The sequence below is a fragment of the Zea mays genome, chromosome 8, assembly GCF_902167145.1.
Source record: "Zea mays cultivar B73 chromosome 8, Zm-B73-REFERENCE-NAM-5.0, whole genome shotgun sequence".
Taxonomy (NCBI): Eukaryota; Viridiplantae; Streptophyta; class Magnoliopsida; order Poales; family Poaceae; genus Zea; species Zea mays.
This window is the reverse complement of record NC_050103.1, coordinates 179425039-179496384: the sequence shown is the minus strand read 5'-3', so window position 1 is coordinate 179496384 and position 71346 is coordinate 179425039. Positions and strand designations below refer to the sequence as shown.

The 71346-nt window shown below is 50.8% G+C and overlaps 1 protein-coding gene across 2 annotated transcripts; it reads left to right on the top strand.

Moving 5' to 3' along the window:
• Window positions 1-39887: 39887 nt before the first annotated feature.
• LOC100384291 (DExH-box ATP-dependent RNA helicase DExH6) lies at window positions 39888-70258 on the top strand. Of its 2 annotated transcripts, none has more exons than XM_008657096.3 (15): window positions 39888-40342; window positions 41300-41390; window positions 41535-41844; window positions 41966-42040; window positions 42811-42855; window positions 43410-43500; window positions 43585-43643; window positions 45324-45485; window positions 46752-46804; window positions 46896-46929; window positions 50172-50261; window positions 50340-51332; window positions 51474-52032; window positions 57106-57605; window positions 69359-70258. In XM_008657096.3, exons 1-15 carry the CDS (start codon window positions 39985-39987, stop codon window positions 69761-69763), a joined length of 3825 nt encoding a protein of 1274 aa, XP_008655318.1. In that variant the 5' UTR covers window positions 39888-39984; the 3' UTR covers window positions 69764-70258. The 2 variants fall into 2 exon arrangements, with proteins under 2 accessions (XP_008655318.1, XP_035817853.1); XM_035961960.1 differs by having other exon boundaries at window positions 39928-40342; window positions 57151-57605.
• Window positions 70259-71346: the final 1088 nt, after the last annotated feature.

Here is a 71346-nt window from a genome sequence, read left to right as displayed (position 1 = left end):
GTCCTCATTCTCTAGGGGGGCTGTTTTGAACATAATACAACCTGGCATTGCCTGCACCAATTTGTAGTCCTACTTTTAGATGGCCAATACTAATGTTAGTCTACGAAAAAAAAGATGAACTTACTTCATTTTGCTTGGCCCACCACTCATCTGGCGCACTGATTGGACCAGTATGAGGGTCTCGACCAAGACCTGTAGCCCTTTCATTAAGAGTTTTCCACTGGATGAACATTCTCTTCAACGAATCCCACCTATTCTTCATTTGATCCCTGGTGTAAGTGCGACCAGTGCGTTCCTTAAACTTCCTTATGAGGTTAGCATACCCTTCTGCATTTAGAAATTGTTGTGGCCTGTTCCGAGCATTGACCTCTTCTACACAAATTTCTGTGTAAATTTTTGTTGCTCTACTATCCCACTTTGCAATCACTTTGTCGGACTTGTCCATCTAGTGCATAACAAGTATATAGTTTTCAACATACGTAGTAGTGGTCTCGGATTAAAAACAACAAAAAAGATGAAGAATATACTGGCCATATTATGTTCAGATAATACCATAAGTACTAAGATTCCAATTTGCTTAATTACACAACGAGAACCTTAAATAAACTGGTACTGGACACAAAATGACAGGGAACACATTTACAGCAGCCCATTAACCAAAAGAACAAACTGATTCCCTGTTTCCCTACGCCCTTAGTACACAAAAGCTAAGGGACTTCATCCCTGTTATTCAAACACCTAACTCCAAGGTTCACTCCCTTCTACCTTAAACATCATTGTCACTAAACGAAGGCATCTGATCGGAGTTGTCGGCGTTTCGAGACAGGGGGGTCCCTAAGCCGACGAGTGAGTGTGCTGCGTGCCCCAGCCCAGATGGGTCGAGCGCGTGGGCGAGCGCGAAGGGGGGAGAGGCGAGGCGGCCGGAGCCGAGCGTGAGAGAGGTGGAAGTCCCGCGGCCTTCGTGTTCGTCCCGCGCCCAGGTCAGGTGCGCTTGCAGTAGGGGGGTTACAAGCGTCCACGCGGGTGAGGGAAGCGAGCGGCCCCAAGAGAGCGCCTGCCCCGTCCTAGGTCCCGCGCGGCCAACCTTCTCTGAGAAGGCCCTGGTCCTTCCTTTTATAGTCGTAAGGAGAGGATCCAGGTGTACAATGGGGATGTAGCAGAGTGCTACGTGTCTAGCGGAGGGAGAGCTAGCGCCCTAGGTACATGCCAATGTGGCAGCCGGAGAGATCTGGGCACCCTGCTGGCGTGATGTCGTGGCTATCGGAGGTGCGGCGGAGCCTGATGGAGGGACAGCTGTTGGAGCGGTCGAGTCCCTGCTGACGTTGTCCTGCTTCCGTAAGAGAGCTGGGGGCCGCCGTCGTCATAGAGCTTGTGGAGCGCCATCATTGCCTCTCTGGCGGAGCTGGCCGGATGAGACGTCGGTCTTGTTCTCCGTGACCCGAGTCGATTCGGGGTGGAATGATGATGGCGCCTCCTGTTGACGTGGCGGTCTGTGCCCTAGGCAGGGCGACGTGGGGTTTCCTCCGAAGCCGAGGTTGAGTCTGCCTTCTGTTGCCGTGGCCGAGCCCGAGCCAAGGGGTCGGGCGAGGCGGAAGTCGTTCGGCCGAGGCCAGGGCGGAGTCCGAGCCCTGGGGTCGGGCGAGGCGGAGTTTCGTCGTCTTCCAGGTCTTAGCCCGAGTCCGAGCCCTGGGGTCGGGCGGAGCGGAGTTTCGTCGTCTTCCGGGTCTTAGCCCGAGTCCGAGCCCTGGGTCGGGCGGAGCGGAGTTCGCCGTCTTCCGGGTCTTAGCCCGAGTCCGAGCCCTGGGGTCGGGCGGAGCGGAGTTCGCCGTCTTCCGGGTCTTAGCCCGTGTCCGAGCCCTGGGGTCGGGCGGAGCGGAGTTCGCCGTCTTCCGGGTCTTAGCCCGAGTCCGAGCCCTGGGGTCGGGCGGGGCGGAGTTCGCCGTGGCGCCTTTGGCAAGGCCTGATTGCCTGTCAGACTCACTCTGTCGAGTGGCACTGCAGTCGGAGTGGCGCAGGCGACGCTGTCCTTCTGTCAGACTGGCCAGTGGAGCGGTGGAGTGACGGCGGTCACCTCAGCTCTGCCGGGGGCGCGTGTCAGGATAGAGGTGTCAGGCCACCTTTGCGTTAAATGCCCCTGCAATTTGGTCAGTCGGTGTGGTGATTTAGTCAAGGTTGCTTCTGAGCGAAGCCAAGGCCTTGGGCGAGCCGGTGATGTGTCCGCCATAAAAAGGGGGCCTCGGGCGAGACGGAAGTCTCTCGAGGTCGGCTGCCTTTGGCCGAGGCTAGGCTCGGGTGAAGCGTGATCGAGTCACTCGTGTGGACTGATCCCTGACTTAATCGTCCCCATCAGGCCTTTGCAGCTTTATGCTGATGGGGGTTACCAGCTGAGAATTAGGCGCCTTGAGGGTACCCCTAATTATGGTCCCCGACAGTAGCCCCCGAGCCTCGAAGGGAGTGTTAGCACTCGCTTGGAGGCTTTTGTCGCACTTTTTTGCAAGGGGACCAGCCTTTCTCGGTTGCGTTTCGTTCCGGTGGGTGCGCGCGAGCGCACCCGCCGGGTGTAGCCCCCGAGGCCTCGGAGGAGTGGTTACACTCCTTCGAGGTCTTAATACTTCGCTTAACGCTTCGGCTGGTCTGGTCGTTCCCTCATGCGAACTGGCCGTAGCCCGGGTGCACGGTCGGGGCCCAAGCTCTCGGGCTGGTATGTTGACGCTGTCAACGATTTGGCCGGAGCCGGTTTTTGCGAGAGCAGCCCCCGAGCCTCTGCACAGGGCGAGAGGACGATCAGGGACAGACTCGGCTTTTTACATACGCCCCTACGTCGCCTTTCCGCAAGGAGGAGGGGGGGAGTGCGCCATGTTACCCTCGATGGGCACCGAACATGGTGTCTCCGGTGAGCTGCAAGCGGGTAATCCGAGTGGACGTCCGTGCCCCGTTCGTTGGGGGTCGGCTAGGGGCCCAGAGGCACGCCCAAAAGTACCTGCGGGTGATTTGCCGGACCCGGTCCCCTGGCGACGGGGTCCGAGGGCTCGATGCCTCCCTCCGATGGGATTCCGTTACAAGATCGTTCCCGCTGGTCTCGGAAATGTCCTAGGGTACCTCGGGAGCGCAGCCCGAGCCTCGGTTATGTATCGAACGTACCCCTGGTCATCCCTCGCTCGGTGTCTGAGGCGACTGTGAACCCTTCGGGGGCCAGCCTTCGAACCCCTGATCAGTAATGGGCGCGGAGCCCGAGTAGCCTGAGGCGGCCATGGAGCCCTTCGGGGGGCTGGCCTTCGAACCCCTGACCAGTAGTGGGTGTCGGGCCCACGCGATCTGAGGCGACTGTTGAACCCCCGGGGGGCCAGCCTTCGAACCCCTGATCAGTAATGGGGGGCTCGGAGCTCGGTTCCTTCGCGGAGAAGGATCCCTTTCGGGGTATCCCCCTTTCCCGGTCTCTGTTGCAAGAGATAGAGAAAGAGGAAAACGGAAAAGGATACGAAATCGGACGACGTGGCGTACCTTTTCTGACGCGGTTATTACGGCGAAGGTGAAGCGTCGCGCGCTCCTCCTACCAGAGGCGCCGCGTGTCCCGCCGCGGAGTTAATGCGACGGGGCGAGTGGTTGGCGGGGCGGCCGTTGCGCGCGTGCGATCCGTTCGAGGAACGGGTCACGGGTGCACCGTCTTCACGCCGTGAGAGGAGGCTCTCTTGCTGTCTCAGGATGGGACGTGACCCTGGCTGACGACGTGACCGCTGCGCCCGCCCGCCTGCCACCGCTATTACTGCCGGCCCACTTTCGGTCGCTTTGACCGACGCGCCAGTCTGGCGCTGTTGGGTCGCCTCGAGTCGTGGCATAGGCTTCGCAACCGAAGAGGCGCGATGGTGGCACAAGTGGTGGTGCGGTTGCTTGCATGCAGCAACTGGCGCGCCGGTTGCTCGACGCGTGGGCCTGGGTTCCTGAAAGGGAATTAGGCTTACACCTAGTTCCTAAATAATTTTGGTGGTTGAATTGCCCAACACAAATATTGGACTGATTAGTTTGCTCTAGTGTATAAGTTATACAGGTGCAAAAGGTTCACATCTAGCCAATAAAAAGATCAAGTGTTGGATTCAATAAAGGAGCAAAGAGGCAACCAAGGGCACCTCTGGTCTGGCGCACCGGACAGTCCGGTGTGCCACCGGACAGTGCACAGTACCTGTCCGGTGCACCAGGGGACTCAGACTCAACTCTTCGCCCTCGGGAATTCTTGGAAGCCGGCGCGCTATAATTCACCGGACTGTCCGGTGTGCACCGGACATGTCCGGTGCTCCAAGGAACCGCGGCCTCCGGAACTCGCCAGCCTCGGGTTCGCGCGGCAGCCGCTCCGCTAAAATTCACCGGACTGTCCGGTGTGCACCGGACTGTCCGGTGTGCCAGCGGAGCAACGGCTCCCTGCGGCGCCAACGGCTCCCTGCGGAGCATTTAATGCGCGCACAGCGCGCGCAGAAGTCAGAATCGCCCATGCCGGTGCACCGGACATCAAACAGTGCATGTCCGGTGTGCACCGGACACCCAGGCGGGCCCACAAGTCAGAAGCTCCAACGGCTAGAATCCAACGGCAGTGGTGACGTGGCAGGGGCACCGGACTGTCCGGTGTGCACCGGACTGTCCGGTGCGCCATCGAACAGAAGCCTCCAGCCAACGGTCAAGTTTGGTGGTTGGGGCTATAAATACCCCAACCACCCCACCTTCACAGCAATCCAAGTTTTCCCACTTCTCAACCACTTACAAGAGCTAGGCATTCAATTCTAGACACATACAAAGAGATCAAATCCTCTCCAATTCCACTCAAGCCTTTAGCGACTAGCGAGAGAGATTTGCCGTGTTCTTTTGAGCTCTTGCGCTTGGATCGCATTCTTTCTTTCTCTTGTGCTCTTGTAATCAACACTCAATTGTAACCGAGGCAAGAGGCACCGATTGTGTGGTGGCCCTTGCGGGGAAGTTTTGTTCCCGGTTGATTGAGAAGAAGGAAAGCTCACTCGGTCCGAGGGACCGTTTGAGAGAGGGAAGGGTTGAAAGAGACCCGGCCTTTGTGGCCTCCTCAACGGGGAGTAGGTTTGCAAGAACCGAACCTCGGTAAAACAAATCTCCGTGTCTCATTTGCTTATTCGCTTGGGATTTGTTTTGCGCCCTCTCTTGCGGACTCATTTATTATTACTAACGCTAACCCCGGCTTGTAGTTGTGTTTATATTTGTAATTTTCAGTTTCGCCCTATTCACCCCCCCTCTAGGCGACTATCAATTGGTATCAGAGCCCGGTGCTTCATTAGAGCCTAACCGCTCGAAGTGATGTCGGGAGATCACGCCAAGAAGGAGATGGAGACCGGCGAAAAGCCCACTACAAGCTACGGGAGCACTTCATCGGAAGAGTCTCGCACCAAAAGGAGGGAGAAGAAGAAGAGCTCCTCCAACAAAGGGAAGGAGAAGAAATCTTCTTCTCACCACAAAGAGAAGAAGGAAAAATCTTCTTCCCACAAGCCGCATCGGAAAGGCGATAAGCACAAGAGGATGAGGAAGGTGGTCTACTACGAGACCGACACTTCATCAACTTCTACCTCCGACTCCGATGCGCCCTCCGTCACTTCTAAGCGCCAAGAGCGCAAGAAGTATAGTAAGATCCCCCTACGCTACCCTCGCATTCCTAAACATACACCCTTACTTTCCGTCCCATTAGGCAAACCACCAACTTTTAATGGTGAAGATTATGCTATGTGGAGTAATTTGATGCGATTTCATCTAACCTCTCTCCACAAAAGAATATGGGATGTTGTTGAGTATGGTGTACAGGTACCATCAATAGGGGATGAGGACTATGACACGGACGAAGTGGCCCAAATCGAGCACTTCAACTCCCAAGCCGCAACCATCCTCCTTGCCTCCCTAAGCAAGGAGGAATACAACAAAGTACAAGGATTGAAGAACGCCAAGGAGATTTGGGACCTACTCAAGACGGCGCACGAGGGTGATGAACTCACCAAGATCACCAAGCGGGAAACGATCGAGGGGGAGCTCGGTCGCTTCCGTCTTCGCCAAGGGGAGGAGCCACAAGACATGTACAACCGGCTCAAGACCTTGGTAAACCAAGTGCGCAACCTCGGGAGCACAAAATGGGATGACCACGAAGTGGTTAAGGTTATTCTAAGAGCTCTTATTTTCCTTAACCCCACTCAAGTACAATTAATTCGTGGGAATCCTAGATATCCACTAATGACCCCCGAGGAAGTTATCGGGAATTTTGTGAGTTTTGAATGCATGATTAAGGGCTCCAAGAAGATCAACGAGCTTGACGAGCCTTCCACATCCGAGGCGCAACCGGTGGCCTTTAAGGCAACGGAGGAGAAGAAGGAGGAGTCTACACCAAGTAGACAACCAATTGACGCCTCCAAGCTCGACAATGAGGAGATGGCCCTAATCATCAAAAGCTTTAGGCAAATCCTCAAGCAACGGAAGGGGAAGGACTACAAACCTCGTTCCAAGAAGGTTTGCTACAAGTGTGGTAAGCCCGGTCACTTTATTGCAAAATGTCCTATGTCTAGTGACAGTGACAGGGGCGACGACAAGAAGGGAAGAAGAAAGGAGAAGAAGAAGTATTACAAGAAGAAGGGCGGCGATGCCCATGTTTGTCGGGAGTGGGACTCCGACGAAAGCTCAAGCGACTCCTCCGACGACGAGGACGCCGCCAACATCGCCGTCACCAAAGGCCTTCTCTTCCCCAACGTCGGCCACAAGTGTCTCATGGCCAAGGACGGCAAAAAGAAGGTAAAATCAAGGTCCTCCACTAAATATGAAACATCTAGTGATGAGGATGATGATAAAAATGAGGAGGATAACTTGCGCATTCTTTTTGCTAACCTTAACATGGAACAAAAGGAAAAATTAAATGAACTAATTAGTGCCATCCATGAAAAGGATGATCTCTTGGACTCCCAAGAGGACTTCCTAATCAAGGAGAATAAGAAACATGTTAAGGTTAAAAATGCTTACGCTCTACAAGTTGAAAAATGTGAAAAACTGTCTAGTGAGCTAAGCACTTGCCGTGAGATGATTGACAACCTTAGAAATGAAAATGCTACTTTAAATGCTAAGGTTGATTCACATGTTTGTAATGTTTCAATTACCAATCTTAGAGATGATAACGTTGACTTGCTTGCTAAGATTGATGAATTGAATGCATCTCTTGCTAGCCTTAGATTAGAGAATGAAAATTTAATTGCTAAGGCTAAAGATTTTAATGTTTGCAATGCTACTATTTCCGACCTTAGAACTAAGAATGAAATGTTGCATGCTAAGGTTGTAGAACTTAAATCTTGCAAACCCTCTACATCTAATGTTGAGCATGTTTCTATTTGCACTAGATGTAGAGATATTAATGTTGATGCTATCCATGATCACCTAGCCTTAATTAAAAAACAAAATGATCATATAGCTAAACTAGATGCTAAAATTGCCGAGCACAACTTAGAAAATGAGAAATTTAAATTTGCTCGTAGCATGCTTTATAATGGGAGACGCCCTGGCATCAAGGATGGCATTGGCTTCCAAAGGGGAGACAATGTCAAACTTAATGCCCCTCCTAAGAACTTGTCTAACTTTGTTAAGGGCAAAGCTCCCATGCCTCAGGATAACGAGGGTTACATTTTATACCCTGCAGGCTATCCTGAGAGCAAAATTAGGAAGATTCATTCTAGGAAGTCTCACTCTGGCCCTAACCATGCTTTCATGTATAAGGGTGAGACATCTAGTTCTAGGCAACCAACCCGTGCCAAGTTGCCTAAGAAGAAAATTCCTAATGCATCAAATGATCATGCCATTTCATTTAAAACTTTTGATGCATCTTATGTGCTTACTAGCAAATCCGGCAAAGTAGTTGCCAAATTTGTTGGGGGCAAACACAAGGGCTCCAAGACTTGTGTTTGGGTACCCAAAGTTCTTGTATCTAATGCCAAAGGACCCAAAACAGTTTGGGTACCTAAAGTCAAGAACTAAATTTGTTTTGTAGGTTTATGCATCCGGGGGCTCAAGTTGGATACTCGACAGCGGGTGCACAAACCACATGACCGGGGAGAAAAGGATGTTCTCCTCATATGAGAAAAACAAAGATTATGCTATGTGGAGTAATTTGATGCGATTTCATCTAACCTCTCTCCACAAAAGAATATGGGATGTTGTTGAGTATGGTGTACAGGTACCATCAATAGGGGATGAGGACTATGACACGGACGAAGTGGCCCAAATCGAGCACTTCAACTCCCAAGCCGCAACCATCCTCCTTGCCTCCCTAAGCAAGGAGGAATACAACAAAGTACAAGGATTGAAGAACGCCAAGGAGATTTGGGACCTACTCAAGACGGCGCACGAGGGTGATGAACTCACCAAGATCACCAAGCGGGAAACGATCGAGGGGGAGCTCGGTCGCTTCCGTCTTCGCCAAGGGGAGGAGCCACAAGACATGTACAACCGGCTCAAGACCTTGGTAAACCAAGTGCGCAACCTCGGGAGCACAAAATGGGATGACCACGAAGTGGTTAAGGTTATTCTAAGAGCTCTTATTTTCCTTAACCCCACTCAAGTACAATTAATTCGTGGGAATCCTAGATATCCACTAATGACCCCCGAGGAAGTTATCGGGAATTTTGTGAGTTTTGAATGCATGATTAAGGGCTCCAAGAAGATCAACGAGCTTGACGAGCCTTCCACATCCGAGGCGCAACCGGTGGCCTTTAAGGCAACGGAGGAGAAGAAGGAGGAGTCTACACCAAGTAGACAACCAATTGACGCCTCCAAGCTCGACAATGAGGAGATGGCCCTAATCATCAAAAGCTTTAGGCAAATCCTCAAGCAACGGAAGGGGAAGGACTACAAACCTCGTTCCAAGAAGGTTTGCTACAAGTGTGGTAAGCCCGGTCACTTTATTGCAAAATGTCCTATGTCTAGTGACAGTGACAGGGGCGACGACAAGAAGGGAAGAAGAAAGGAGAAGAAGAAGTATTACAAGAAGAAGGGCGGCGATGCCCATGTTTGTCGGGAGTGGGACTCCGACGAAAGCTCAAGCGACTCCTCCGACGACGAGGACGCCGCCAACATCGCCGTCACCAAAGGCCTTCTCTTCCCCAACGTCGGCCACAAGTGTCTCATGGCCAAGGACGGCAAAAAGAAGGTAAAATCAAGGTCCTCCACTAAATATGAAACATCTAGTGATGAGGATGATGATAAAAATGAGGAGGATAACTTGCGCATTCTTTTTGCTAACCTTAACATGGAACAAAAGGAAAAATTAAATGAACTAATTAGTGCCATCCATGAAAAGGATGATCTCTTGGACTCCCAAGAGGACTTCCTAATCAAGGAGAATAAGAAACATGTTAAGGTTAAAAATGCTTACGCTCTACAAGTTGAAAAATGTGAAAAACTGTCTAGTGAGCTAAGCACTTGCCGTGAGATGATTGACAACCTTAGAAATGAAAATGCTACTTTAAATGCTAAGGTTGATTCACATGTTTGTAATGTTTCAATTACCAATCTTAGAGATGATAACGTTGACTTGCTTGCTAAGATTGATGAATTGAATGCATCTCTTGCTAGCCTTAGATTAGAGAATGAAAATTTAATTGCTAAGGCTAAAGATTTTAATGTTTGCAATGCTACTATTTCCGACCTTAGAACTAAGAATGAAATGTTGCATGCTAAGGTTGTAGAACTTAAATCTTGCAAACCCTCTACATCTAATGTTGAGCATGTTTCTATTTGCACTAGATGTAGAGATATTAATGTTGATGCTATCCATGATCACCTAGCCTTAATTAAAAAAACAAAATGATCATATAGCTAAACTAGATGCTAAAATTGCCGAGCACAACTTAGAAAATGAGAAATTTAAATTTGCTCGTAGCATGCTTTATAATGGGAGACGCCCTGGCATCAAGGATGGCATTGGCTTCCAAAGGGGAGACAATGTCAAACTTAATGCCCCTCCTAAGAACTTGTCTAACTTTGTTAAGGGCAAAGCTCCCATGCCTCAGGATAACGAGGGTTACATTTTATACCCTGCAGGCTATCCTGAGAGCAAAATTAGGAAGATTCATTCTAGGAAGTCTCACTCTGGCCCTAACCATGCTTTCATGTATAAGGGTGAGACATCTAGTTCTAGGCAACCAACCCGTGCCAAGTTGCCTAAGAAGAAAATTCCTAATGCATCAAATGATCATGCCATTTCATTTAAAACTTTTGATGCATCTTATGTGCTTACTAGCAAATCCGGCAAAGTAGTTGCCAAATTTGTTGGGGGCAAACACAAGGGCTCCAAGACTTGTGTTTGGGTACCCAAAGTTCTTGTATCTAATGCCAAAGGACCCAAAACAGTTTGGGTACCTAAAGTCAAGAACTAAATTTGTTTTGTAGGTTTATGCATCCGGGGGCTCAAGTTGGATACTCGACAGCGGGTGCACAAACCACATGACCGGGGAGAAAAGGATGTTCTCCTCATATGAGAAAAACAAAGACCCCCAACGAGCTATCACATTTGGGGATGGAAATCAAGGGTTGGTCAAAGGTTTGGGTAAAATTGCTATTTCACCTGACCATTCCATTTCCAATGTTTTTCTTGTTGATTCATTAGATTACAACTTGCTTTCTGTTTCCCAATTATGTCAAATGGGCTACAACTGTCTTTTTACTGATATAGGTGTCACTGTCTTTAGAAGAAGTGATGATTCAATAGCATTTAAGGGTGTGTTAGAGGGTCAGCTATACTTAGTAGATTTTGATAGAGCTGAGCTCGACACATGTTTAATTGCTAAGACTAACATGGGTTGGCTCTGGCACCGCCGACTAGCCCATGTTGGGATGAAGAATCTTCATAAGCTTCTAAAGGGAGAGCACATTTTAGGACTAACCAATGTTCATTTTGAGAAAGACAGGATTTGTAGCGCATGCCAAGCAGGGAAGCAAGTTGGCACTCATCATCCACACAAGAACATAATAACGACTGACAGGCCACTGGAGCTCCTACACATGGATCTATTCGGCCCGATCGCTTACATAAGCATCGGCGGGAGTAAGTACTGTCTAGTTATTGTGGATGATTATTCTCGCTTCACTTGGGTATTCTTTTTACAGGAAAAATCTCAAACCCAAGAGACTTTAAAAGGATTCTTGAGACGGGCTCAAACTGAGTTCGGCTTAAGGATCAAGAAAATAAGAAGCGACAATGGGACGGAGTTCAAGAACTCTCAAATTGAAGGCTTCCTTGAGGAGGAGGGCATCAAGCATGAGTTCTCTTCTCCCTACACACCTCAACAAAATGGTGTAGTGGAGAGGAAGAATCGAACTCTATTGGACATGGCAAGAACCATGCTTGATGAGTACAAGACACCAAACCGGTTTTGGGCCGAAGCGGTCAACACCGCCTGCTACGCCATCAACCGGTTATATCTTCACCGAATCCTCAAGAAGACATCATATGAACTCCTAACCGGTAAAAAGCCCAACATTTCATATTTTAGAGTTTTTGGTAGCAAATGCTTCATTCTTATTAAAAGAGGTAGAAAATCTAAATTTGCTCCTAAAACTGAAGAAGGTTTTTTACTTGGTTATGACTCAAACACAAGGGCATATAGGGTCTTTAACAAGTCCACTGGACTAGTTGAAGTCTCTTGTGACGTTGTGTTTGATGAAACTAACGGCTCTCAAGTAGAGCAAGTTGATCTTGATGAGATAGGTGAAGAACAGGCTCCATGCATCGCGCTAAGGAACATGTCCATCGGGGATGTGTGTCCTAAGGAATCTGAAGAGCCTCCAAGTACACAAGATCAACCATCCTCCTCCATGCAAGCATCTCCACCAACTCAAAATGAGGATGAGGCTCAAAATGATGAAGAGCAAAATCAAGAAGACGAGCCACCTCAAGATGATAGCAATGATCAAGGGGGAGATACAAATGATCAAGAAAAGGAGGATGAGGAAGAACCAAGACCGCCACACCCAAGAGTCCACCAAGCAATCCAACGAGATCACCCCGTCGACACCATCCTCGGCGACATTCATAAGGGGGTAACTACTCGATCTCGGGTTGCTCATTTTTGTGAACATTACTCTTTTGTTTCCTCTATTGAGCCACACAGGGTAGAGGAAGCTCTCCAAGATTCGGATTGGGTGGTGGCAATGCAAGAGGAGCTCAACAATTTCACGAGGAATGAGGTATGGCATTTAGTTCCACGTCCTAACCAAAATGTTGTAGGAACCAAATGGGTCTTCCGCAACAAGCAAGATGAGCATGGTGTGGTGACAAGGAACAAAGCTCGACTCGTGGCCAAAGGGTATTCACAAGTCGAAGGTTTGGATTTTGGTGAAACCTATGCACCCGTAGCTAGGCTTGAGTCAATTCGCATATTATTGGCCTATGCTACTTACCATGGCTTTAAGCTCTATCAAATGGACGTGAAAAGTGCTTTCCTCAATGGACCAATCAAGGAAGAGGTCTATGTTGAGCAACCTCCCGGCTTTGAAGACAGTGAGTATCCTAATCATGTCTATAGGCTCTCTAAGGCGCTTTATGGGCTCAAGCAAGCCCCAAGAGCATGGTATGAATGCCTTAGAGATTTCCTTATTGCAAATGGCTTCAAAGTCGGCAAGGCCGATCCTACACTCTTTACTAAAACTCTTGAAAATGACTTGTTTGTATGCCAAATTTATGTTGATGATATTATATTTGGGTCTACTAACGAGTCTACATGTAAAGAGTTTAGTAGGATCATGACACAGAAATTCGAGATGTCGATGATGGGGGAGTTGAAGTATTTTCTAGGATTCCAAGTCAAGCAACTCCAAGAGGGCACCTTCATTAGCCAAACGAAGTACACTCAAGACATTCTTGCTAAGTTTGGGATGAAGGATGCCAAACCCATCAAGACACCCATGGGAACTAATGGGCATCTCGACCTCGACACGGGAGGTAAGTCCGTGGATCAAAAGGTATACCGGTCGATGATTGGTTCATTGCTTTATTTATGTGCATCTCGACCGGACATTATGCTTTCCGTTTGCATGTGTGCAAGATTCCAATCCGACCCTAAGGAATCACACCTTACGGCCGTAAAACGAATCTTGAGATATTTGGCTTATACTCCTAAGTTTGGGCTTTGGTACCCTCGGGGATCCACATTTGATTTAATTGGTTATTCGGATGCCGATTGGGCGGGGTGCAAAATTAATAGGAAGAGCACATCAGGGACTTGCCAGTTCTTGGGAAGATCCTTGGTGTCTTGGGCTTCAAAGAAGCAAAATTCGGTCGCTCTTTCCACCGCCGAAGCCGAGTACATTGCCGCAGGACATTGTTGCGCGCAATTGCTTTGGATGAGGCAAACCCTGCGGGACTACGATTACAAATTAACCAAAGTCCCTTTGCTATGTGATAATGAGAGTGCAATTAAGATGGCCGACAATCCCGTCGAGCATAGCCGCACTAAGCACATAGCCATTCGGTATCATTTTCTTAGGGATCACCAACAAAAGGGGGATATCGAGATTTCTTACATTAATACTAAAGATCAATTAGCCGATATCTTTACCAAGCCACTTGATGAACAATCTTTTACCAGACTTAGGCATGAGCTCAATATTCTTGATTCTAGAAATTTCTTTTGCTAAGCTTACACACATAGCTCTTTTGAATACCTTTGATCATATCTCTTTTATATGCTATGACTAATGTATTTTCAAGTTTATTTCAAACCAAGTCATAGGTATATTGAAAGGGAATTGGAGTCTTCGGCGAAGACAAAGGCTTCCACTCCGTAACTCATGCTTCGCCATCACTCCGAGCAACTCTCTCGTCTTTGGGGGAGAAATGAGCATCAAGGAAAAGGACTTCATCCTTGGGGGAGAGAGTAAAAGCTCAAACGCAAAAGGACTTCGTCTTTGGTATAATCTTAACTCACTTATTTATGACCAAAGGGGAAGATTGCACTTCGAGGGCTCTAATGATTCCGTTTTTGGCGATTCATGCCAAAAAGGGGGAGAAATGAGCCCAAAGCAAAAGGACCGCACCACCACCACCAAATTCAAAAACTTAGTGCTTTCCAAAAGTCTTTATCATTTGGTATCCTATTGTGTTCAAAAGGGGGAGAAAGTAGTATTTCAAAAATAGTATATCAAAACCCTCTTGAACACTAAGAGGTGGATCTCTTTTAGGGGGAGTTTTGTTTAGTCAAAGGAAAAGCATTTGAAACAGGGGGAGAAAATTTCAAATCTTGAAAATGCTTTTGCAAACCCTTATTTATTTACCTTTGACTATTTGCAAAAGATCTATGAAAAGGATTTACATAAGGTTTTGCAAAAACAAAACAAGTGGTGCAAACGTGGTCCAAAATGTTAAATAAGAAAGAAACATTCCTTGCATATCTTGTAAGTAGTTATATTGGCTCAATTCCAAGTAACCTTTTCACTTACATTATGCAAACTAGTTCAATTATGCACTTCTATATTTGCTTTGGTTTGTGTTGGCATCAATCACCAAAAAGGGGGAGATTGAAAGGGAATTAGGCTTACACCTAGTTCCTAAATAATTTTGGTGGTTGAATTGCCCAACACAAATATTGGACTGATTAGTTTGCTCTAGTGTATAAGTTATACAGGTGCAAAAGGTTCACATCTAGCCAATAAAAAGATCAAGTGTTGGATTCAATAAAGGAGCAAAGAGGCAACCAAGGGCACCTCTGGTCTGGCGCACCGGACAGTCCGGTGTGCCACCGGACAGTGCACAGTACCTGTCCGGTGCACCAGGGGACTCAGACTCAACTCTTCGCCCTCGGGAATTCTTGGAAGCCGGCGCGCTATAATTCACCGGACTGTCCGGTGTGCACCGGACATGTCCGGTGCTCCAAGGAACCGCGGCCTCCGGAACTCGCCAGCCTCGGGTTCGCGCGGCAGCCGCTCCGCTAAAATTCACCGGACTGTCCGGTGTGCACCGGACTGTCCGGTGTGCCAGCGGAGCAACGGCTCCCTGCGGCGCCAACGGCTCCCTGCGGAGCATTTAATGCGCGCACAGCGCGCGCAGAAGTCAGAATCGCCCATGCCGGTGCACCGGACATCAAACAGTGCATGTCCGGTGTGCACCGGACACCCAGGCGGGCCCACAAGTCAGAAGCTCCAACGGCTAGAATCCAACGGCAGTGGTGACGTGGCAGGGGCACCGGACTGTCCGGTGTGCACCGGACTGTCCGGTGCGCCATCGAACAGAAGCCTCCAGCCAACGGTCAAGTTTGGTGGTTGGGGCTATAAATACCCCAACCACCCCACCTTCACAGCAATCCAAGTTTTCCCACTTCTCAACCACTTACAAGAGCTAGGCATTCAATTCTAGACACATACAAAGAGATCAAATCCTCTCCAATTCCACTCAAGCCTTTAGCGACTAGCGAGAGAGATTTGCCGTGTTCTTTTGAGCTCTTGCGCTTGGATCGCATTCTTTCTTTCTCTTGTGCTCTTGTAATCAACACTCAATTGTAACCGAGGCAAGAGGCACCGATTGTGTGGTGGCCCTTGCGGGGAAGTTTTGTTCCCGGTTGATTGAGAAGAAGGAAAGCTCACTCGGTCCGAGGGACCGTTTGAGAGAGGGAAGGGTTGAAAGAGACCCGGCCTTTGTGGCCTCCTCAACGGGGAGTAGGTTTGCAAGAACCGAACCTCGGTAAAACAAATCTCCGTGTCTCATTTGCTTATTCGCTTGGGATTTGTTTTGCGCCCTCTCTTGTGGACTCATTTATTATTACTAACGCTAACCCCGGCTTGTAGTTGTGTTTATATTTGTAATTTTCAGTTTCGCCCTATTCACCCCCCCTCTAGGCGACTATCAGTTCCAAGCTGGCGTGTCAGAAGTCGGAGAAGCGCGTCCATCCGGCGCGGTTGCATGCCGCCTGCATGGCTGCCCGCCCCTTCTGCCCGTTGGTCTGGGCGAAAATGGGGGGTCGCCTGTAACCGCTGGACGGTCGTGCGCACCATGCGCGGCGGTTTGGCTTCTTCTGCCCTGAGCCGGCTTGCATGACATGCGGGACCCAGCCCCCGAGTCGCAGGGGAGGGCCTTGGAGCGTGTTGGAGAAGACTCGGCCCGCGGCACCTGGGGGTGCACGTAGGGGGAGTTGCCTTTAAAAGGAGGGAGGCTCCTTTCGTAAGGCAACCATGTCTTCTTCCTCCCTTAAGCGTCGGGTCTTCCCGTCTTCCAAGCCCCCGGATGGGGGGTATCCGCCGCCTTTCCGCCTCCTCGTTGGAGGAACGCAACTCCATGGGAGTTGGTACCTCTCAGCCATCGTTCGGCTTCAAGGATTTTCATCAGGCAGCCTGGTTGCTCCCTTCCGCCGGTGGCCACCCAAGATGGTGACCTCCAGCTCCTGGATGGGGAGAGACAGACCAGGCTGTGATCCCGCCCTCAGCGTCGGGTGTGTTCGTCATCCTCGCTGGGGCGGGGGCCGAGGCGAGCCGGGGCTCTACCTCGCGTGCGGGTCGGCGAACCACCTCCTCTTCCAGCTTCTGGCGGTGGCAATCGTCCTCCCGCGCTGCGACGGAGTCGTCCTCCAGTCATGCCGGGGAAGGCGAACTGTTGCTGTCCAGCTAGGATGCAACATTCCGTCTTCCCCTTCGCATTCGGGGCGAGGACGGCAGCGAGGATCTACCGGAGCGCTTGGGAGCGGCCCGCTCTTTGGCTTTGATGGCTTGTTCGCATCCCTTGAGTGGGACCGCGAACAAGAGCCTTCTGGTGACTGCGTTCACCTGGGGCCATGGCTGCCGCTGCAGAGGTCGTCGCCCCGCAGGCCCGAGGTCGCTTGTACCCTCGGGGACGGAACCGGAGTCCCGTTTGTGATGGCACCTTGGATGCCAGTGTTTTTGTCCATTGTGGCTGTCGAGGCCTGAACGTGTATGTAATTTTGGCACGGAGCCGTGTTTTTTCCTCATTTTCGAGCACTAAGTCTCGCCTGTTTGATTATCTGAACCGCTTTACCAAGCATGAGTTGCCCCGTGTCAAGGTGACGGGTGAGGTATCCGCATCCCGGAGGCGTAGGAATCCCTCGGCCCGTTCGGCCTTGTTATGTGAGGCTCCTCTAGCTTAGTTGAAGAGACCCCTCGGCCGCCCTTCGGTGGATCGAGGCCGGGGGTAGCGATATCAGTACGAACAGAGGCGGAGTTGGCTCGAGAATGGGGAACCTGGTTGGCCGGAGCCTAGCTGTGTCGTCCGTCAGCGGAGCCGACGCCAAAGTCGGTCAGTCGAGGCCTCGGATCGGGCTGGCGCCCTTGGAAGCCGGTTGACCGAGGCCCCAGGGGTAACCGGTTGAGCCGCCTGCTCGGGCCGGATTCCCGGAGGAGCCCCTGGACCGCGGCGCCGCCCGAGGCTGGGTCGGGCTTTGCTGAAGACGTCGTCGATGCCGAGGGTGCTACGGCTCCCTTCGGCGTGAAGACCCGAGCCTGCAGGATCAGATCATCTTGTAGCGTGTGCTTTCTGCGGCCGCCGAGGCCAGAAGAACACGCCCTCGCCGCGCTCGCGAAGCTGCGTCTTTTTTCCTCCTGTTTCGAGCATCTGGACTCTGTCGGTAACAGGGATGTTTGTGTGAGCGAGAGTTGCTTTTCGCGGAAGGGACGAGTGAGGTATCCGTATCCCAGAGGCGTGGGAATCCCTCGGCTCGGTCGGCCTTGACGCTTACGCGTACTTTCACCCGTCCATGAGGCCCTATCCCCGACTTAGTCGAGAAAGCCTGAAGGACTGCTTCGGCAGGAGAGCTTCCGAACGTGATGACTCGTTCGGTCCACGGAGTCGCTTTACCCGAGCGCAAGTTACTTATCGCAGAAAGGGACGAGTGAGGTATCCGTATCCCGGAGGCGTAGGAGTCCCTCGGCTCGGTCAGCCTTGGCTGCTTACGTGTACCTCGTCGTTTCCAGGATCCGCTTTCCGAAGTAGTCAAGAAGCACGAAAGAAATCCTGCTAAAAAGAGATCCTTTTTCGAGGAAAAATTCGACGCAGAGGGGGTCTCCCCCCTTTTAGCCCCCGAGGGAGGGTCGGGCTCTGCCGAGGCTAGGCCGACCCTTCCTTGACAACTAAACTTTGCGTAGGTGCGAGGTATATGAACAACTTGAAAACATCTTAAGGGTAGAAGCGACGTAGCTGTTTGATGTTCCAAGCGTTGTCGTAGATCTCGCCTTGATTGTTGGCCAGCTTGTATGTTCCGGGCTTCAGAACTTTGGCGATGACGAATGGCCCTTCCCAGGGGGGCGTGAGCTTATGCCTCCCTCGGGCGTCTTGTCGCAGCCGAAGCACCAGGTCGCCCACCTGGAGTTCTCGGGACCGGACCCCTCGGGCGTGGTAGCGTCGCAGGGACTGTTGGTACCGCGCCGAGTGTAGCAAGGCCCTGTCCCGAGCTTCCTCCAGCTGGTCCAGCGATTCCTCTCGGCTAGCTTGGTTGCTTTGTTCGGTGTAGGCCCTCGCCCTCGGGGAGCCGTATTCCAGGTCAGTGGGCAAGATAGCTTCAGCCCCGTAGACCAGGAAAAACGGCGTGAAGCCCGTGGCACGACTCGGCGTCGTCCTTAGGCTCCAGACCACCGAGGGGAGTTCCTTCATCCATCGCCTGCCGAACTTGTTGAGGTCGTTGTAGATCCGAAGCTTGAGCCCTTGTAGAATCATGCCGTTGGCACGCTCTACTTGCCCATTCGACATGGGATGAGCCACAGCGGCCCAGTCCACCCGGATATGGTGATCCTCGCAAAAATCCAAGAATTTTTTGCCGGTGAACTGGGTGCCATTGTCGGTGATGATGGAGTTCGGGACCCCGAAGCGATGGATGATGTTGGTGAAGAATGCCACCGCCTGCTCGGACCTGATGCTGTTCAGAGGTCGGACCTCGATCCACTTGGAGAATTTGTCGATGGCGACCAGCAGGTGCGTGTAGCCCCCGGGCGCCTTCTGCAAGGGACCGACGAGGTCCAGACCCCATACAGCGAAGGGCCAGGTGATGGGTATTGTCTGCAGAGCCTGAGCGGGCAGGTGTGTCCGCTTCGCATAGAATTGGCACCCTTCGCAGGTGCGGACAATTCTAGTGGCATCAGCCACCGCCGTTGGCCAGTAGAAGCCTTGCCGGAAAGCATTTCCGACAAGGGCTCGGGGCGCTGCGTGGTGGCCGCAAGCCCCCGAGTGTACTTCTTGCAGCAGTTCCCGATCTTCGGCGATGGGGATGCATCGCTGGAGGATGCCCGAGGGGCTGCGATGGTAGAGCTCCTCTTCGTCGCCCAGCAAGACGAACGACTTGGCGCGTCGTGCTACCCGCCGAGCCTCGACTTGGTCGAGGGGTAGCTCTCCTTGACGGAGATATTGCAGGTACGGGGCCTGCCAATCTTGGTCCGGCGTGGCCCCGCTCTGCCTTTCCTCGATGTTCAGAGCCCCGCCCTCGGGGGCCGAGGGTACCTCGGGCTGGGCCGAGGGCGACTCGGGCTGAACCGAGGGTACCTCGGGCTGAGCCGAGGGTACCTCGGGCTGGGCCGAGGGTGACCCGGGCTGAACCGAGGGTACCTCAGGCTGAGCCGAGGGTACCTCGGGCTGGGCCGAGGGTGACCCGGGCTGAACCGAGGGTACCTCGGGCTGAGCCGAGGGTGCCTCGGGCTCGGGCGCGTCGTCGAGCTTGACGGAGGGCTGATGCAGATCCCGGGAGAAGACGTCCGGGGGGACTGTCGTTCGCCCCGAGGCTATCTTAGCCAGCTCGTCTGCGGTTTCGTTGTAGCGCCGAGCGATGTGGTTGAGCTCGAGCCCGAAGAACTTGTCTTCCAGGCGCCGAACCTCGTCGCAGTAGGCCTCCATCTTCGGGTCGCGACAGTGGGAGTTCTTCATGACTTGGTCGATGACGAGCTGCGAATCACCGCGGGCGTCGAGGCGTCTGACCCCTAGCTCGATGGCGATCCGCAATCCGTTGACCAGAGCTTCGTACTCGGCCACATTGTTGGACGCCGGGAAGTGGAGGCGCAGCACGTAGCGCAAGTGCTTTCCGAGGGGCGAGATGAAGAGCAGGCCCGCGCCGGCCCCCGTCTTCATCAGTGACCCGTCGAAAAACATGGTCCAGAGCTCCGGTTGGATCGGAGTCGTCGGCAGTTGGGTGTCGACCCATTCGGCCACGAAATTCGCCAACACTTGGGACTTGATGGCCTTCCGAGGGGCGAACGAGATCGTTTCGCCCATGATCTCCACCGCCCACTTTGCGATCCTGCCCGAGGCCTCTCGGCACTGGATGATCTCCCCCAGGGGGAAGGATGACACCACAGTTACCGGATGGGACTCGAAGTAGTGTCGTAGCTTCCGCCTTGTCAGGATCACAGCATACAGCTGATAGTCGCCTAGAGGGGGGGTGAATAGGGCGAAACTGAAATTTATAAATATAAACACAACTACAAGCCGGGTTAGCGTTAGAAATATAAACGAGTCCGCGAGAGAGGGCGCAAAACAAATCGCAAGCAAATAATGAAGTGTGACACACGGATTTGTTTTACCGAGGTTCGGTTCTCTCAAACCTACTCCCCGTTGAGGAGGCCACAAAGGCCGGGTCTCTTTCAACCCTTCCCTCTCTCAAACGGTCCCTCGGACCGAGTGAGCTTCTCTTCTCAAATCAAAGCCGGGAACAAAACTTCCCCCGCAAGGGCCACCACACAATTGGTGCCTCTTGCCTTGATTACAATGGAGTTTTGATCACAAGAACAAGTGAGAAAGAAAAGAAGCAATCCAAGCGCAAGAGCTCAAATGAACACGGCAAATCACTCTCTCTAGTCACTAGGGTTTTGTGTGGAATTGGAGAGGATTTGATCTCTTTGAATGTGTCTAGAATTGAATGCCTAGAGCTCTTGTAGTAGTTGAGAGGTGGAAAACTTGGATGGCAATGAATGTGGGGTGGTTGGGGTATTTATAGCCCCAACCACCAAAAGTGACCGTTGGCTGGAGGCGTCTGCTCGATGGCGCACCGGACAGTCCGGTGCACACCGGACAGTCCGGTGCCCCTGCCACGTCATCACTGCCGTTGGATTCTAGCCGTTGGAGCTTCTGACTTGTGGGCCCGCCTGGGTGTCCGGTGCACACCGGACATGTACTGTTTGATGTCCGGTGCACCGGCATGGGCGATTCTGACTTCTGCGCGCGCTGCGCGCGCATTTAATGCACCGCAGGGAGCCGTTGGCGCCGCAGGGAGCCGTTGCTCCGCTGGCACACCGGACAGTCCGGTGTACACCGGACAGTCCGGTGAATTATAGCGGAGCGGCTGCCGCGCGAACCCGAGGCTGGCGAGTTCAGGAGGTCGAGCTTCCTTGGAGCACCGGACATGTCCGGTGCACACCGGACAGTCCGGTGAATTATAGCGCGCCGTCTTCCGAGAAATCCCGAGGGTGAAGAGTTTGAGTCTGAGTTCCCTGGTGCACCGGACAGGTACTGTTCACTGTCCGGTGGCACACCGGACAGTCCGGTGCGCCAGACCAGGGGTGCCCTCGGTTGCCCCTTTGCTCCTTTATTGAATCCAACACTTGATCTTTTTATTGGCTAGATGTGAACCTTTTGCACCTGTATAACTTATACACTAGAGCAAACTAGTCAGTCCAATATTTGTGTTGGGCAATTCAACCACCAAAATTATTTAGGAACTAGGTGTAAGCCTAATTCCCTTTCAACAGCAGCTTTTGAACTTGTGGGTAGCGGATCTTAGTCTCGGACAGCACTTCGCTGATGAAGTAGACCGGCCTCTGAACGGGAAATGTATGCCCTTCCTCCTGCCTTTCGACCACAATCGCGGCGCTAACCACCTGAGTGGTCGCGGCGACGTAGACCAGGAGGGTTTCTCCGTCTGCCGGCGGCACCAAGACTGGCGCCTTTGTAAGGAGCGCCTTCAGGTTGCCGAGGGCTTCCTCGGCCTCAGGGGTCCAAGCGAAACATTCGGCCTTCCTTAAGAGGCGGTACAGAGGCAGACCTCTTTCGCCGAGGCGTGAGATGAAGCGGCTCAGGGCCGCGAGGCATCCCATGACCCTCTGTACCCCTTTTAAGTCCTTGATGGGTCCCATGCTGGTGATGGCCGCAATCTTCTCCGGGTTGCTTCGATGCCTCGCTCGGAGACGACGAACCCTAGGAGCATGCCTCGGGGCACCCCGAAGACACACTTCTCAGGATTGAGCTTGACTCCTTTCGCCTTGAGACACCGGAATGTCACTTCAAGGTCGGAGAGGAGGTCGGAAGCCTTCCGTGTCTTGACTACGATGTCATCGACGTAGGCCTCGACTGTGCGACCGATGTGTTCGCCGAACACATGGTTCATGCACCGCTGGTACGTCGCGCCTGCATTCCTCAAGCCGAACGGCATGGTGACATAGCAGTACATGCCGAACGGCGTGATGAAAGAAGTCACGAGCTGGTCGGACTCTTTCATCCGGATCTGGTGATACCCCGAGTAGGCATCGAGGAAGGACAGGGTTTTAGGAGCAAATTTAGGAGCAAATTTAGATTTTCTACCTCTTTTAATAAGAATGAAGCATTTGCTACCAAAAACTCTAAAATATGAAATGTTGGGCTTTTTACCGGTTAGGAGTTCATATGATGTCTTCTTGAGGATTCGGTGAAGATATAACCGGTTGATGGCGTAGCAGGCGGTGTTGACCGCTTCGGCCCAAAACCGGTCCGGTGTCTTGTACTCATCAAGCATGGTTCTTGCCATGTCCAATAGAGTTCGATTCTTCCTCTCTACTACACCATTTTGTTGTGGCGTGTAGGGGGAGGAGAACTCATGCTTGATGCCCTCCTCCTCAAGGAAGCCTTCAATTTGAGAGTTCTTGAACTCCGTCCCGTTGTCGCTTCTTATTTTCTTGATCCTTAAGCCGAACTCATTTTGAGCTCGTCTCAAGAATCCCTTTAAGGTCTCTTGGGTTTGAGATTTTTCCTGTAAAAAGAATACCCAAGTGAAGCGAGAATAATCATCCACAATAACAAGACAATACTTACTCCCGCCGATGCTTATGTAAGCAATCGGGCCGAATAGATCCATGTGGAGTAGCTCAAGCGGCCTGTCGGTCGTCATGATGTTCTTGTGTGGATGATGGACTCCAACTTGCTTCCCTGCCTGGCATGCGCTACAAATCCTGTCTTTCTCAAAATGAACATTTGTTAATCCTAAAATGTGCTCTCCCTTTAGAAGCTTATGAAGATTCTTCATCCCAACATGGGCTAGTCGACGATGCCAGAGCCAACCCATGTTAGTCTTAGCAATTAAGCAAGTGTCGAGTTCAGCTCTATCAAAATCTACCAAGTATAGCTGACCCTCTAACACTCCCTTAAATGCTATTGAATCATCACTTCTTCTAAAGACAGTGACACCTACATCAGTAAAAAGACAGTTGTAGCCCATTTGACATAATTGGGAAACAGAAAGCAAGTTGTAATCTAATGAATCAACAAGAAAAACATTGGAAATGGAATGGTCAGGTGAAATAGCAATTTTACCCAAACCTTTGACCAACCCTTGATTTCCATCCCCGAATGTGATAGCTCGTTGGGGATCTTGGTTTTTCTCATATGAGGAGAACATCCTTTTCTCCCCTGTCATGTGGTTTGTGCACCCGCTATCGAGTATCCAACTTGAGCCCCCGGATGCATAAACCTACAAAACAATTTTAGTTCTTGACTTTAGGTACCCAAACGGTTTTGGGTCCTTTGGCATTAGAAACAAGAACTTTGGGTACCCAAACACAAGTCTTTGATCCCTTGTGCTTGCCCCCAACAAATTTGGCAACTACCTTGCCGGATTTGTTAGTCAAAACATAAGAAGCATCAAAAGTTTTAAATGAGATAGTATGATCATTTGATGCACTAGGAGTTTTCTTTCTAGGCAACTTGGCACGGGTTGGTTGCCTAGAGCTAGATGTCTCACCCTTATACATAAAAGCATGATTGGGGCCAGAGTGAGACTTCCTAGAGTGAATTTTCCTAATCTTGCTCTCAGGATAGCCGGCAGGGTATAAAATGTAACCCTCGTTATCCTGAGGCATGGGAGCTTTGCCCTTAACAAAGTTAGACAAATTTTTAGGAGGGGCATTAAGTTTGACATTGTCTCCCCTTTGGAAGCCAATGCCATCCTTAATGCCAGGGCGTCTCCCATTATAAAGCATGCTACGAGCAAATTTAATTTTCTCATTCTCTAGGTTGTGCTCGGCAATTTTAGCATCTAATTTTGCTATATGATCATTTTGTTGTTTAATTAAAGCCATATGATCAAGAATAGCATTAACATCAATATCTCTACATCTAGTGCAAATAGAAACATACTCAACATTAGATGTAGAGGGTTTGCAAGATTTAAGTTCTACAACCTTAGCATGCAACATTTCATTCTTAGTTCTAAGGTCGGAAATAGTAGCATTGCAAACATCAAAATTTTTAGCCTTAGCAATTAAATTTTCATTTTCTAATCTAAGGCTAGCAAGAGATGCATTCAATTCATCAATCTTAGCAAGCAAGTCAACGTTATCATCTCTAAGATTGGGAATTGAAACATTACAAACATGTGAATCAACCTTAGCATTTAAGATAGCATTTTCATTTCTAAGGTTGTCAATCGTCTCACGGCAAGTGCTTAGCTCACTAGACAATTTTTCACATTTTTCTACTTCTAGAGCATAAGCCTTTTTAACCTTAACATGTTTCTTGTTTTCTTTAATTAGACAATCCTCTTGGGAGTCCAAAAGGTCATCCTTTTCATGAATAGCACTAATCAATTCATTTAGTTTTTCTTTTTGCTCCATGTTAAGATTGGCAAAGAGAATACGCAAATTATCCTCCTCATCACTAGCATTTTCATCACTAGAAGATTCATATTTAGTGGAGGAGTTGGATTTAACCTTTTTCCGTTTGCCGTCCTTTGCCATGAGGCACTTGTGGCCGACGTTGGGGAAGAGGAGTCCCTTGGTGACGGCGATGTTGGCGGCGTCCTCGTCGTCGGAGGAGTCGCTTGAGCTTTCGTCGGAATCCCATTCCCGACAAACATGGGCATCGCCGCCCTTCCTCTTGTAGTACCTTTTCTTCTCCTTTCTTCTCCCCTTCTTGTCGTCGCCTCGGTCACTGTCACTAGACATAGGACATTTAGCAATAAAATGACCGGGCTTACCACATTTGTAGCAAACCTTCTTGGAGCGGGACTTGTAGTCTTTCCCCCTCCTTTGTTTGAGGATTTGGCGGAAGCTCTTGATGACGAGCGCCATCTCCTCATTGTCAAGCTTGGAGGCGTCTATTGGTTGTCGGCTTGGTGTAGACTCCTCCTTCTTTTCTTCCGTTGCCTTGAATGCAACGGGTTGAGCTTCGGATGGCTCGCCAAGCTCGTTGATTTTCCTCGAGCCTTCTATCATGCACTCAAAACTTACAAAATGCCCGATAACTTCCTCGGGGGTCATTTTAGTATATCTAGGATTACCACGAATCAATTGAACTTGAGTGGGATTAAGAAAAATGAGAGATCTTAAAATAACGTTTACCACTTCGTGGTCATCCCATTTCTTGCTCCCGAGGTTGCGCACTTGGTTCACCAAAGTCTTGAGCCGGTTGTACATGTGTTGTGGCTCCTCTCCTTTTTGAAGCCGGAACCGACCGAGCTCCCCCTCGATCGTTTCCCGCTTGGTGATCTTGGTGAGCTCATCTCCCTCGTGCGCAGTTTTGAGCACATCCCAAATCTCCTTTGCATTTTTCAATCCTTGCACTTTGTTGTATTCTTCCTTGCTTAGAGAGGCAAGGAGTATGGTTGTGGCTTGAGAGTTGAAGTGCTCGATTTGGGCCACCTCATCCTCATCATAGTTTTCATCCCCTACGGATGGTACCTGCGCACCAAACTCAACAACATCCCATATGCTTTTGTGGAGCGAGATTAGATGAAATCGCATTAAATCACTCCACCTAGCGTAATCTTCACCATCAAAAGTTGGTGGTTTGCCTAGTGGGACGGAAAGTAAAGGTGTATGTTTGGAAATGCGAGGGTAGCGTAGAGGGATCTTACTATACTTCTTGCGCTCTTGGCGCTTAGAAGTGACGGAGGGCGCATCGGAGTCGGAGGTCGATGTTGATGAAGTGTCGGTCTCGTAGTAGACCACCTTCCTCATCCTCTTGTGCTTGTCGCCTTTCCGATGCGGCTTGTGGGAAGAAGATTTTTCCTTCTTCTCTTTGTGGTGAGAAGAAGATTTCTTCTCCTTCCCTTTGTTGGAGGAACTCTTCTTCTTTTCCCTCCTTTTGGTGCGGGACTCTTCCGATGAAGTGCTCCCGTAGCTTGTAGTGGGCTTTTCGCCGGTCTCCATCTCCTTCTTGGCGTGATCTCCCGACATCACTTCGAGCGGTTAGGCTCTAATGAAGCACCGGGCTTTGATACCAATTGATAGTCGCCTAGAGGGGGGGTGAATAGGGCGAAACTGAAATTTATAAATATAAACACAACTACAAGCCGGGTTAGCGTTAGAAATATAAACGAGTCCGCGAGAGAGGGCGCAAAACAAATCGCAAGCAAATAATGAAGTGTGACACACGGATTTGTTTTACCGAGGTTCGGTTCTCTCAAACCTACTCCCCGTTGAGGAGGCCACAAAGGCCGGGTCTCTTTCAACCCTTCCCTCTCTCAAACGGTCCCTCGGACCGAGTGAGCTTCTCTTCTCAAATCAAAGCCGGGAACAAAACTTCCCCCGCAAGGGCCACCACACAATTGGTGCCTCTTGCCTTGATTACAATGGAGTTTTGATCACAAGAACAAGTGAGAAAGAAAAGAAGCAATCCAAGCGCAAGAGCTCAAATGAACACGGCAAATCACTCTCTCTAGTCACTAGGGTTTTGTGTGGAATTGGAGAGGATTTGATCTCTTTGAATGTGTCTAGAATTGAATGCCTAGAGCTCTTGTAGTAGTTGAGAGGTGGAAAACTTGGATGGCAATGAATGTGGGGTGGTTGGGGTATTTATAGCCCCAACCACCAAAAGTGACCGTTGGCTGGAGGCGTCTGCTCGATGGCGCACCGGACAGTCCGGTGCACACCGGACAGTCCGGTGCCCCTGCCACGTCATCACTGCCGTTGGATTCTAGCCGTTGGAGCTTCTGACTTGTGGGCCCGCCTGGGTGTCCGGTGCACACCGGACATGTACTGTTTGATGTCCGGTGCACCGGCATGGGCGATTCTGACTTCTGCGCGCGCTGCGCGCGCATTTAATGCACCGCAGGGAGCCGTTGGCGCCGCAGGGAGCCGTTGCTCCGCTGGCACACCGGACAGTCCGGTGTACACCGGACAGTCCGGTGAATTATAGCGGAGCGGCTGCCGCGCGAACCCGAGGCTGGCGAGTTCAGGAGGTCGAGCTTCCTTGGAGCACCGGACATGTCCGGTGCACACCGGACATGTCCGGTGCACACCGGACAGTCCGGTGAATTATAGCGCGCCGTCTTCCGAGAAATCCCGAGGGTGAAGAGTTTGAGTCTGAGTTCCCTGGTGCACCGGACAGGTACTGTTCACTGTCCGGTGGCACACCGGACAGTCCGGTGCGCCAGACCAGGGGTGCCCTCGGTTGCCCCTTTGCTCCTTTATTGAATCCAACACTTGATCTTTTTATTGGCTAGATGTGAACCTTTTGCACCTGTATAACTTATACACTAGAGCAAACTAGTCAGTCCAATATTTGTGTTGGGCAATTCAACCACCAAAATTATTTAGGAACTAGGTGTAAGCCTAATTCCCTTTCAACAGCAGCTTTTGAACTTGTGGGTAGCGGATCTTAGTCTCGGACAGCACTTCGCTGATGAAGTAGACCGGCCTCTGAACGGGAAATGTATGCCCTTCCTCCTGCCTTTCGACCACAATCGCGGCGCTAACCACCTGAGTGGTCGCGGCGACGTAGACCAGGAGGGTTTCTCCGTCTGCCGGCGGCACCAAGACTGGCGCCTTTGTAAGGAGCGCCTTCAGGTTGCCGAGGGCTTCCTCGGCCTCAGGGGTCCAAGCGAAACATTCGGCCTTCCTTAAGAGGCGGTACAGAGGCAGACCTCTTTCGCCGAGGCGTGAGATGAAGCGGCTCAGGGCCGCGAGGCATCCCATGACCCTCTGTACCCCTTTTAAGTCCTTGATGGGTCCCATGCTGGTGATGGCCGCAATCTTCTCCGGGTTGCTTCGATGCCTCGCTCGGAGACGACGAACCCTAGGAGCATGCCTCGGGGCACCCCGAAGACACACTTCTCAGGATTGAGCTTGACTCCTTTCGCCTTGAGACACCGGAATGTCACTTCAAGGTCGGAGAGGAGGTCGGAAGCCTTCCGTGTCTTGACTACGATGTCATCGACGTAGGCCTCGACTGTGCGACCGATGTGTTCGCCGAACACATGGTTCATGCACCGCTGGTACGTCGCGCCTGCATTCCTCAAGCCGAACGGCATGGTGACATAGCAGTACATGCCGAACGGCGTGATGAAAGAAGTCACGAGCTGGTCGGACTCTTTCATCCGGATCTGGTGATACCCCGAGTAGGCATCGAGGAAGGACAGGGTTTCGCACCCAGCAGTGGAATCCACGATTTGGTCGATGCGAGGCAGAGGGTAGGGAACCTTCGGACATGCTTTGTTGAGACCAGTGTAGTCCACACACATCCGCCATTTCCCCCCTTTCTTCCTCACAAGCACAGGGTTGGCAAGCCATTCGGGATGGAATACCTCTTTGATGAACCCTGCCGCCATTAGCTTGTGGATCTCTTCGCCAATCGCTCTGCGCCTCTCCTCGTCGAATCGGCGCAGAGGCTGCCTGACGGGTCGGGCTCCGGCCCGAATATCCAGCGAGTGCTCGGCGACATCCCTCGGTATGCCGGGCATGTCCGAGGGACTCCATGCAAAGACGTCGGCGTTTGCGCGGAGAAAGTCGACGAGCACTGCTTCCTATTTGGGGTCGAGCTCGGAACCGATCCGGATCTGCTTGGTGGTGTCGCCGCTGGGGTCGAGGGGGACGACCTTGACCGTCTCCGCTGGCTCGAAGTTGCCGGCATGGCGCTTCACGTCTGGGACCTCCTTGGAGAGGTTCTCCAGGTCGGCGATGAGGGCCTCGGACTCGGCGAGGGCCTCGGCGTACTCCACGCACTCCATGTCGCATTCGAACGCGTGTTTGTACGTGGGGCCGACGGTGATGACCCCGTTGGGGCCCGGCATCTTGAGCTTCAGGTAGGTGTAGTTGGGGACGGCCATGAACTTCGCGTAGCATGGCCTCCCTAGCACGGCGTGGTAGGTTCCTCGGAACCCGACCACTTCGAACGTCAGGGTCTCCCTTCGAAAGTTGGAGGGTGTCCCGAAGCAGACTGGGAGGTCGAGTCGCCCGAGGGGCTGGACGCGCTTCCCAGGGATGATCCCGTGGAAGGGCGCAGCGCCTGCTCGGACGGAGGACGGATCGACGCGCAGAAGCTTGAGGGTCTCGGCGTAGATGATGTTGAGGCAGCTGCCCCCGTCCATCAGGACCTTGGTGAGCCTGACGTCGCCGACAACGGGGTCGACGACGAGCGGGTATTTCCCCGGGCTCGGCACATGGTCGGGGTGGTCGGCCCGGTCGAAAGTGATGGGCTTGTCGGACCAGTCTAGGTAGACTGGCGCCGCCACCTTCACCGAGCAGACCTCCCGGCGCTCTTGCTTGCGGTGCCGAGCCGAGGTGTTCGCCGCATGCCCTCCATAGATCATGAAGCAGTCGCGGACCTCGGGGAACCCCCCTGCTGGGTGTTCTTCGTTCTTGTCGTCGTCGTGGGCCCTGCCACCCTCGGCGGGTGGCCCGGCCCTGTGGAAATGACGCCGAAGCATAACGCACTCCTCGAGGGTGTGCTTGACGGGCCCCTGATGGTAGGGGCACGGCTCCTTGAGCATCTTGTCGAAGAGGTTTGCACCTCCGGGGGGCTTCCGAGGGTTCTTATACTCGGCGGCGGCGACAAGGTCCGCGTCGGCGGCGTCGCGTTTCGATTGCGACTTCTTCTTGCCTTTCTTCTTGGCGCCGCGCGGAGCAGACGCCTCGGGGGCTTCTTCCGATGGGCGGCCCTGGGGCTGCTTGTCCTTTCGGAAGATAGCCTCGACCGCCTCCTGGCCAGAGGCGAACTTGGTGGCGATGTCCATCAGCTCGCTCGCCCTGGTGGGGGTTTTGCGACCCAGCTTGCTCACCAGGTCGCGGCAAGTGGTGCCGGCGAGGAACGCGCCGATGACATCCGAGTCGGTGATGTTGGGCAGCTCGGTGCGCTGCTTCGAGAATCGCCGGATGTAGTCCCGGAGCGACTCCCCCGGCTGTTGCCGGCAGCTTCGAAGGTCCCAAGAATTCCCGGGGCGCACGTATGTGCCCTGGAAATTGCCAGCGAAGGCTTGGACCAAGTCGTCCCAGTTGGAAATCTGCCCCGGAGGCAGGTGCTCCAACCAGGCGCGAGCAGTGTCGGAGAGGAACAGGGGGAGGTTGCGGATGATGAGGTTGTCGTCGTCCGTTCCACCGAGTTGGCAGGCAAGGCGGTAGTCCGCGAGCCACAGTTCCGGTCTCGTTTCCCCCGAGTACTTTGTGATAGTAGTCGGGGGTCGGAACCGGGTCGGGAATGGCGCCCGTCGGATGGCCCGACTGAAGGCCTGCAGACCGGGTGGTTCGGGCGAAGGACTCCGATCCTCCCCGCTGTCGTAGCGCCCCCCACGCCTGGGGTGGTAGCCTCGGCGCACCCTTTCGTCGAGGTGAGCCCGACGGTCGCGTCGATGGTGCTCGTTGCCGAGGTGGCCCGGGGCCGCCGGCGCGGTGTTGCGCGTGCGCCCGGTGTAGACCGAGGCTTCCCGCATGAATCGGGAAGTCGCGGCATGAGGTTCCGAGGGATATCCTTGCCTCCGGGATGCAGTGCTCTCGGCCCGCCGGGCCGCAGCGCCTTCTAGGAGATTCTTGAGTTCTCCCTGGATTCGCCGACCCTCGGTGGTTGACGGCTCCGGCATCGCGCGGATGAGCATCGCTGCGGTTGCCAGGTTCTGACCGACCCCGCTGGATGCGGGCGGCGGCCTGATCCTGACGTCGTTGGCGACGCGGTGCTGGAGACCTTGGGGCAGATGACGTATTTCTCCGGCCAGGGGTTGGCCCACCCATGCCTGTCCGACGTCCCGACGGATCGGCTCAAGCGCTCCTGTTTCCTCGTTGAGCCTGGCCTGCGCCTCGCGGACTTGCTCGAGTTGTGGGTCGTAACCCCCCGCCGGAGCGGGGACCACAGCTAGCTCCCGCGGGATGTCGGCGCGAGGCACCGGCCTAGGGAGATCACCATCCTCCGGCATGCCAAGATGGTTGCCTTCGGTGGGATCCCCTAGCTCGATGTGGAAACATTCGCGGCTTGGGCCGCAGCTCTCGTCGCCAAGGCTGCGGCTTCCATCGGAACAGTCGGATAGACAGTAGTCACATGCGGTCATGAAGTCCCGCACGGCACTGGGGTTGCCAAGTCCAGAGAAATCCCAACCGATGCTGGGATCGTCATCTTCCTCGGACCTAGAGGGCCCGTAGGTCGAGACGTCCGTCAGTCGGTCCCAAGGCGACCGCATACAGAACCTCAGTGGGGTTGCACTCGCCTCAATGAGAGCGCCCGCCAAAACGAGGTCGTTTGGCGGGTTGAGGCCGAGTCGAAATGACGCAAGATGGGAGTTAGTCGTTACCTTTTGGTCGACGAGGAGCGACGTAGTCACATCGGGGACTGGTTGCGCCGTCATCTCTGGTTCGAGGGCGACGTCCTGCAGGCTTTGCGCGAGCGCGCCGGCGTCGTCTTCTTGCTCGGGGTCAGCGTGCCGCGGGGGGACGGCGCTTGCCTCCGTCTCGAACGCGAGGTCGACGTCCGGCGTGCCTTTCGTCGGGGCGTCGGGGGCGTCGATTCGCTCGACGGCCGGTGAAGCGTGGCCTCCCGTCTGGCCTTGACGGCCCCGCCTCCTCCTCCGTTGGCGGGGGAGAGAACGGAGCGAGCCCGAATGTTGCTCTTCCACCACGCGGGGTAGACGTCGTCGATTCCGCCGCCGGCGGGCGGGTTGTCGGCCGCCATTGTCGTAGTCGCGCGGCGGTGGAAGAAGTGTCATGTCGTAGCTGCCGTCGAAGGACATGAACTCAAGAGTCCCGAAACGAAGCACCGTCCCGGGCCGGAGAGGTTGCTGGAGACTGCCCATCTGGAGCTTGACGGGGAGCTGTTCGTCAGCACGCAGCAGGCCCCTACCTGGCGCGCCAACTGTCGGCGTTTCGAGACAGGGGGTCCCTAAGCCGACGAGTGAGTGTGCTGCGTGCCCCAGCCCAGATGGGTCGAGCGCGTGGGCGAGCGCGAAGGGGGGAGAGGCGAGGCGGCCGGAGCCGAGCGTGAGAGAGGTGGAAGTCCCGCGGCCTTCGTGTTCGTCCCGCGCCCAGGTCAGGTGCGCTTGCAGTAGGGGGGTTACAAGCGTCCACGCGGGTGAGGGAAGCGAGCGGCCCCAAGAGAGCGCCTGCCCCGTCCTCGGTCCCGCGCGGCCAACCTTCTCTGAGAAGGCCCTGGTCCTTCCTTTTATAGTCGTAAGGAGAGGATCCAGGTGTACAATGGGGATGTAGCAGAGTGCTACGTGTCTAGCGGAGGGAGAGCTAGCGCCCTAGGTACATGCCAATGTGGCAGCCGGAGAGATCTGGGCACCCTGCTGGCGTGATGTCGTGGCTGTCGGAGGTGCGGCAGAGCCTGATGGAGGGACAGCTGTTGGAGCGGTCGAGTCCCTGCTGACGTTGTCCTGCTTCCGTAAGAGAGCTGGGGGCCGCCGTCGTCATAGAGCTTGTGGAGCGCCATCATTGCCTCTCTGGCGGAGCTGGCCGGATGAGACGTCGGTCTTGTTCTCCGTGACCCGAGTCGATTCGGGGTGGAATGATGATGGCGCCTCCTGTTGACGTGGCGGTCTGTGCCCTAGGCAGGGCGACGTGGGGTTTCCTCCGAAGCCGAGGTTGAGTCTGCCTTTTGTTGCCGTGGCCGAGCCCGAGCCAAGGGGTCGGGCGAGGCGGAAGTCGTTCGGCCGAGGCCAGGGCGGAGTCCGAGCCCTAGGGTCGAGCGAGGCGGAGTTTCGTCGTCTTCCGGGTCTTAGCCCGAGTCCGAGCCCTGGGGTCGGGCGGAGCGGAGTTTCGTCGTCTTCCGGGTCTTAGCCCGAGTCCGAGCCCTGGGGTCGGGCGGAGCGGAGTTCGCCGTCTTCCGGGTCTTAGCCCGAGTCCGAGCCCTGGGGTCGGGCGGAGCGGAGTTCGCCGTCTTCCGGGTCTTAGCCCGTGTCCGAGCCCTGGGGTCGGGCGGAGCGGAGTTCGCCGTCTTCCGGGTCTTAGCCCGAGTCCGAGCCCTGGGGTCGGGCGGGGCGGAGTTCGCCGTGGCGCCTTTGGCAAGGCCTGATTGCCTGTCAGACTCACTCTGTCGAGTGGCACTGCAGTCGGAGTGGCGCAGGCGGCGCTGTCCTTCTGTCAGACTGGCCAGTGGAGCGGTGGAGTGACGGCGGTCACCTCGGCTCTGCCGGGGGCGCGTGTCAGGATAGAGGTGTCAGGCCACCTTTGCGTTAAATGCCCCTGCAATTTGGTCAGTCGGTGTGGTGATTTAGTCAAGGTTGCTTCTGAGCGAAGCCAAGGCCTTGGGCGAGCCGGTGATGTGTCCGCCATAAAAAGGGGGCCTCGGGCGAGACGGAAGTCTCTCAAGGTCGGCTGCCTTTGGCCGAGGCTAGGCTCGGGTGAAGCGTGATCGAGTCACTCGTGTGGACTGATCCCTGACTTAATCGTCCCCATCAGGCCTTTGCAGCTTTATGCTGATGGGGGTTACCAGCTGAGAATTAGGCGCCTTGAGGGTACCCCTAATTATGGTCCCCGACAGGAGTCATATTCAACACCCCAGAAGTTTTGGAAATGCTCCGCAAAGTCCCAATGTGGAGTAAGGTCGTCGTCAGATGGGGGTGGTGACGATAAGGTAGAAGGTTCATAGCTGCTGTCAACCGGGATGTTTACGTTGTTCACGATGTCCAAATGCTCTTGCAACACCAGAGAGTCTTGCTCCAGCATGCAAGCTATCTCCTCCAAAGCTACACGAAGTTTGGTAGCATCAAATGAGGTCAACCCGCGTCCAGGACGGATTGTTTCCCTCGCTACGGAAAATATCTTGTCCGAAATCTCTTGCATCCATCCAATTGCCTTGTCGGCTATGGAGTCTGCTGAATCCATCTGATGTGGATTTATTAGGTCGTTAGTATACCAGACATGGGGACTATCTACACAAATTAGGCGTACTTACATGTCCACTGCCTAGGCTGGTGACAAAGGAGGGTACAACTACGACTAATTACTAGTCTCCTATGCACTAATAACAAAACGAAGACAGTATGAACGGATTTACCAGACACCGTGAACATATTTGCAACTGGATCTTGGAAAACATACACAACAATCTTAAAATTGTAAAGCAGTAAGAGGGATGGAAAAATTGATGTGAACATCACCTTCGTAGGAGAGGAGATTGTGATGCAACAGAGACAAACACCGAACTCCACGAGATCTGAACATCAAATATCAGATGATATTCGTTACTAAGCAGTTCACAAATTTGCTTCATTGCACGGCCAAGTTTTCATGCAACCTAGACCCTAATCAGTTCATGGGGATTACCGGATCCGTATACCCTAAACCCTAAGCAGTACATGGGGAATACCGGATCCGTAACAGCGCTTAGGGGACGAGACGATTAATGTACCTGCGATTACGAGGAGTTAGGAAACGGGACGACTCCAACCTTGTGGACGAACTGGCGGCGGCGCGGCCCAAACCCTAGCGACGTCAACGGTCAGGGAGGTTTGCGATAGGAGGCAGCCGGGGACGAGCGGAGACGGAACGGAATGGAGGAATGTACCTGAGAAGCGAATACCGCGGAAGGGAGTGTGGTCGAGGTCCCCGACCCGATGCGGCGGAGGAGGAGGCGGCAGCCGACGGAGAGCTGAGGCGCGGAGACGACGCGTCGCTCGGGCGGCGGTTGTGGAAACCCTCGCGAGTAAGGCCGGCTTGCAGCGGAAGCGTCGCTCGGGCGGCTTTTGGGTTTCCTGAAGGCGTGCGACTTCTGTGAGAAGCGCGACCGCCAGAAGCTGGCCAGAAGCTAGGCGTTTGGCCGCGGCTTCAGCTTCTGGCGGCCAGAAGCCGCCCAGAATCCCAACCAAACACACACAACATATTATCGGGTGGCTGTAGCAAGTTATGGTTAAAGCCCATACGAAGAATGATGATGTCAGACTAGCTTTCATTATCGACGGGGACCTTGTGTAGTTCTTAGCCTACCATGTTACAATTTATGACCATTGCGTCTAAATGTGGAGCGTCGCGGAGATCTACGTCCCTTGCATCAAAAGTTAGCGAGACATAAGACCACTTTTGTCGGGTACCTAGGAACCGGATGTCTAAAGTAGGCCCAAATCCTCTTAATGGCCCACTTAACGACCAACTCCCTATTGAGCAACCCAGCGAGCCGGAGCAGCGACCAAGTCTCTGTCGAGCAACTTAGCAAGGCGGAGCATACGACCAAGTCTCTGTTGAGCAACTCAGCGAGGAGGAGTGGCGGACCAACTCCCTACCGAGTAACCCTACGAGGCGGAGCAACCGACCAACCCTCTGTCGAGCAACCCTGCGAGGCGGAGGTCTTGGTCCAGTACTATAGACCCACATCAACTACGACAAGATGTGTAATCACCAAACCACGTCCGGACTGTGGTCGTGGCATATCAAAGGGGCGTCGGAAGGTCACTGTCAACACGACTGCACGCCACCACGTACGGTCTCAAGCGTATCCCCACTGCCTTGTGGGGCCAGTCAACCCCGGTCACGAGGAACTAAGCACCGGAGTCTCTATAGTGACCCGCATACCTGTGAAGGACATGACAATACGCTATACCATGTGTATCCCTACACAAGCTAGGGTTCACGATGACAGGCGAACCCGCGCCATGCACGACTACGCCGTGAGACTGCCCCAAGGGACCCACCACACACCACTATGAGGATATCAGCATCGGACTCGCTACGGGGACCCGTACGCCAGACGAACAAAGTGATGCGCCATATCGGAAATACAACCCGTTAGTTAGTCGGAAGAGGTAGGTGCGCCAACCCTGGAAGGACCCATCCCCGGTCGAACCCCGCGGCACCGAGCCCGAGGCCGAGCGTGGTAGGGTCTGACAAGGGAAGTCAGGTATGTCGGAAGGGAGCCACTCGAGTCGATCCCGCGCCCGGCCTCGGGTGGACCCACCATAAATGATTGCCCACATTAATCATGCCTGGCACCGAGCCATGGTGTGGGCGCCGGTCCGCTTCCTACTCATGACCTACGGACCCCTCGGGCCGCATAGCGCTATAACCTATGAGTCCTCGGACCGCGACACATTAATGGGTCGCGCGTTCCTCTTCCTGCGGCGAACTTATGGCCTATCGAACTAGGCCTAAGTGAGAAGAGCTCCCACAGAGCACTACACAACGGGGCACACTGAACCCCAGGCTACGGAAGTTAGGGGTCGACGTAGCCCGAATGATGGCACCTGGGACCATCGCCGCCCCTGCGTCATCCACCACGATAAATACGTGACAGTCAAGCAGCCCCAGGTCCCATGAGTACGCATGGACTCACCCGGGGTAAAACACTGGTTTTACCCTTGCCTTACGGCTCCTTCCCGAGGAAGCTACCATGGTCCGACCCCTCTCTCAGCGTATAAAAGGGAGAGGGTCGCTTTAAGGCAGGGGGATGGAGGAAGAGGGCTCTCGGAGACAACCAGACGCCCTTATACAGAGACAAACTGAAAGGGAAATAGGGTTTAATCTTTTCCCATATATAATTTTGGTGGTTGAATGCCCAACACAAATAATTGGACTAACTAGTTTGCTCTAGATTATATATTCCACAGGTGCATAAAGGTTCAACACAAACCAATAAAAGATCAAAGTTAGGGTTCAAAAGAAAGGAGCAAAAGAAACCGAAGAGCACCCTAGTCTGACGCACCGGACTGTCCGGTGTGCCACCGGACAGTGTCCGGTACACGAGAACCGTACAGATGCAAACTCTTCAGCTTCGGGTTTTTGAGGCCGCGCTTCGCTATAATTCACCAGACTGTCCGGTGTGCCATCGGAGCAACGACTAGCCAGCGCAACGGTCGCCTGCAACGCTACAGTGCGTGGACAGTTCACGCATAAGTCAGAGCAGCCGCCAGAGGCGCACCGGACAATAAACAGTACCTGTCCGGTGCGACACCGGACTGTTCGGTGCCACAAGAAGACAAAGCTCCAGCGGTCAAAACCGTCAGAACCCTAACGGTTGGGTGGCGTGGGTGGCGCACCGGATGGTATCTGGAGGCGCACCGGACTGTCCGATGCGCCCATCGACAACACCCTGCCCAACTGATGATTTGGTGGTTGAGGGCTATAAATACCCCAACCACCTCCACTCCAACCATCCAAGCATTCACAACAGTGCATTCAATACAAGAGCAATACAGTTCACTCCAAAGACACAATTCAAGTGAGTGATCCGCTCAAAGTCTCAAATTCAACTCTAGCGCATTAGGACTTGTGAGAGGATTCTTTGTGTTCCTTGTTGCTCTTGTTTGCTTGGCTTGGCTTTCTTTTCTTTCTCACTTCTTACTCTCAAGCTTTGTAAGCGAGGCAAGAGACACTAATTGTGTGGTGATCCTTGCGGGCTCTAAGTGACCCGTGAGATTAAGGAAGAAGTCTCACTCGGTCTAAGTGACCATTTGAGAGAGAGAAAGGGTTGAAAGAGACCCGATCTTTGTGACCACCTCAACGGGGTCTAGGTTCTTTGGAACCGAACCTCGGTAAAACAAATCGCCGTGTCACCCGCTTTATTTTCTTGGTTGATTTATTTTCCCCTCTCTCCCGAACTTGATATTCGCTCTAACGCTAACCCCGACTTGTAGCTTGTGTTTAAAGTTGTAAATTTCAGTTTCCGCCTATCCACCCCCCTCTAGGCGACTTTCAATTGGTATTAGAGTCCGGTACTTCATTAGAGTCTAACCACTCGAAGTATGGGTGAGTCATTTATATATTACCTTGTTGTTAAGCTTATAACAATTTTGTGTATATGTATGGGTGAGTGATGAATCTAGTGATGATGGTGATTTTTTCGATCTTGTTCTAAAGTGTGGCAGACATGCTGAAACTTATGTTGACATGTACATGGATAAGGCCCCACCAAGGACTTCACGACTTAGTGGAATGGGGTGGCTTACAGATACAATGAACACTCTAGGTGAATGTCACACGATGTTGCATATGGACAAGGATATTTTAATTGATCTTGATGATGTGTTGGCAGAGAGTTACAAAGTGAAACCATCCAAACACATGAACACTTATGAAATGCTTGCAACCTTTCTATTTGTATGTGGTGGTTATGAGTCCAATATAAAATGCTAGAACAAGTTTAAGCACTCGGGGTGAAACCATTAGTATAAAATTTCACGAATTTCTAGAATGTACGATTGTAATGCCTGAGGATTACTTGAGTCCAATAGATCCTAATTTTCGCACATTGCACAAAAGGATTCAGAACGATGAAAGAGTTTATCCACACTTTAAGGACCACATAAGTGTTCCTGGTGGAACTCATATTCGTGTCACTCTTTCTCCTAAAGAGCAAGTGAGATATATCAGTAAGACAATAATGGTAACTCAATATGCAATCGGTTTATGTGTTTGCGGGTCAACCAAGTGCAATGCACGACACGTATATTGTACCATGCATTAGAAGCGGATGCATATATATTCACACATCCTCCTCCAAGCACATTTTTTCTAATATCATGGATGCTATTATTCTTTCTACTACCATGCATGCATTTACTATTATCATTATTATTTGTAATATGTATGTAGGGAAGTACTATGTTGTGGATGCAGGTTATCTTAACCGACCTGGTTACCTATCTTTGTACAAGGATGAAAGGTATCACTCACTAGAGTGGCACCCATGTATGGAACCAAATACTTCAAAAGAGAAGTTCAAGTGAGTTCACTCATATATTCGAAATCTCATAGAGCGCTTGTTTGTGGTATTAGAGATGAAATGGTAGATCTTCTATAAGATGCCATGGTTTTCTATGCAGACACAAAACAAGATAGTTGTTGCTACCATGGTTCTTCACAATTTCATACGCAAGCATGCATGTGAAGACGAATAATTCGCTAATTTTGATCAAGATCCAAACTTTGTTCCTACTATCTTAGAAAGGTACAACAAATATGCAGTGTCTCAGGCTCGCAACATGCCTCTGATGGATCAACATTGGAATAAAGTTTATTACCATGAATGCGTTCGTGATACTCTGTCTACTTTTGTTGCCTTAGCGTGAAACTAGATACAAATTAATATTATGTCGTAATATGAAATATTTGGTTGTAGACAATGGACATGTTATATTTTTTTAGCATATTCATCGGTCATTTTATTTATATGCACGGCGAAATTATTTTTACATAAATTGTTTGAATCAGAAATGAACAAAGGGCAAGAATGTCAAAGTAGCCATAAAACCTATGAGTTGCAAATATATATTATTTATAAGTAGCCAACATGGTCTAACTCTAAAGTTGCAAAATCCATAGAATTTTAATAGTTGTAGTACAATTTTTTGGTGTGCCTGAAATCCTTAAAAAGTACTTTAGATATGGAGTTGAAGATATTTATCTGTCATTATCACTGGTTATGAGTTTACTACAAACAAAACAATATATATTTTAGATAAGACTGTTTTATACTCTAAAATTTTGGAGCACAGCTCCTTCGAGATATGCCAAACACCCCTGGACACCCCCTTTCACGATCTGTGCTGCTCTTGGGCCGCACAACGGCACAAAGTTAAGCCTGGAACTCGCGAGCTTGGGCGTGGGCCGCTTCCGCGTGGTTCCAGTTCCAGGACCTCAGTCCTCAGCCAGCCCCCATCGACCACCATGGTCCACCTGTCTGGTGTGCCCGTTCGTCCAAACCCGCTGCGCTACCCGCTCGCCGTCTCGACTAGCTCTAGGTTTTCATTCGGCGCACCGGAACAGCGCACCATCAAGAGAGCGACCGCCGCACAGGCGCGACACCGCCGCCCGCCGGTACAGCCAAACCGAGCTCGCCGCATCGAAGGGGCTTCCCGACCGCCGAGCGTGCTTCTAGACGACGACAACGAGCACGAGGAACTGATGGGGCGGAAGGGGCGGAAGGGGAAGGGCGCAGCGGCCGGGGGGAGCGCCGGCATGAAGGAGGCGACGCTGGTGCGCGTCTCAAAGGCGCTCGAGGACTTCCGCGCCTCCAACGCCGAGGGTTCGCACCATTCGCCTCCCTTTATTTTGGCTCCTGTTTTTGAACTTCGGAGCGGCAAATTTGGTGCGTTCGAACGAGTGTAGCAGTAGTGTTGATGCGCCGCTCAGTGGACTTTGCGCCTGGGGCTAGAGTTTGAGCGTATCCCTTCCAATTCTTGCCCCATTTGGTCCTTGTGCTTTTCTGTTCTTTTTTTCCAACTCCATTAGAACAGTGTATTTTTTGTCCTGTGATCCTGTCGTCCTTAGTCCTGAGTGCATTTGCATTACAACCTGCTTTGTGGTTTGCTTTGATGTTTCTGTTGTGTACTGATCACAATAGTGCTGCTGTTTCTCATCCACATTGTGCTTTTATCAACATGTCTGTTCACACTTGCAGTTACATATAATTTGCACATCGGCTCTCTGATGCTAATATTGTCACACAAAGTTTGAACGTTTTCTTAGGTTTGACATGTGCTAAGTGGTGCATTCAGTGTTTGTAATGTAGCTTTCCAGTGATATATTTTGGAATTGGCCAATCTTAGGTTATAGAATGCAATCGTCTTTCCACAAACTTATAACTGTTTTCCATTGGGTTGCATCTTGCAATTTTAGACATGATTGTTGTGAGATAGCTGTACGCCTCCTAGATAATATAGTAAAATTGCCTTGCAAAAGTCTTTGCATGTTTTCATGGCTGTATATTAGTGGGAGTACCAGCACATTGAGCACAAGCACAGACCCAATTAATTGTTTGATATAATTTATTGATGGTAGAATTCTAGTTACGCGCATAAGGGTCAGTGTAGCAGTAGATCTTCTTATTTTGATGGCATTTTTTTTTCTCGTATATTGGCTGGCCCTACTTCAGTTTAAGCCTCACCCATCTATATTATGTAGTAATGCATTGAGATTATTGCTCTCTTCCTTTGGTGCTGTGAGCTGAATAAACTGATACTTAGACTATTTTACCTTGCAGTGTACACATTTGAACCTGATATATCCAAACAAGAGCGAGCTGCAATCCATGAGATGTGTAGGAAAATGGGCATGATATCCAAAAGTTCTGGGTGAGTAAGATAACTAGGATTCATTGAGCAAAATTGTTTCATCGAAGAGTTGTAAGGAATCTATGGTTATGCTTGCGCCATCCTAATGTTATCTTTACAAAAGTTACTTGTTAAATGTCTATTCTGAGTTCTATTTAACTTCAGGAACGGGGAACGTCGACGCCTTTCTGTTTATAAAAGAAAACAGAAGCGGGGGCCTGAATTGGAACAAGGCCCTAGCTACCTTGGGTTTTCTGAAGAGGCTAGGCATGTTTTGCAGGATTTATTTATGCATTATCCTCCTGGTGATGCTGATTTAAGTGGGGATGTTGACCAGAGTTCTAGTGATAAGGCTGCAAACATCAAATGGAGAACAGATAATGCGTTTTGCAGGCCCGCAATGAGTAAACTTGATATAACGAAGAAAGTTGAGATGCTTGCCTCAAAAATAAATGGATCCGAACAGTTGAGAAAGGTCTCACATTCTGGCTTGACAATAGTATCTTCCTCTCTTTGCTTAGTTGCTGCTACTTATTAGTTTTATTTATGAGACAATCTTATTTATAGCTAAAGCTTAAAGGTTTACTTTTGAACAGGTCATGGAAGATAGAACAAAACTTCCTATTTCATCTTTCAAGGATGTCATCACTTCAACTTTGGAAAATCACCAGGTATAGTTTTTAGCTCCAAAGGTTTCTCACATTTGCTAGACCACATCTTCAACTCACATGGTGCACTGGTGCTATTTTTTCCTCTCAGATGTGCAGGGAAACTGTTTTTTTTTTCATTAAAGAAGCATAGCATAATACAACAATCCCCAATCCCCAAGGCCCCAACCAAAAAACAGAAAGGAAAAACTGGGTTTCCACTGTGAATTTTGGAACATGCATACCACATATAAACGAGAGAAATAACCAAACTGTGCTCAGTATTGGAGGCAGTGTTTTTAAGGCGTCGTCAAGGCGTCCAGACGCCCGAATAAATCTAGGCGCCTTGCTCGCCTAGGCGTCCAGGCGGTGGTCCAACGCCTCGCCTTACCGCCTTAAGAATTCTGATTGGAGGTTTAACTACTGAGCTAGTAAGCTCATGTGGTCCTATGCTCCAGCACCATAGGGCCCCCTCAGCAGCCACCTGGCACCTGCTGGGACCACCAAATGTGCATCTGGATTCTCTGCATTAAAAGTGAAGTTGTTACATTCAGAGGTGGACCTAGTCACCTAGACTCAAGCTCTAGGGTGGATGCTGGCTGCTTCTTCCTCCTCCCTAATCTTCCTCTCAGTTCTAATTGAGGACAAGCCAGTAGGGGTGGCTGGAACCCCCGAGCCCCCCCGCGTCCGCCTGCCCCCCTCATGGCATGTATTCAGCAAAGTGTTTACCACTTTCCTGATCTTTGTTGTTTCTTCCTTAATGCATTATTTATATCTCCGGTATTTCTTACTAGGTGGTTCTTATTTCTGGACAAACAGGCTGCGGTAAAACCACCCAGGTGCCGATCCTTTCAGCAATAGATCTATCTCATATTCTTGCATTAAATTCAGTTTTTTTGTTATAGTGTTTACTATCTATCTGTTCGTCCTTTATTCTGTTTTTAATATATTTTTTACGTATATAAGCTATTGCCATACTTGTTGACATATCAACAATATGCGCTTTGTGTGCTTGAGCTATACCAGTCAAACGATGTATCTTATGTATAAAAACCAGAAAGTTCCTTTTGCTATCTCTGCATGCATGAGATGTTATACAAGAAAGTCTCTAGGTCCTTTCTGTCCATGTATCTTGTCAGAGGCTGCAGTTTTGTGTTTCTTGATTTCCTTAGCTTTCTGTGCTTGATATCACACTTGATGTTTGTTATTTACACCGATAATATCATCATCATCAGCATTCACTCAGACTGATTCCAAAAAAGTTTGATGGATTTCTTCTGGTGTTTATAGACTTGTATGTGAACTGAATTGCTTTGATGATGATTTGGTGTGGGTGTGGGTGGGAATGATATTTTTGTTTATTTGGTTAACTAACCATGTTTTTCTTTTATAGGTGCCTCAATACATCTTGGATCATATGTGGGGCAAGGGTGAATCATGTAAGATCATATGCACTCAACCACGTCGGATATCAGCTATTTCAGGTTTGTGCGACACATTGTGGCAGATTGCTTTTCAGTATTTATCTTGTTGGTTGTAAGTGATGCTATGGTTTATGTGCTATCCAGTTGCTGAGCGAATCTCTGCTGAAAGAGGTGAGGCTGTTGGTGACACAGTTGGATATAAGGTATTAACAAATTATTATATTTTTCTATGATATGTTTCTTGGTAGGTCTCTATTTAAGGCAACTTTAAGGTTGCTGTGAAGTGTCAAAACTCAAAAGAGGAATGACCAATTGACCATTTCTAGATAGAAGTGCTTCCTGCGTTGCAGGACCATGTTTTTTTAAATAAAGGAAGTGTATCTTTTTATGTAGACATTTTTAGTTTGTCACGTTGTTTGAGATTTCCCTTTTTTACATGTACTTTACCTTTCTTGAATGTATGCTTTATGCATCTATTGTGCTCATCAACGTGGCACTATATGCCATTTTTTCTTGTCATATGCTTGAGAGAAAACCACTAGATCGGTTAAGCGTATGTACTCTAGAGGAGGCCACATGGTGTATGTTTATATGGGTAGAAAATGCAAACAAATTGGAGTTCAACTCAGTTACAATAGTGGTAACCAATCAGGATTTTATATCTAGTCCTGTTTGGTTACAACTCTATCTATAATTAGAAAATATCTTTATATGTACAAAACAAGGCATGCAGGCCTGGATAATTAAGTATTAAATATTCTAACAGCGTCCCCTCAATCATAACTTATACAAGTTAAGATAGTTTCTAAACCACTCTATCTTCTTATTAGTAAGTGCCTTGGTGAACCCATGTTCAATCTGATCATCTGTGGAAGTGTGGATATTAATCTTTCATCTAGTAGCTTTCTAGTTATTCTTTCACGCACAAAGTGAAAATCAATTTCAATATGTTTGTTTTCAGGCCGGACGACCAGCTGGTTGTTGCAGAGGACCGACCAGACACCTAATCCCGATTAGGGCGACGATTAGGACGCCTAATCGGTCCTGGTCGACCTCTGGTCGACCCCTAATTGTCCTATATATTTCTGGACATATGTACATATAAGCAATACTGCAATAGGCATTATATAAGTCTGATTACAAAAAAGATAAACAAACTAACTACCAACACGACCACAACTAGATGGGTGAGGGCATAGCACTATAGCAGGCCTAGGGATGAGCTCCTGCAGCCTAGATGCTCCAGCCAAACACCATAGACGACCTTCTCCTGACACTGAAAGCAGCACAGCCTGAACATTAGGACGATTCCCCTCGAAGACACAAGGGTTGATCTCCATCTTGTCTTGTTACCGATTGAAACTTCAATCTTCTCATTAGGAGCAGCACACGAGCTGTCAAGATAACCTTGCACCTGGGCGCCCCAGAGGATGGGCAGGACTTGCGCTCTCCATAGAGCATAATTGCCCTCGTTGAGTTCTCTGCAATTGATTGTCTCAACAGAAGTTATGAACCACCAGAGTTGAAGAACTCGCGATGGCAGATTAATTTTTTTGACGGCTAGGATTAGGATTTCTGGATAGTCCTAGCATCTAGGGTTTAGGAGGTGGCTCTAACACCAAGAGAGAAACCACCAGATTGGTTAAGCGTATATACTCCAGAGGAGGCCGCATGATGCATGTTTACACGGGCAGAAACTGCCAACAAGCTGGAGTCCAACTCAGTTACAATAGTGGCAACTGATCAGGATTCTATATCTAGTCCTGTTCGGTCACAACTCTATCTACAATTATAATACATATATCTGTAGAGAACAAGGCATGCAGGCCTGAATAATTAATCCTTCTATAATCTAACAACACTATTCTTTGTTCTCAATGTAGATACGTTTGGAGTCAAAAGGCGGGAAGAATTCATCAGTCTTGTTCTGCACAAATGGTGTTCTTTTGAGATTATTGATAGGAAGAGGAACTAACGCTTCAAAAGCACGAAACCAGAAGCGCTCATTAGATGATGCAGTTTTGGGAATAACGCACATCATTGTGGTAATGCTATATAGCTAATATTTCACTGTGTACATGTTATCATGTAACAATTCAATTTTCAGTATGTTTTCGAGAAAAAAAACAATTCAATTTTCAGTAGTTTGTACTCCCTTCTAACTACATATCGTTTTGCAAAGTGTGTTATCAACTTCTAAGCTGTACTGATATAGACAGAAGTATATTTATTTTTACATCAAAATGATAATAACATTACTTGCGTTTGCGTATGATTGTTGCTTAGATACTTTCAAGTGTATATAATTGGAAAAGCAATGGTGAGCTATCCATTCAAGACTGTTAATGTCCTGTATGGACAATAAGTTTTGTAGAGATGGAGTGGCTGTTTTGGAATCAAATGTATTTCTTAGAACATTTACCAACAAGTATCAAGTAATTTGATAGGCGTGTCCATCTTCATGGTCCCATAAGGGATTTTTTTCTAACATCAATGCTTTTGACTTCTGATCGGATTTTCTTCAAACATATGATTATGAATGTGTGGCCATTTTGTTAATTCGGGGGCAATTTCTTCTTAAGTTACCCTCAAGTCATTTTATGATGGGATTTAAAGTTTATGCTTCTCAACTGAGCTTGCAATGTGACGAATTTTGGCCATGATAGCCTTTTCTGAAATATTACTTTGTACTATTTCATCCTTGTGAATCTTCTTGACCTTTGGGGGTAGAACCTGATATTCTGTGCAGAATTCAGGGGCAAAATAACAATAGAGCCTTTTGTAAAAATAGCACTACCACAATAGGTGCCTCCCCTACTGTTTTCCCTTCAAATCAAAACAAAATTTGTTGTCCCAAGTAGAGGTAGGAAACATGAAATAGTATTAATAATACTCCCTCCTCACCTTAGTGCCCTCCATTTATTCTTTGTGGAAAAGAAGACCCACTCATCTTTTAGTAGTAGCACTTACGAAGCAGGGGCAAGCAAAGAAGAAAAGGGTAAACTATGTATAGAAGTTCTAGGATGATTTAGAAAAGTTGAAAAGGCTAAACCAAACTACTGTTGGAATTGGAGTGAGTGGTAATGAAACAGCACCAAGGCATAGTTTGGTGTGTGGATTGTTTATTTGCACGCGCCCCTGGGAAATTATGTGCAAAATATGTTAATATGTTATAGTTTCCATATTTGATTTATTAATTTTATTCAGCCGATTTTGCACAGGATATGCAATTATTCCACTTTTGTAATGTAGGCTGTGTATTATTCTATAATATAATTGACATGAGCTAATTATATTTTGTTACTGTTCAGGATGAAATCCATGAAAGGGATAGGTTTTCTGATTTCATGCTGACTATTCTAAGGTATCACACCAAAACTTGTTTTGTACACTAGCTAGTTACTAAAATGCACATAGGAACATACTAATAGCTTTCACGAAACAATTTTATGCAGAGACTTGTTGCCTTTGTATCCTCATCTTCGTATGGTGAGTAGAATCTTCCTTTGTAGTTCAGTTCTTGTTTTTAGCCTGCTTCAAACTTGTAAATGCAACCATCAGGCCGCTTAAGATTTGTTAGACTTGGGGTTTCTAGTTTGATAGATTGTTGTTAGACTTGGGCTAAAAGGATGTGAAGGGAGGGGCATTGCATAGTGAATTGGCAAAAGGTGTGCAGACCGCTGGGCCTTGGTGGTTTGGGCATCCCTAACCTTGAAATCTTGGGTTGGTCTCTGTTAAGCGCCTCAGCACCTAACAACGCCGGACTGTGACTATGCAGTCCGTAGTCACGCTCCAGGTCTTAACCGTGAGGGAAATCCCCACCGTCGGCTTGAGAGTAGAGAGAGAGAGGGCAGGTTTATGATAACTGATTGCTTGATTCCTTTCCTCCAAGTTTGGTTACAATATATAGGCCAATGCCCCAACTAATCACTCCTAGATTTAAGGCATGGAAAGGAAACTAATCTCAACTAATCACTCCTAGATTTAAGGCATGGAAAGGAAACTAATCTTTTATTTCTAAATCTGGCCACTAACGGTGGCACCTTCCTGTGTCTCGCGAGCAGCCCGCTCTGCCGCGCGCCTGATGTCACAACGGCGCCTATACGTTTGCCCGTACATGACAGTCTCTCAGCCTGAGATGGCTTTGGAGGATGAAAACACAGCAGGATTGTTCTTGGGCAGGCTTTCATGTTCACCCCATGGCTGCTGCTCTCTTTGCTGTTTCAGTTCAGAGTGTTGTGGGAAATGGTGCAGAAACACAATTCTGGAATGATTGTTGGGTCTATGTGAGGAGAATTGCAGACCTGGCCCCTAATTTAATCGCCTCGGTGAGCAGGAGAACTAAAAAGTCACGGATAGTGGAAGAGGCTCTGACTGAGAATGCCTGGGTTCTGGACATTAGAGGGGATATCTCTTCCCTGGCTTTCTCTGAATTTTTCAGGCTTTGGGATATGCTTCAGGAGATACAGTTGGCCCAAATTCTCGGGACGGGCATATCTGGACTCCTTCCTCTGGATCCTATTCCTCAAAGTCTGCTTATAAGCGGTTCCTGGTGGGTGCTGCTAGTTTTGAGCTGGCTGATCGTATTTGGAGAAGTTAGGCTCCGCCAAGGTGCAGATTCTTCCTTTGGCTAGCAGCACAGAATAGATGTTGGACGGTAGAGCATTTGGCGAAGAGGGGCTTGGATCATCCTGATTGCTGTCCTCTTTGCGATCAAGAGGATGAGACAGTGCAGCATCTCGTGGTCTCATGTGTGTTTGCAAGAGAACTCTGGTTCAGAATATTTTCTTTGGTTCACCTGCAGCACTGCACACCTGGTCCGGCTGCTTCAATCTTCCAAGACTGGTGGAGGAATCTGGGGGCCAGTGTGCCTTCTTCGTTACGAAAAGGGGTCAATTCCCTTGTGGTGTTGGTGGCGTGGTGGCTTTGGAAGCACCATAATTAGTGTGTTTGAAGGGGCTTCTCCAAGCTTCGATAGGATCATCCGAAACATCAAGGATGATGCTCACCGTTGCTGTCTGGCTGGCGCTGTGGGGCTGCGAGCCCTTTGGCCTTAGCCTCAGTTGAATTAGGGAGTTAGCTAGTGTTTTTCAATTCTTTTTTGGCCACCGTAAGGTGTGTATTTTTTGTTCTGACCTTGGACCTTTATTTGGTCTTTTCCTCTTCTTAATAAAATGATGAGCAGCTCTCCTGCGTGTTCAATAAAAAAAGATGTATATTATGTATATTTATGTTTTTTGTATTTCCCCATTGTATAAAGGTCTTAGTGCATATTTACCCTCATGTATGGGTATATATATACTGGCCTTAGGGCCTCATATTGAATACAAGTGCTATTCATAACATGGTACCCAACAGGGGCAGATCTAGGACCTAATCACGCTCCGGGCCGGTCCATTGGATATAATATTCTTTCAATATACTTTGGTATAAAAACAACAAATTTAACTAGAAACATATGGATCATGCCCAGGCCACAGACCAAGTGGCCCTAGGGTTAGTTTCTAATCTAATTTCATACTCACCTACTTGCCGCCAATCTTCTTCATCTTGAATATTGTTGCTCGTCTGCACAACGAGAGCGCGCGTTCCTCCCGTCGGGGGCTAGGTCGCGCAGTTTTTATCACGCTCTTCGACAGTCTACCCGTCGACTGACGTTCTCCCACTCTTCGTTGCCCGCTCGGCGGCTAAACGGGCTCACTCAACGGCTGTCCACACGTCCAATGCCTTGCACGAGCTCGCCTGATGGCTGCCCACGCGTCCACCGGCTCTCCCGCTCGCCCAAACGCTCACCGGTTGCCCCACTAGACCAGTCCGCTCGCCTCAGCAGCTACTCCTTCCGCATGATCTTGTTTGCAGCTGCTCCTTAAGCACGCCGGTGTTGGTTTCTTCCTCTGCTCTGCTTTGTTAGGAGCGCGTACAGTCATCAGACGGACGTGTACAATCACCGAGCGGACGCGTACAACCTCCGAACGGGGGAGGTGGCGGGCGCGTGGACAACAACCGGGCGAGTGCGTACAAGGCAGTGGTTGCGTGGACAACCGTCGGGCGAGCGCGTTTAGCCGCCGAGCGGGCAAGCAATGGGCGGACAACCGAAGAGTGCGAGAACCGCACGACCTGGCTCTCGATGGAGGAGCGCATTCAAACGGGTGGTAATCTTCAAGATGAAGAAGATTGGCGGCGAGTAGGTGTGTAGGAAAGATTAGATTGGAAACTAACCCTAATTTCTGGTTTTGGTACTATGTGAATAACATTTGTATTTGATATGACACCCTAATGCCAGTATTTATGCACCGGTACATGAGGGTAAATATGCACTAAGCCTTTTTATACAACTGTGAAATACAAAAAAACATAAATATATCCTTGGCCCGCGGGTTTGACACAAGGTTAGAATCCGAGCTCTTCCAGAGTTACCGATGGCTCCCCCCCCCCCCCCCCCCCCCCCCGGAAGAGGGCCTTGTTTGCCTTCCACCTAAGCTGTGTAGGTAAAGTTCAAAGCCAAACCTAGGGAACAGTCAATGGCTTTTATGTTCTTCCCATTATTTTCCTTGACTATATGCTGAAATCTAGTTAGCACTAATAGCAATGAACGTAGTCCCTAGCTGAACCTGCGCGCGCACACATGCATGTACTAGGTTATTGCTATCACAACTCCTTCCAATTAATCAGATGACTTACCATGTTTAAATCTGAGTATATTTCCGAGCATTCACTAGTGTATTTAACAGGTACTCATGAGTGCAACAATTGATGCTGAGCGTTTTTCGCAATATTTCAATGGATGTTCGGTCATACAAGTCCCTGGTTTTACCTATCCTGTTAGTAAACTCTCTCAGATTGAATACATTAAGCGATCTGAAATTATTTTTGGAAGTTATAACTTTTTCCCCCCTCAGGTCAAAACTTTCTATTTGGAGGATGTGCTTTCTATTCTGCAGTCTGCAGGTGATAACCATCTTACCAGTCATAAAACAGAGGGCAGCGTTTTAACTCACGATTTCAAAAGCTCAATGGATGATTCAATTAATCTGGCTTTGGTCAATGATGAATTTGATCCTCTTCTTGAGCTTATTTCTGCAGAGCAGAACACAGAAGTCTACAATTACCAGCATTCAGAGACTGGTATAACTCCTTTAATGGTTTTTGCTATGAAGGGTCAGCTTGGGGACGTCTGTATGCTTTTATCTTTTGGTGTGGATTGTTCAGCACAGGATCATGATGGAAAATCCGCATTAGATTGGGCACAACAAGAGAATCAACAAGAGGTCTGTGAAGTAATAAAGAAACATATGGAGTGTAGTTCAGAAAAATCAACTGAAGATAACGAGCTGCTTAACAAGTACTTGGCATCTATTAATCCAGAGCACATTGATACTCTGCTAATTGAACGGCTGCTTCGAAAAATTTGTGTGGATTCCAATGAAGGAGCCATCTTGGTATTCCTTCCTGGCTGGGAAGATATCAGTCAAACACGTGAAAGATTATTTGCTTCTCCATTCTTTCAGGATTCATCAAGATTTCTTGTGTTGTCTCTTCATTCTATGATCCCGTCCTCAGAGCAGAAAAAGGTTTTCAAACGTCCACCAGTGGGGGTTCGTAAAATTATTCTCTCAACTAATATTGCAGAGACTGCTGTGACAATTGATGATGTTGTGTTTGTCATAGATAGTGGGAGAATGAAAGAGAAAAGTTATGATCCATACAATAATGTGTCCACACTTCATGCTTCTTGGGTTTCAAAAGCCAGTGCAAGACAACGCGAAGGGCGTGCTGGCCGATGTCAGCCAGGAACTTGCTATCATCTTTACTCAAGGTTTAGAGCTTCATCCTTGCCAGACTACCAAATTCCTGAAATAAAAAGAATGCCCATTGAGGAACTTTGTTTGCAGGTAAGCTGTTTGTTTATATTTAGTTTGTCCCTAATATTCAATGAAAACAATGTCATGAACTATTTCATGGAACTGCGATTAAAGTACTTGTTACTTTTTAGTTACTCAGTGCTGTTTCTTTAAACATTGGCCATGCTGCAGGTCAAACTGCTTGATTCAAACTGCAGAATAGCAGACTTTCTGAAGAAAACCTTGGACCCTCCAATTCCAGAAACTGTAAGAAATGCTATTGCTGTGCTTCAGGATCTTGGTGCTTTAACACAAGACGAACAACTAACAGAATTAGGAGAAAAGCTGGGTTCCCTGCCAGTCCATCCATCCACCACCAAGATGCTCCTGTTTGCTATATTAATGAACTGCCTGGATCCAGCATTGACATTGGCATGTGCAGCTGATTATAGAGATCCATTTGTCCTTCCAGTAGCGCCTGATGAGAGGAAAAGGGCAGCTGCAGCGAAAGTTGAGCTTGCTTCGTTGTATGGTGGGTTCAGCGACCAACTTGCTGTTGTCGCGGCATTTGACTTCTGGAGGCATGCCAAAGATAGAGGCCAAGATTCTCAATTTTGTGCGAAGTACTTTGTCTCTTCAAACATCATGAATATGCTATCAAGCATGAGGAAACAACTTCAGAATGAACTGTCTCAAAGAGGGTTTGTCCCTGCAGATGCATCTGCCTGCAGCTTAAACTCTAAAGATCCAGGTACTCAGGTCTCTATGAAAATGGATTTTTTCCTTTAATATGTTTCCTTTTTTGTATGTGAACTATGCACATGTTAGTTGCTTGAAACAAAGTATTTAGTTGCCCATTTGGATATCTAGGTAATTCTTTCTGGTGCCTGTATCTGGGAACTCTAATTTATATGCTCACCATGCCTAAAGTAAAAACTCAGCCGGTAGGGAAAGACCGCCCCCACAGTATTATATTAAGAAGCTCAATCGGAGCCCCGACAGAGAAAGGCCACAAAAGCTGACCCCCATGCATCATGAGGGTCCGCCCCCTGTATAGGCCAGATCTTTACTCGTGCTTTGAGCTCTCCTAGCCCCTACATGAGGATCCGACCCCATAGGTCAGTCCATCTCGTGCGCACACAACCAGGGGAACCAAGGAGTGACATCTTTTTAACCTTAGCCTGAAATTCCATCGCACTGAGATTCGAACTCAGGACTTGAGTGCTACTCAGACTACCTAGCCAACTCAGCTAGAGGCTCTTTCACCACCATGCCTAAAGTAAATAAACAAATCTCTTTCTTTCTCTCTCTCTCTCTCTCTCTCTCTCTTTGTGTGGATGGTTCAAATCTAGTTCACATCCCATTTAAAGGAGTACCTTGTTCAAGCTTGAAACACTAAGTATTTAGTGGCCCATTTTGCTAGATCTGTAGGTAATTCTTTCTGGTGCGGTGGTGTCGATATTTGGGACTTATAATTTATATGCTCACTGTGCCTAAAGTAAATAAACAAATCTCTCTAGAGTGTGTTGGGGAGGGGATGGTTCAGATCAAGTTCACATAACATTTAAAGGAGTACTTAAGTTTAGTGTTAGAGTACCCGTTTAGGGTCCTGGGGTTTACCTCGTGTAATTACAGTCTCACCCCTGTGTAATGGGCTAGGCCCAACTAACTTAGTCTATTAATCCAACACCAAGGGTCCACCTTCTCCGTCGTCGTCGGCCCCAAGCTGTCGACCCCTCCACCCCAACGCCAGCGCCCCAGCCACGACTCTCCTCCCCGTCGTCGGTCCCCTGCACGCCCGCGACACTTCTCCCGGCCGTCGGCGATCCCTGCGCCCCACCGCCGGCCACATCTCTCCTCGCTGCTAGTGCCATGCGCGCCCGCGAAACATCTTCCCCGCCATCGGTTCCCCGTGCCCGACCGCGACCCTTCCCGCCGTCGGTCCCCTGCGCGCCCACGGTGCATCGTCCCCGCCACCGGTTCTCTGTGCCCGATGGACTCCCCCAACGATGTCGTCGCTGCCGCGCCCACGCAGGCCGCCGCCACCGGCACTGGTCTGGCCCTCCTCCCTGACCCTGCTGTGTCCCATGCCGCCACTGCAGCCAGCACAGCCGCTGTGACCCGCACCACCACTGCGCTAAACCCTAAACCCTAAACCCCACCGATGTCGTCGCTGCCGCGCCCACGCAGGCCGCCGCCACCGGCACTGGTCTGGCCCTCCTCCCTGACCCTGCTGTGTCCCATGCCGCCACTGCAGCCAGCGCAGCCGCTGTGACCCGCACCACCACTGCGCTCGGCCCTCCCACGCACAACGTAGTTGTGCTGCCGTCGCGGCTGCTGTGGCCAGCGCGCGTGCAGCCGGGCTCGACCTCCCGAGTTACCCTACGTGCACGAGCGCCCTCGCCATCGTCGTGGAATCGGGACATCTCTCTTCGGCCCGCTTCTCCCACCACTCGCCCGCACATCGCCGATGTCACTTGGGCTCCCACGGCGCCCGTCGCCGACTATGCACTGGTCGCCACCATCCAAGCCATCGTGGGCGCCTCGAAGGAACGCCAGCGCGCCGTGTCCCTCGCTTTGGAGCAGGAGCGAGCTATGGGCCAGGCCTTGACCACTTAGCTGACCATGGTTCAACGTCTCCTTCTTGCCCGTGGTACACCGCCACCCCCGGTGGTCCCTGAGTCTCCCCACGCCTCCAGGCTCGACGTCAACACCATCACCGCCCTTCACTCTCTGGCCGCCGTGGGTTCACAACACACGGTCCCTCGTGCTCGTAGTGTTGGACCCGACACCCTCCCACTACCCTCGATGGCGCGCTCAGGTGGTCCTGACCCTTTGGCGTCTTGGTCTCCACCATCTCCTCCACCACTTGGCATCGTCTTCTCGGCCATCTAGGACCCGACGTCATGACCAAGCTCACCAGTAGTTTAGATCTTTCATGTAGTAGGGGACATTTTGAGGGTCTCTGTCATGCTTGTTAGCTAGGTCGACATACTCGTCTCCCATTTACTACGTCTTCTTCTCGGGTTGAGCAGACTTTTGATTTAGTTCATTGTGATCTCTGGACCTTCCCTGTACTCAGTCTTTCTGGATACAAATACTAGGTGATTTTGGATGATTTTTCCCACTTTGGACTTTTCCTCTCCGGTTGAAGTCCGACACGTTCACCACCCTCACCCACTTCTTCGCCTGGGTATCCACCCAGTTCCGCGCCCGGTCCGTGCCCTTTAGTGTGATAATGGCCGCGAGTTCGACAACCATGCCTCTCGCCCCTTTTTCTCACCTGTGGTGTCTAGTTGCGTCTCTCGTGCCCCTACACCTCTCCCAGAACTGCCAGGCCGAACTCATCATTCGCACCACTACCAATATGATCTGCTGCCTTGTCTTTCAGGCATCTCTCCCTGCTAGCTACTGGGCAGAGGCCCTGCACACTGTCACACATCTCAACCGCCTTCCCTCGAAGGTGATGAGCCACCCACCCCACACTTCGCCTTGTGCGGCACAACCCCCATGTGTCCTTTGGGGCTTCACCTACTGCCCCGGTGTGTACTACGACGAGACCATCAACCTCGTCACCAAGTTTGCCACCATGAGAGCCGTCCTCTCCCTCACCCTCTCCCGGGACTAGGCGATTCATCAATTCGACATCAAGAATGCCTTCCTCCACGACACTCTGACGGAGACTGCCTACTACAGCCAGCCCACCCGGCTTCGTCGACGCTCTCGTCTAGACCTGGTCTGTAGGCTGAACCGCTCCTTGTACGACCTCAACCGAGCGTCACGAACATGGTACAATCGCTTCTCCTCCTATTTGGCCTCCATCGCCTTCGTCGAGGCCAAGTTAGACATGTCCCTCTTCATCTACCGGCGCGGTGACGACATCGTCTACCTCCTGCTCTACGTCGACGATATTGTGCTCACGACATCCACCGCCGACCTCCTACAGCGCACGATCGTCGCCCTTCAGCGGGATTTCACATGAAGGACCTAGGGCCCATTCACCACTTCCTCGGTATCATCGCCGTGCGCCGTCCTTAGTGTCTCTTGTACCTGACCTTCTCCAGGTCCGACATCGCCTACGTCGTCAAGAATGTGTGCCTGCATATCCACACCCCTCGGGAGCCCCACCTTACCACTCTCAAGCGAATACCGTGCTATCTCCGCGTCTCCCTCGACTACGCTTTCTGCTCCGATCCTCCCTGACGTCGGAGCACGTGGTCTACACCGACGCTGATTGGGCTGGCTGTCTCGGCGTGCCGGTCCACTTCCAGTTATGTCGTGTTCCTGGGCGCCAACCTCGTCTCCTGGGCTGTCTAACGGCAGCCCGTCGTCTCCCGCTACAGCGCCGAGGTCGAGTATCGCGATGTGGCCAACGGCGTGGCAGAGGCCTCATGGACGCGCCAGCTACTCCAGGAACTCCACAACCCCCTTCAGCGCGCCACCCTCGTCTACTGCGACAACGTTAGCGCGGTCTACCTCTCCACCAATCCCGTGTAGCATTAGTGCACGAAGCACGTGGAGATCGACCTGCACTTCGTCCGTGAGCGTGTCGCTGCCGGTGACGTTCGGGTTCTCAGCGTCCCCACCACGCTGTAGTTCGCCGATACCTTCACCAAGGGGTTACCGTTGAGTGTGTTCATAGATTTTCGATCCAGTCTCAGCATCTGTACAAGATAGTTGAGACTGCGATGGGGAGGGGTGTTAGTACCCGTTTAGGTTTTTGGGGTTTACCACATGTAATTACAGTCTCACCCCTGTGTAATGGACCAGACCCAACTAACTTAGTCTTTTAATGCAACACCCAACCCTGAGTTAGGATTAGGGTTTCCCACATTTAGAATACATTGTTCCACGTTTAGTTTTAACACCATCATTCACTCAGAGTCTAGTGGAAGTCTTTTAACATAACATAAAGTTGATGTCCATGGTTGTGCCACTTCCACTAAGTATTTAGTGTCCATTTAGCTAGATCTCTAGGTGTTTCTTTCTGGTGCCTATATCTGGGAGTTATAATTTACACTAGTTAGTTTGTCTATGCATCGCTTCAGTTTCTATATATCATATCTAGCTCCTTTGTATAACACAAACGAGCATTAGTTGCAGTGGTTAGAGACGAGTGTTGTCTTTCTAGAGACCATGGTTCAAATCCTAGTAAATGTGTCTTTTTTTATATTTCGCCGAGCCTTTGGAGAAGGGGAGCGGATGTACGAAGGAAGAAACTCCCACATTATATTACTAGAGATAGAGATGTTCACGGTGCCTAAAGTAAATAAACGAATATCTGTGTATGTGCGGTGGCGCGGGGGGGGGGGGGGGTCAGATCAAGTGACATAACATTTAAAGGGTACTTAAGTTTAGGACACGTTCAGTGTTTAGTCTTAACACCATCATTCACTTAGAGTCTACTGGAAGTCTTTTAACATAGAATAAAGTTGATTCCATGGCTGTTTCACTTCCATGGAACTGCGACTCACAGTCACAGGCTGTCATCTACTCACCGTCCGTAGAAGACTGGCGCGTGTGCAAAATGGTTAGTACATTCAGATTATCAGATATGACAGCTTCTCTTCGCCCATTGAAAGATGGGTATTTTAGTTATCTAGGCTAAAAGTCATTGCGTATGGCATATGCCAATCAGACTTTCCTGCTGCTTTTATTTTCTCTATTTCTTTAACTTAACATCCTGTAACTTAATTTGGTAATGAAACACTTTTAAAGGTTGCTAGACCATCTTGTAATCAAAGAATTGCTGAAGTTATTTCACAAATTTTGCTTTGTCTTTTAATTTGAACTGTTTAAATTCACTCACATGCAACTCTATCAGGTATCATGCGTGCTGTTCTTATGGCTGGTGCTTACCCAATGGTAGGGAAAATGCTCCCTCCTCGCAAAAATGCTAGAAAATCAGTTCTGGAAACAGCGAGTGGTGCCAAAGTTCGTCTGCACCCACACTCCTGCAACTTTAACCTATCTTTCAGTAAATCTTCTGGGAATCCACTGCTGATATACGATGAGATCACTCGAGGTGATGGTGGAATGTATATAAAAAATTCTTCAGTTGTTGGGTCATATCCTTTGCTTCTAATAGCTGCAGAAATGGTTGTTGCTCCACCTGATGATGATAGTGATGAAGATGAGGAAGATTCTAGTGAGGATGAAGCTGAGGAAAGCACATTGGTACAGCACAAAGAAGAGATTATGTCTTCACCTGACAGCATTGTTTCAGTTGTTGTTGATCGGTGGCTCCGGTTTGACGCTACGGCTCTGGATGTTGCTCAAATATACTGCTTAAGAGAACGTCTAGCATCTGCTATTCTTTTCAAAGTAAGATGATTTTACCTTGGCTGCTGCATTCTTTTAATTTATTTTTGTATTTAGCTTTTTCTATGTTCTACTCTCTATTTTTTTCTCCTATGATGGGCCCTGATGGTATCACAATTGAGGTATAGAGATGCTTTGGAGACGTAGCTATAATATGGCTAACCAAATTGTTCGACCATATCTTTCAATCGAATAAGGTGTCTGACGAGTGGAGTATATTGATATGGATCTGTAAGAATAAAGGAGATATTCAAAGTTATACTAATTTCTAGAGAATTAAGGATAGGAGCCATACTATGAAGCTATGTGAGAGTTATTGAGTAACGATGATCTTTTTGAACCAGTTTGGTTTCATGTTTTTAACCATGGAAGCCATTTTCTTAATAAGACAAGTGATGGAGCAATATGGAGAATAAGAGAAGGATCTACACATGGTTTTCATTGACTTGGAGAAGGCTTATGAAAAAATACAAGGAATGTTTCAGATGGACTTTGGACAAACATAAAGTTCCAACGAAGTATGTTGGACTCATTAGGGTCATACAATAGTGTTGTGACTACTGTTTGAACAAATAATGGGGACACAGATCACTTCCCCCTTAGAATAGGACTACATCAAGGATCGGCGGGGCCAGATGGTTTCACCGGACGCTTTAAGTCTGCTAGAGTATAATCTATCCTAATATCATGGCAGCAATTTCGGCTATTTGGAGTAGGAAATTTGGTATTTTTGGAAAACTCAATACTGCTTTTATTTCCTTGATCCCAAAGAAGGAAGAGGCTGACTATGTAAAGTATTTTCGTCCAATAAGTCTTGTGCATAGTTTTGGAAAATTGATTACCAAAATCTTAGCCAATAGATTGGCCTGCACACTTGATGAGACGGTCTCTCAAAATCAAAGTGCCTTCATCAAGGGACATTTGATTCAAGATAATTTCATGTTGACGCAGCAGACTTCTAGGCTCCTACATCATCAGAAAAAGTTCATTTGCTCCTAAGCTTTTGATTCAGTATCGTGGCCCTTTCTTATTGAAGTCATGAAGCAACTCGGGTTTGGACAAATTTGGAGAGAGATAATTTGTGGTTTACTGGCCTCTTCTTCTACTCAAGTCTTGCTTAATGGTTTTCTAGGGAAGCATATTATACACAGAAGAGGGCTCAGGCACGGGGATCCCCTCTCCCCGATGTTGTTTATTTTGGTGATGGACATTCTAGGCCTTCTCTTTTGTAGGGTGAAGAAGTTGGATTGCTGCAACAGTTATCAAGAAGGATTAAATTTCATCGGATCTCTTTATATGCTGATGATGTTTACCGGATTCAGTGCTCCGAGGATGATCTGATGGTGGTTCATAACTTGTTACCTTGTGAGAGATCTGATTTCCCTTGCAGATATCTAGGAATTCCTCTCTCCCTACGCAAATCGACCAAAGAACAACTTCAGCCTATCATAGACAGGATTGTTGATCGCCTACCAAGCTGGAAAGCAAACCTTATGACAAAGTCGGGTAGAGAAGATATGGTGCAGCATGTGCTCACACGCATGATTGTCTACTTGGCAATGGCCATTGATCTTCCTCATTGGGCTTTAGATGCTTTTGACAAGATCAGAAGGGGATTTCTATGGAGAGGTCGCAAAGATGCCAAGGGAGGACATTGCTTGATAGCCTGGGGAAGGGTGTGTCGGCCTAGGAGGTCTTGGAATATCTAGCTTAAAGGAATTGTGTTGGGCCCTTCGCATGAGATGACTTTGGTCGCATGAGATGGCTTTGGTTCCAAAAAAGGCAAAGGCTTTCTTGTCCACTGTTTTGATTTTAGAAGTGGGGAATGGAACCCACACTCTGTTCTGGACAGACAAGTGGATCTTGGGTCAAAGAGTAAGTGATCTGGCTCCTAGGTTGTTTGCAATTTTACCAAAAAGAATTGCAAATAATAGAACTGTTCTAGAGGCTTTAATCAACATAAAATGGATCTCTGACATCAATGGGGCTCTTTCAGTTGGAGCCATAGTGGACTACTTGCAACTGTGGGGTTTGCTATCAGAAGTGGTGCTACGGCCTGATGTAGAGGATAAGCATATATCCAGTTTAGCTAGAGATTGCAAATACTCGACCAAAACAACATATGAAGGCTTCTTTGCAGGTTCAACAGTTTTTGGCCATTATCCTTTGGTATGGAAAACTTGGCCGCCCCAAAAGTGTCGTTTCTTCCTTTTGCTGGTTGCCCATAGGAGATGTTGGACTACGGATAGACTTGCTAAGAGAGGGATGAATCACCCGACAAGATGCCTCTTATGTGACCAGGAAGATGAAACCCTGGACCATCTCCTTGTCTCTTGTGTGTTTACAAGGGAGTTTTGGTTTCATCTCTTTAGACCTTTTGGTTTAGAAAGCCTAGCTCCACAGCCAAGGCTGTCCCATTCCCACCTTCATGAACTGGTGGGAGCAAATCACAGGAGTCATGGCTGGCTTGCCCGAAAAAGGCCTCAACTTCTTAATTGCCTTGGGGGCCTGGACAATTTGGAACTTCGAAACAAATGTGTATTTGATGGTTGGACTCCAAGTTTGGCCTTATCTATATGGCTAGCAGTGGAGGAGAGATTGTTTTAGGAAGCGGTAGGGGCTAAGGGGCTTTCCTAACTTGCTGCCCTCCTTCCTGAGGTCTAACATCTTTTGAGTGGTTGTGTGTGTCTGATGGATTGTTTTGGTTTTCTGTGTTTTTGGCCTCCATAAAGAAACCTTTGTATTTGGCCTTCTTAGGCCTCTTTTTCCGTTCTTCTTAATATAATGAGACACAATTCTCCTGTGTTTTTGAGAAAAAACATCAAGTATCGTCTTTGAGCCCTTACCTTTTTGCCTTGATGATAGATAAGTACACAATGGATACACGATGGGATATCCCTTGGTGTATGTTTTTTCGGACGATGTAGTGTTATTTGGTGAAAGTCGAGCGGGAGTAAATAGGAAACTAGAGTTGTGTCTGAAGACTCTAGAATCCAAAGGTTACTCAGTAGAACGAAAACATAATATATGGGATGTAATTTTGGCACTACACATGAGGAAGGATATGTTAGTTTGGAAGGTCAAGTAGTGTCTAGGAAGGACACATTCAGGTATTTTGGATGAATGCTATGTAGAACAGGATTATTGATGAAGATTTTAACCATAGAATCAAAGCAGGGTTGATGAAGTGGTGTCAATCACCTGTCGTTCTATGTAAAGAGTGTTACAGAAGTCAAAAGGCAGGTTTTATAGGACATCAGTTAGACCTTCTATTTTGTATGGGAGAATATTGGCCTATAAAAATATGACATGTTCAACAGATAAGTGTTACAGAAATACGTATGTTGCATTGGATTTGTGGCTATACAAAAGGGGATTAAGTTATAGTGATGATATATGTTATAAGCTAAAGGTAGCACCAATTAAAGAAAAATTTGTTCAACACCGGTTGAGATGGTTTGGACATATTCAATAGAGACCTCTAGAGTGTAGTCGGATCGCAAGGCATGATAGTAATGACTAATGAGAAGAGAGGAATAGATAGACCAAAGTTGACATGGGAAGATGCATTAAAATGAGACTTGAAAGGATGAGATATATCCAAAGATTTAACCTTGTTAGGAGTGCATGGGAAACAACTATCCATGTACCCGCACCTTGATTTGTGTGTTCTATTGTGTTTTTTAACTCTAGCCTACTCCAATTTACTTGGATAAAAGGCCTTGTCATTGTTGTATATTTTTGAAAGATGTTGTCTGAGGTAAACTCCAACCGGGTGGTGGAATGCACCCACCTAATCCTAAGAGCGAGGGGACTGTCTATGGTTAGCCTGATATGGTGCAAGAACACTAGAACACACGAGTGTTTAGAGTGGTTTGGGCCGCCGGAGCGTAATAACCTACGTCCACTGGGGTGTTGTATAGCTGAGAGCTTGAGTGTGAGTGAGTCTGAGAGAGCCCATCGTTTGTAACACATGTGCCCTCCATTTTATAGTCCAAGGGAGGCACGTACAAGGGTGTTGTGCCCTGACAAGTGGTCCCCAACGATCTAATATTAGATATATACAACATGTAGTAGTAAATGTTGCGGTGGACAGAGATCTTTTCCTCGCCCGCCATGCCGATCTTCTGACTAGGCGTGTCTTCTGCCCCTTTTGTTGGCTTGTGCTTGTTGTAGAGTACGCCTGGTATGCTGACGTATGTAGGGGTCAGCCCCGCTGACGTGTGGTTTAGTTAATGCGATGGACAAGCGCGTTCTTCCCGAGCCAACGACTTCTCATGATTGTGCCGCCCTCGCGCGCGGCGTCAAGACACAGCCTCGGTGTCACACGTCGTATTGTGCAAACCATGCGCGTGGCGCTGACACGCAATTGCTCACATCGGTAACGTGCGGAGCGGACGAGCGGTCAATCAAGCCTGCACGGTCTGACAAAAGTCTGCCTATGCCCTGTGCACAACAAGACACACCGCAGTCGCTTGTTTGAATGCGGGCGGTGAGCTTGCTTCCAGTCGAAGGCTTGTGCCACGTGCCCATGGGCCATGTGGCAGCACCGGACCCCTGTCCCAGCGGAGAGTGGGGACCAAGGGCGTATGCTGGCCTGAAGACTTGGGCCCTGCCTGCTGGGGGTTTGAATGCCAGACAAGGAGGTCCAAGACCCGCCCATAGGGGTCTGGACGACATTCGTGGAGGTCCAGGACCCGCCCATGGAGGTTTAGGCTCATAGCGGTAGTCCCTGAGAACTTTCACCCTTGGGACACTTAGCGGCATCGGATCTGCACCCGAGCGAGAAGCGGGTCCCGAGGCCAATGGTTTAGTCAGACGGGTCCGGACCGATGGGCCCGACTGCTCAGTTCCTTAGTACACGGTTATAGGTAACCACATGAGTATCTGCTTTGACACAGTAGAAGAGAGTACTCCAGTTACAGGGTACTGACAGTGGTCCCAGTTGCTCAGTTCCTCAGTGCGTGGTTATAGGTAACCATGCGGGTATTTGCCTTTACACGTTAGGAGAGAGTTCCCCAGTTACAGGATACCGACAGATACCATGCTGACCTGTCAGTTGCACCAACAACTTGTCATGCAATTCATTCTGCATAAGCAGTTTCTTTATAATTGATATATGTAGAAGAAAAGTGGTACCGATGAATCTTCAATATGTTACTTCCTCCAGACTCTATGGGTGATGTTTTGGAGCTGTCTGAAGCATAGTCACAAGAAACGGGTACGGTGGTAGTGACCCTCGACCCGGAAACGCGGGATCATTTTCGTTACCACCATGTAAAAACCTCACATTTATTGTACCCCGTTCCTCGACCCTATCGACACGAGAACTTTGTGACTATGGTCTGAAGTCATCCACTTCGAACTTTGATTACTTTTTTTACAATATATTTATAAAACTTGGGAAATGTATACTTCTGTGATGCTCCCTGCTTTCGAAATTATAGGCCTCCCTCTTCCAAATCATAGGTCTTTTTTGATTTTTCTACATATCATATATCTAAATATAGCGTATGTCTAGGTACATATCTTTTTGCAATGTAGGTAGAAAAAACCAAAATGACCTATAATTTTGGACGCAAGGTGTACTAGTTTTCTAGACAAACCTGCTGTTACCATTTCCCAAACTTTCAAACTCAATGGTAAAAGGTAATTCATGGTCAGAGTGTGGAATATTGATTTCGTACAACCCTGTAACATTACTTATTCGTGACTGTTGGATTAATGGGCCAATCCTAGAGAGGGTGGCTATATAGAGTTCATACACGGGCCTCATGGGCCTAATCCATATACTCTAACACCCCCCCGCAGTCTGGACTTCCGTCGCAGCGAAGTTCACAGACTGGACTCGAAAAGAAGAAGTACATCAAGAAGTACATCACACCATAGGATCCCCCCACAGACTCAACTAGCCACTACCGATGTTGAGGCTGGCGCGAAACTCGGCGAAGGTCGAGGACGGAAGACCCTTGGTGAAGATGTCGGCAAACTGGGAGGTGGTCGGCACGTGGAGTACCCGAACATCGCCGACGGCGACGAGATCTCGGACGAAGTGTAGATCGATCTCCACATGCTTGGTCCGCTGGTGCTGCACCGGGTTGGTGGAGAGGTATACGGCGCTGACGTTGTCGCAGTAGACCAACGTGCTCCTGGAGAGGGGACTGTGGAGCTCGGCGAGGAGCTGGCGGAGCCACGCAGCCTCCGCCACGCCGTTGGCCACGGCACGGTACTCCGCCTCGGCGCTCGAGCGGGAGACGACCGGCTGGCGCTTTGACGACCAGGACACCAGGTTGCCGCCTAAGAAGACAGCGTAGCCGGAGGTGGAGCGCCGAGTGTCCGGGCACCCGGCCCAGTCAGCGTCGGTGTAGACGACCAGCTCGGAGGAGGTAGACCGGTGAAGAAGCAGCCCATAGTCGACGGTGCCCCGGAGGTAGCGGAGGAGGCGCTTGAGAGCCGCGAGGTGGGGCTCCCGGGGGTCATGCATATGGAGACAAACCTGCTGCACAGCGTAGGAGATGTCTGGCCTGGTGAAGGTGAGGTACTGAAGGGCACCGACAAGACTCCTGTACCCGGTGGGGTCCTCGACAGGGTCGCCCTCGGCCTCAGAGAGCTTCGCCTGCGTGTCGACTGGGGTGGAGCAGGGCTTGCAGCCAATCATCTGGGCTCGTTCCAGAATGTCAAGAGTGTACTGCCGCTGGTGAAGTAGGAGTCCTGAGGGGCGAGGCTCAGCAGTGACTCCCAGGAAATGGTGAAGCACGCCCAGGTCCTTAACCGGAAACTCCCGCTGAAGCGCGTCGATGAGTCGGCGAAGAAGTGACTGACTGGAAGCGGTGAGGACGATGTCATCCACGTAGAGAAGCAAGTAGGCAGTCTCTGCTCCATGATGGTGGACGAACAGAGACGTGTCTGACTTGGCCTCCACGAAGCCCAGTGTCACCAGGAACGTAGCCAGTCTGGAGTGCCACGCCCGGGGGGCCTGCTTGAGGCCGTAGAGGGACCTGTTGAGCCGGCAGACCATGTCAGGGCGAGAGGAGTCCACGAACCCCGCCGGCTGACAGCAGTAGACGGTCTCGATGAGAGCGCCGTGCAGGAAGGCGTTCTTGACGTCGAGCTGGTGAACGGGCCAGGAGCGAGCAAGGGCCAGCGAGAGCACCGTGCGGACGGTGGCCGGCTTCACAACCGGGCTGAACGTCTCATCGTAGTCGACTCCGGGGCGCTGAGTGAAGCCCCGAAGAACCCAACGAGCCTTGTACCGCTCCAGGGTACCATCGGCCCGCCGCTTATGCGTCCAGATCCACTTGCCGGTGACGACGTTGGCGCCGGGTGGACGGGGCACCAGATCCCACGTCTAGTTGGCGACGAGCGCCGCGTACTCCTCCTCCATCGCCCGACGCCAGTGGGGGTCCAGTAGGGCGGTGCAGACGGAGGAGGGTACCGGAGAAACCTGCGAGTCCCCGGGCGTGGCCGCCAGGACCCGGGGCGGCAGGGTACCGGCCGCGTGCCGCGTCACCATCGGGTGGATGTGCTGCGGGTCACGGTGAAGGAGCAGTGGGTGGTACACCGGCGTCTCGACACGTGTCGTGGGTGGCCGTGGCGGAGGTGTAGGTGTCCCTGGCGGGGACTGGGCCACCGGTGGTGCCGCCGGAGGAGAGGTCATCGGTGGTGGCGACGGCGGCGGCGGTGGTGCGAACCCCGGCGGCGGCAGCCGACGCTGGTAGACGCGCACCGGCTGGGCGAAGCGTGCCGGAGGGACCGGCGGCGGCGGTCCCGCGGCCGGCGACGTGGGCACCGGGGGCTGGCGCTGGTAGACCCGTACCGGCCGTGCGAAACGGGCCGGAGGGGTCGGTACCGACGGCCCCGCAGGCGGTGCAGTCCCACCACCCCCGCTCGGCCCGGGGGCGGTCGGAGACGGGGCCCCGCGGAGAGGCGACACCACCGGATGCGGGCAAGGCACCGGGCCGGGAGTAGGACCGACAGGCGGCGAGCGAGTACCTGCAGAGAGAGGAATGATAGGTGGCTCGACCACCGCGTCAGTCGGAAAGAGAGTGAAGAGGTCAAGGTCAGGGTCGGAGGAGGGTTGTGGGGTGGAGGTGGAGTAGGGAAACACGGACTCATCAAACACCACATGGCGAGAGATGAGGACCCGGCGAGAGGAGAGGTCAAAGCAGCGGTAGCCCTTGTGGTCTGGGGAGTACCTGAGAAACACACATAGGGTGGAACAGGGGGCTAGCTTGTGAGGAGCAGTGACAGCGGTGTTCGGGTAGCAAGCACACCCGAAGACACGGAGGTGGTCATAGCGCGGAGGAGTACCGAAGAGTGCCTGGTGAGGAGTGGGGGCTGGGCACGCAGTGGAGGGGAGACGGTTGAGTAGGTAGGTAGATGTGTGGAGGCCCTCGACCCAGAAGCGTGCCCGTAGGTGCGCCTGGAGAAGAAGAGTGCGGATGGTGTCGTTGGTCGTGCGGATCATGCGCTCAGCCTTGCCGTTCTGGGAGGAGGTATACGGGCAAGACATCCGCAACTGCATCCCGTGGGAGAGAAAAAAGTCGCGGGAGGTGGAGTTATCGAACTCCCGACCATTGTCACACTGAACGGCCTTAATGGTGAGGCCGAACTGAGTGGACACCCACGCGAAGAAGTGGCGGAGGGCGGGGAAAGCCTCAGACTTGGCACGCAAAGGAAAAGTCCACACATAATGAGAAAAATCATCAAGCACCACACGATAATATTTGTAGCCTGACATACTGGTAATAGGTGAAGTCCACAAATCGCAGTGTACAAGATCAAATGCATGAGTAGCATGCGAGGAAGAAGAAGAAAAAGGAAGACGAACATGGCGGCCTAACTGGCACGCATGACAAAGATGCTCATCATGTGATCTAGTACATGGAATAGTGGCACGACGAGCAAGCTGCATCAGGGCATCGCGTCCGGGGTGACCAAGGCGACGATGCCAGGTAGTAGAAGACGTGGTGGCAGCAAAAACAGGAGCTGTGTTAGGCGACGAAGACGAAGAGGAGGTGGCGTGCGGAAGCCGAAGCGTGTACAGGGGGCCGGTGCTGTCACATCTGAGGAGGGGGCGCCGAGTTGCCGAGTCCTTCACTGTAAGACCAGAAGAGTCAAACTCAACAGAACAAGAATTATCAGCTGTAAAACGGCGAATAGAAAGAAGATTGTGGACCAAAGAAGGAGCGACAAGAACATCGGGAATACGAAAAGAGCCAGGAGTGCCGGCGGCACCCACAGATGTGACAGGAAGACACGAACCATTCGCCACCATGATGGACGAAGGAAGAGAGGAAGAAGGGGGGCGAACAGAGGTGAGTATACCAGAGTCGGGAGTGATGTGGTAGGTAGCACCGGTGTCCGCGATCCACTCGGGACCCATCGGCGGAGTCAGAGTGGGAGTCTGGAAGGCAGCCAGGGCGGCCGCGTCCCAACCAATCATCCCGGAAGATGGAGCAGCCGGCGACGAAGCGGCAGGCGTCGAGGTCCAGGGTGACGGAGAGGCGAAGGCGAACCCCGACTGCGCACCGGCGAACATGGCCGCCGGGGGACGAGCCTCAGAACCTGGCCCCTGGAACGGCCACATGGAGATGCGCCCTGACCACGGGTGGTGGAAAGTGGGCCAAGGCGCACCCTGCTGGGGTCCCAACATCGGTGCGTTGCCACGGGCACCAGCGCCAGCACCGCCGCCGCCGGATCCACCACCGCCACCGCGTCCACCACGGCGGCGACGGGCCCCACCGCCCCCGCCTCTACCACCACGGCCCCCGCCGCCCCCGCTCGGCCCGGGTGGACGGGTCAGGGTGGTAGCCGCCAGCGCAGTCGAGGAAGACGAGGACCTCGGGCCAGAGATCGATGCAGCCTGAGCACCCAGAGTGATCTCCTCCAGGGCAAGGTCGTCGCGGACCTGGTGGAAGGCGAGGAAGGGGCGTTGGCGCATGATCAACGACCGGAGGTGGGTGTAGCGATCGCTAAGGCCGCGGAGGACGTTGAGGACAAGGGCGCGATCCTCCACGGGGCAGCCCAGATCGCCAAGTGAGTCTGCCATGGTCTTCATCTTGCGGCAGTACTCACTGACGCTGAGGTCCCCCTGGACGAAGGTGCGGAAGGTCGCGTCGAGGCGAAGAGCCCGGGCCTCGGCATTGCCCAGGAACTGGCCCTCGATGGCCAGCCAGGCAGCCCGGGCGTGAGGAAGGTTCCGGAGGAGGCTGTGGAGGTCGACGGAGATCGTCCCCACGATCTAGGCGAGCACGATGCTGTCGAGGCGCACCCACGCGGCGGTCGGCGCCACGCCAGTGGGGTCGCAGAGTACGTGGTCGTCCAGGGCGTAGCGGCGAAGGGTGAGAAGGAGCAGGTCCCGCCAGCGAGCGTAGGACGGCGACTCGGGTCCAGGACGACGGGAACCATCAGGCGAATGTTCTGGACACTCCCAGCCTGAAGGTGGAGCTGAGCCACGAGTGGGTCGGCCGGGTCATGCCAGGGCACCGTGGTGGTGGAGGTGGTGCGGTGCCCAGCTCCGACGACCGGCGCGGCCGGGACGCCGTACACGACGCCCGCGGTATCAGAGGTGGCCCCGCCGTCGTGGGTCGCAGGTGAGGCGAGAAGCTGTTCCGCCGCGGCAATCTGAGCAGCGATAGCGTCGGTGGCCTCGCGCTCACGCTCCCACATGAGGGCCGCCTCCCGCAGGCGGGCCTGTCGCGCCGCGTGCTCCGCGCGGGCAGCGGCAAGGGCGGCGATGGTGTATTCCTGCGGGGAGACCGGTGTAGGAGGTGGAGGAGGCGGCGGATCGACGACAGGAGGCGGATCGACGACCGGCGGAGGAGGGATTGGAGGGGGAAGGTCCCCCTGACCCTCAACCCCCGCGGGAACCTCGCCCACGACAGCAGCAAGGGCAGAGGCGGCGCTCGCAGCGGTGAGGGTACACGGGGCGGCCGGGGGAGCGCGCGCGATGGAGCGGGGCGGAGCAGCGGCGGCGCGAGCGCCAGGGGCAGCTGCGCGTGCCCAGGAGGAAGAGGAGAGGGGAGGAAACATGTGGGAATACGAGGGGGGAGGAGGATGCTGCTCGGCCATGGATGGGACGGCGGCGCGGCCGCGGACGGGCGGCACGGGGCGTCGCGGGGAGGCCGGGACCGTGGGCCGCAGCACGCAGGAGCAGGGTGGGCGCGCCCGGCGGCGTCGGCGTTGTGCGGTCGACCTAGGCGCGCGACCGGGCGGGGCGGCGACGGCGGCGCGGCCGCGGACGGGCGGCCGGGGCGCGCGGCCGGGATGGCGGCGCGGCCGCGGACGGGCGACCCGGGGGGACGGCGGCGCGGTCGCGGACGTGCGACCTGGGCGCGCGGCCGGGCGGGGACGGCGGCGCGGCCGCGGACGGGCGGCCGGGGCACAGTCCGGCTTCGCGACCTGGGCGCGCGGCCGGGCGGGGACGGCGACGCGTCTCCTGGCGGCGGCTGGCTGTGTACCCGGCGGCTGGGGAGGGAGGGAAGAGAAACCCTAGCTGGATACCATGTTGGATTAATGGGCCAATCCTAGAGAGGGTGGCTATATAGAGTTCATACACGGGCCTCATGGGCCTAATCCATATACTCTAACAGTGATTGGAGGGAGTATTATTTTTTACACAGTTGCTCCTAGTTGGTTTTGTTTGGTTGAAGCACCGGGACGATCTTCTCAAATCTCAATTGCTATGCACTATTCTTTCAAACTGTTGAGCTATGACATGTCTTTCTGTTTCTGATAAAATTTGTTTTCTACAGGTGAAACATCCACAAGATGTTCTACCTCCTGCGCTTGGAGCGTCAATGTATGCCATCACATGCATCCTTTCATTCGATGGTTTGCCTTCTATGGTTCCACCTAATGACCTTTCAGCAAACCGAGGTTCAGGCCAGGATTTAGCAGAAGCTAGCAAGTTCTCTCAGGGAAGAAGAGCGGGTTATATTCCACCAAGTGGTTTTCTGATGTCCTTGTTAGCTGATAGGACCCATAATGCACCTTCTTTCCAGAACTCATCTAACCATCCAGGAGGTGGTTCAGCGCATACTCGGCCATCCAGGGCTCCTGTTGGTAGGTTTGATCGATCTCGGCGACCTTTCCGCAATTCTGGACCTGGGACTTCAGCACCACGTTCTTTCAAAAGGCAGCGCGACGCTCCACGGTGAGCAGGGCATAAAGGCAGCCTTTTGCATGCCAGCCATTTCGGATGTGCTTTGTCAACGGTGCCTAGTCTAAGAAAAGGACGTGCTACAGAATCACAAGCTTTGCTGTGTTCCGTTGTAGAAATGAAAGGAAAAGAATTATAGCACTGCATCAGATTCCTTTGTCGAAGAGTTTTTGTAGGTATGCCCCTGAGTGTTTTGTGTACTTTGCTCAGCCGAGCTCATTTGCACCGTAGATCTCAGAGGTGCCTGTAATCTTTTGGATGGAGTTCGGATGTTAAAAAGAAGTGGGAAAGAAAAGGGAAGACCTGTTATCTGCTCAAATGATGAGCCCCATAATTGACGGTATCACTGGACCATAGATGAACTTTGTGCTGTAGTGCCATAGGCAATATGGTGTGACGGGCGAGTGGAATTTGCCCTGCATCGCAAGCGTTAAATTTTGTCCTTGTATGTACGTACTTAGTAAACTTAGTAATAACCCTTTCTTTGAATTCAGTTTTATAGTGAGTCCAACATGATATGGCGCATTTTGTTCTTGTTTGGGAAAAAATGCAAGCGAAGTACGATGCACCAACGGATTTTTCGGGGGATGAAGGTTAAAGTCTGACAACTTGGAATCCAGGCAAGTCGGAATGTTGGATTGTTTAGGACAAGAGGGGGTCCATCACTCTACCAGTAGGGCATGCCGGCTCTGTTTATAGGATAACTTAAAAAATGAACTGGAGCAGCTCTACTAGTGGCAGTGGGGTTCACCAGTCGGGCATGTAATGCCTGTTCAGGATAACTTCACTGAAGAAAAAGGTAAATCTGTAGCAGCGCTCTACTAGTTACGACTTCAATGGTTAGTTCAGAATAAGAGCCGTAAACTAATGTTGGTATGGTCGTACTCTAGTCTTCCGGGAAGTTCGTAGGTGAAGCATTTTTGTGATTTGAGATTCAGCAATTACCATGCTTGTAAAAAAGAAAAAAAACGTTTGGTTACACAACAGCTTTAGATGAAAATGTTCTGTTTTAAGGGAAAATTATTTCTTTAGCATTGAAAGTTCGTCATATTCGGAAAATACCACCAAAATTTTGCCGTTACAGGAAATAACACCAAAAAGGTCCTTCCGTTCCATACTGCAACACTACGCTTGCATCCCTGACCCCTCTCCAGTTTTCTGACCGACAGCCCTGTTTTGGATGATCGCCTGCACTGCACGACTGTTCACTCGATCAGCAGCAACAGCTCAAGCATCGCCTGGTGCAGTAGCAGCACGCATCTCAGAGCTGTTAACTGAGACAAAAATACCCCCATTCTTACTTGCCTTTCTCACGTACTGTAAGCAGCAATAAGATTGAAAAAGACATGACAACAGCACATCTAACACAACAGCCACATGAGTGAACATAGCTGATTTAAGGAGAATAACAGCACATATGTCATGAACACAACAGAAGGTTTTTAGCACTAAACATAAGAGTAGGTTTTTAGCATCAAGTCAGCCATCTCCATTTCAGCATAACATCAAGTCAGCCATCTCCATTACAGCTACTAACTAATGATAACTCTTCTTGCAATGCCCCCAGGTGATATGTTTGTC

Excerpts from the sequence above, each read along its gene's own strand:
- LOC100384291 (XM_008657096.3), top strand. The coding sequence starts at position 39,985 with ATGGTCCACCTGTCTGGTGTGCCCGTTCGTCCAAACCCGCTGCGCTAC. Across the intron at positions 46,930-50,171 it reads TGTATCCTCATCTTCGTATG|GTACTCATGAGTGCAACAAT; the intron begins GTGAGTAGAATC and ends TGTATTTAACAG. Across the intron at positions 50,262-50,339 it reads TCCCTGGTTTTACCTATCCT|GTCAAAACTTTCTATTTGGA; the intron begins GTTAGTAAACTC and ends TTCCCCCCTCAG.